We start from the raw sequence: 72,089 nt of genomic DNA on the forward strand, positions 1-72,089 counted from the left end.
ACTTCCCGCAATGAGTCTGGTTTCTGGACTTTTGAGTATTTGTGGAGTTAGTGCTCAAAATAGAGACTGGGACGCCACCTGGTCCATCAGCGCCATCTTGAGTTCCTTAAAATACATTCTTAAATGGGTACCTCAAAACTTTTACCTAAGTCTATTCTTGTATCTAATTGGACTTTTACTTGAGTATTGTGTTCTATAAACCTAATTTTAAATGTGTATCATGCAATCTAATAACATTAGTACATTTTTCATCAGTGAGGTTATTTTTGCACGTTTTTTTGAAGGTTCTCGGCCTGAAATAGGTTTTCGTGAACCGCTCGTCCAAATGGAATTGTAATAGACTTAAATTGGCAGCACTGTCACTCCAAAAGTGGGCTGTACGGTGCAGTAGAATGCAGTTGTTGGACCTCTTAGCAAGACACTCCAGTCGTGATATTGTGGTTTTAAAGGGAGTGCAGAGACTGTGCGATTGGTTTCTTCACAAAAAGAGCAGCTGAAAGGAATACGTCTGATTTACGACGTCCCTTTCACGGTTTGTGTACTCGCCGGCCGTTCCTCGCTGAGATCGAAGTCTAATTCAGGTTTGCACTAAAACCATCCGTGTTACATCACAACAGCACAGTCCCACACTTTTTCATGGATGATACGAAATCTAGTACTTCGGAAGAGGAGTTAAACAGCTTTGTGCCAACCATGTGAAAAAAGGAAAGGAAAGGTAGGTCTGGACGTTCTGGACGGTGGTTCGTCAATAGTGCACAAACTTAACTGCAGTGGAGTATCTGAAGTTGTTCTGTGGAGTCTTTTGTTTTCCTGGTTTGCAAAATCTCGCCTTAATGAGAAGCCCATCAAATGTAAATATATCCGTGGACATAAACATGTAACACTAGCAGTAACACAATATGATTAAATATGACACACGATTAAAACAGATTTGCCACGCTTTATCACTGAGTCGAGAAGGAAAACATAATTGCTTGATGCGCACACACGCCTTTCAGTTTGAAGCCGAACTCGAGTTATCAAATACTGAAAATCAAATACTATTTTTCACAATTTCCTTCTTTCAGTTTAATGTTAAACTACAGCATTTCTAGAGTCACGACATTCTAGACCAAGTTTTTGTCCAATCCAAATGTAAACATGGAAAAATAATCTCACAAACTGATTTTACACATTATGTGCTCAATTTCTATCTCGTGAGATCTTGTCAAATCCCTCTTAAATACACATCGCACAGAATCTAAATTGGCTTTTAAACACATTTTATCCTGTGAATGATATTGATGATGATGATAATGATGATGATGGTGATGATGGTGATGATATTGATGATGATGATGATGACATGAAAGAAACACTAATAACGCTTTCCCAAACAGTTGTAATGTCTTTCTATGCGGTGCGTCTCTGGAAGGCTGCACCCAAACCTGGCATGGACGAGGCTGCACCCACACCTGGCATGGACAAGGCTGCACCCACACCTGGCACGGACAAGGCTGCATAAAAACCTGGCATGGACAAGGCTGCACCCAAAGCTGGCATGGACAAGGCTGCACCCAAAGCTGGCATGGACAAGGCTTCACCCAAAGCTGGCATGGACAAGGCTGCACAAAAACTTGGCATGGACAAGGCTGCACCCAAAGCTGGCATGGACAAGGCTGCACCCAAAGCTGGCATGGACAAGGCTGCACCCAAAGCTGGCATGGACAAGGCTGCACCCAAAGCTGGCATGGACAAGGCTGCACCCAAAGCTGGCATGGACAAGGCTGCACCCAAACCAGGCATGGACAAGGCTGCACCCAAACCTGGCATGGACAAGGCTGCACCCAAACCAGGCATGGACAAGGCTGCACCCAAACCTGGCATGGACAGTGGAGCAGATTGCGGGCAGACTGCGGCACCTGGAAGCATTGTCCACGGCCCTGGATGGAAGAAAACGGTTGTACATATTGCAGGATTTAGAGCCAAATGGACTGTATTCCATTTCAAGGCTCATTAGTCGATAGAGGCCACTGAGCCAGCGCCCGGATCACCTTTGTCATTAGCATAGCCACGAGCTAACGCTGACTGATGGATATATGTATCGTTGGATACTGCCTCGCTCTGTGACGCTGTGTCAAATGTCGACCAGAACAGGGCCACAGCAGATGGATGAGAACCTTAAAGACAGTGACAACACAATGAGCAGATGAAATAGCCAAGAGCAACATTGGCTATTGGAATATTTCAGTAAACAAATGACATAATTATCTGTATCGAGGCCATATGTTCCAAGAGAAACAAAGAAAGAAACACAGTAAGAATGCATTGGCAAAAAGATAAATACATAAATAAACCAAGGCTTCCGTTAAAAAGTCATTTTCAATCTGATGGAAATGGCTTGAGCAGAGTAAGCCTTGAGTGACACATGCCAAAATTATCAAAAAAATAAATAGAACGTGTGCTCTTAACCGCCTGTGTCGTCACTGAATATTCACATTATCTCCAGAATAAGGGCGAGACATGGATACAGCTTGTTCTGTTGTAAACATAGTCAACATTAGAAGATAATATGTACATTATCATGTATATTTTGTGGTGCTTGTCATTATCGAGTCATTACGTAATCAATTTTTCAACTTTATTTCCTTTAAACTATTTGGATTTAATGCTTTTCACTACATTAGGTTAGATTAGTGGATTTTCACTGCGGCAGGATGTTATTTTTGTGCTTGAAGAAAGTGTTAACATTTGGTAATATCACATTTATTTTTACATTTTGGGACGTGAGTGCTGTGCCAAAAGTTGTCTTGAAGGTTGTGTTGCAGAACAGACTAACACTGTTGGCATCATTATGGTAGCGTTAGCGACGGGGGTCTTAGCGCCGCTGTTGGCGTTTCTCCTGTAACTTTACTGTTTTCTGCTTCGGAGTCGCAAACGTGGAACTCTCATAAACCCTGAGACATTCTGTAACGTCACTGTAGAGCCAACTGTCACGTCTTTGGACTGACTTTTCTTAATACTTGGAATACGTGGTCAAAGTGTTCATCCACGAGCTGCAGCCAGAGCGTCCTGCTGTGTTCTGGGGCACTCTCCGGCCCCCCGTGCTTATGTAAAACGGCAGAGGTCTGAGGGTCAACGGCAGCTTCGTTTCCGGTTTATGATGGCCATGTGTGCAGGGAAGGAAAAACATTTCATTATTACAACCTTTTGAGTACTAAATACACTTTTCAAACCGTTTGCGCATAAAATCATATACAGAGCTGCAGGCTTTACTACACTAAATAAAGTGAATCATTTGCAGCTAAATCACTCATGTTTATGTAATAAACATACAATAATAAGTGGTTCAAATTCAGATTGTGATTTTATTTTCCAATTGTATTTATTAAGCACTTTGAAAACAAAAGAATGAATAAAATATCGGACTCCTTCAAAAAGCCAGAGGGACGTGTATAATATGATATAAACGTAATGTGGAGAGTTTAAGGCCGATAACTGAAAATGCGTTTTCACACTATTTATACATTTCAGAGATGTAAACAACGTTTCTCTTGAAAACTCTTTCTCACACAACATTAATATCACAATCCACAATGCATAACACCAATTCTGTTCTGAGGCAACACTTGCATCAATCCACAAATCAAACTGCATTTGAGATTTAAGGCTTTAATTGCAAAAGTTTAATCTGAATAAAAATCTCCTTTCTTTTGCCCTCAATAATTTAATCCACAATCTCTATAACTCTGATCTTAATTACCTTAATTAACTGCGGCTGATACAGAGCTCTATACACAGTCGTTATATACTATACATATACTACTTTACGCAGTATTTGAGGTTATCATGAGCTTTCATTTGGTGTAACAGCCTTGGATACGCAATAAACACAGAAAATGTTTCTGTCAAAAATAATCAAGCTAAACTAATTACACAATGCTGTTATCTGCTAACTGCTATTATTTATCAATATTCAATAATATATATAAGAAGTGGCTGGTGTTTACCAAATGTGGATCTTTTGTGCTTTGTCGTAGACCAGGCAGCGCAATGTCAAATATTGAAATGTGGCCAAACGGTAGATTAAAGGAAGAGGTAAACAAGGGAGATAATTTTTTGAGTGCCTCCCTGCACCGCATGCAGAATCAGCATCATCTGACCTATTGTTAATATTCCCAGACTAAAAGCCAATTAGCGACGTCTGCATCACTGAATAGGTTTGCATGATGTTCATTCCGGCTGGCGGCAGTGGCAGAGTTTTGCTTTGGACTCTTTAGATGTCGGTGGAGTGTACACAACATGTCATCAGTAATTAGCCAAAAGAACATTATCTCTAGAGTGCAAAGACTGATGTGAAAAGCCACATGACGAGGAAGAGTTTGTGTTCATGTACATCATATACAGAGCTTTTTTTTTAGGCAATTCAAAGGTAATTCAAAGTGCTTCACACAATAGGAAAAAAAAATCATTAAAATCACAAAGACATGACAGAAATCACAAAACCTTCATTTTTATCCATTCAATTTAACAGTTTTGCTGACATGAATCATACATTTTGTCCGTGCATAGTGATCTAGATGGAAAACCAGATATATTGGCCCACACTGGCCCACACTGGCCCTCACTGGCCCACACTGGCCCACACTGGTCCTCACTGGCCCACCCTGGCCCTCACTAGCCCACACTGGCCCACACTGGCAGACACGCCCATATGTATTTGACATTGCCAGCGTGACAGGCGTCTCCGGGACGGACACATCACTTTTAGATTGACTCTTTCCCATGTTTGACCGTCCCTTGATGTCAGCGCACTATCTGCCTCTGCACACGCCTGTGCTGAGCGTATGTATCTTTTACCACGACTCTCTGGTCGACGCCTCCACCTTATGTGTGAAGCTTTTGTATCTTTAATGATGGACCCAGTCTCGTCTGCCCCTCCCTAGATTTTTGGCTGAACTAATTGTCCCAGACTATTTAGTGTTAAACTGGCTTTTGATCAGAGGGAAGGTGCGCCAGGCTCTTCCTGGACTTTACAGTGCCGACTGACCATCTGACCAGCGTGTGTTCTGACCCTCTGCTCAGGCTCTTGTGGCTGCACTTAGACATCGGCACAATGGGTTATTGTGTCCAGCAGAATTATTCACATGTTTAATTGTAAAAAGCAGTTTTAGAATTATAAAGAATTTATCTAAAGAAAGACATTTTAATTTAAAGACATTTAAAGGTTCTATTTTCAGGCCGTCAAATGGTTTAAGTAAAATAACAAAGGCATGACAGAAATCACAAAACGCTTCAAGACATAAAAGAGAAGAGTGAGGAATGTAGTGGAATGCAGAGTTCCAATGCAACTATGTGTAAAAGTCCACCTCAATAGTGTTGTAATTCATTTTTCACCCTCAAACAACTTGAAGCCAGAAGCTACATAGCCGCAATTCAATTCCATACGTTAGATTGTTTTCTTCAGCCTAAGGTTACATTCTGCCTGTTTGTGTTGACACTTTTCACACAGCACATTTTCAAGTTTTGACAAATAACCAAAATGCTATCTTTAGAGAATGTGCTTCTTTTCACTCGTGCCACACAAATGGTAGATATCAGTGAGATACATGTTTTTGTATTTCTAAAAGTTACTAAATGAAAGGGAAACTGGGACGTAAGCTCCCCGTTTTGAGGAGCGCGTTTTACTGTCGGTCAGAGATTGATCATAGCAAGACGAGGGCTCACTCTGCGGCCGAGATTCCAAAATATCAGACACTGCTTGATGAAAATTGCAGCCCGTCCTTGGTCACACAATGGTTCAAGGTTTTAATCTTCCCACTACGTCCCATTTTTACAGTTCCACAAGCTCCATCCCTCCAAGCAAACGCTGAAGGGTCTGAAAATTGAAACTCGACACCTTCTCGCTGAGAGGCAAACACGCTTGCCTTTCGCCTACTGTGCCACCGTCTGTCCAGCTGGAGCCTGGCATATGTGCACCACTTAACCACCGCACAGTTCAAACACGGGGTAGTTATATTCATTACCCTCTGGTCACTTGTATGCATTTGCTCTGTAACCTCCAGGAAGTAAAAAAATGATTGGTAACGATGGATGAAAATGTAAGGATGGATGAAAATGTAAGGATGGATGGAACTGTAAGGATGGATGGAACTGTAAGGATGGATGGAACTGTAAGGATGGATGGAAATGTAAGGATGGATGGAACTGTAAGGATGGATGGAACTGTAAGGATGGATGGAAATGTAAGGATGGATGGAACTGTAAGGATGGATGAAAATGTAAGGATGGATGGAACTGTAAGGATGGATGGAACTGTAAGGATGGATGGAACTGTAAGGATGGATGGAAATGTAAGGATGGATGGAACTGTAAGGATGGATGGAAATGTAAGGATGGATCGATACTTTTGGAAGGTTGGCAGTGGAAAAGAAAGCAATCGCAAGGAAATAAGTGAGACAAACTGAACCGATAATCAAAGCCAAGACAGAGATTACAATAACGGACATTAATCAAATGGAAATAAACTTGATTAACTTGAAAATGAACAAATGTAACTGATTTTGGGACATTTGCCAGACTTTTTGCCAATAATTCTACCTGCTAATCTTTGTCGTTAATGTAGTTGTCTCTGTACGCTATTCTTTGTTTTGTATTTCACTTTATAAAGGAAGAAAAACATGGGAAAAAAAAAATGCCGATTAGGACCGAGCTCGTGCTGCTAATGTGTCACTTGGCAAGACACTTCAGCCACGTTGCCCAGTCCTGTCACGGTAATGGTCGCGACATGAAGGGCATCACAGGTTGAATTAGAAATCAAACCTTGATGGAAAAGAGTGCAGTCCAAGTGTATTTTACAATAGTTCCTCCAACATCGGCTTAAAAAGTTGGACGTCCCGCCGTCGCCTGTCGTCACGCCGCTGCTCACGTCTCGGTTCTGTTTTCAAGTGCCTCGCTGTCGTGCTCTTTAACTGCGTGGGTGGCCCTTTTCAGCGTTATGAGGACCCTCTTCCAGAACAGCGAGTGCACTTTCAGATCGACCTGTTTGACTCGTTCTTTTCACGTTGTCATCTTATTGCCTGACACACCACACTCATTAAGTCACACGAGCTGGGATCGGTGCCTTTTCATGTTCTGAGGTGAAGGGAAGTTGGCTCCAAAGTGCTTAAAGTACAATACATTACGTGCAAACCGACCGTTTTTGTGTTTGTGTTTGAAAAGCATAATGCATACTGCTGACGTTTTGAACATTTCTTTTTTACATTTTCAAATAAAGTTTTCACGGTTCAAATACAAAGGGGAGTGAGAGGATTCTTTCAAATGAAGCCTGGATTAACCATGATTAACCAACATTGTTAACCATGATAAATCATGATTAACCAACATTGTTCCCTCATCAAAAACATGCCTGGAGTCGCATTTAGCTTCCTTCGCGCTAGTTTGATGAATCCTGCGTAGGGCATGAAGTACTCGAGGGGCACAAACCTGACTGACACGGGCTATTTGTGCAGCTGCTGCACTGTTCCTTTTGCAATTAAACAGTGAGCCATCAGTAGGCATAGTCCGTCTTTAGTTCTTTATCAATACAAACTAGGACTCGCTCCCCATAGTGCCACAGTTTAAACAGAAGCAGACAGATCAGGGGCACAGCTGGGACCAGTGATACATATATTTGATACATATTGTATAAACCACAAGGAGAAAAACGGTCTTTAGATGATGAAAAGTTGCCTCATATTTAGTTAGAAACCGTGCAAATGAGAGAATGAAACAAGACGTGCGATGCATCCAGCTGATACTGCAGCGTGCACGAAGCCAAAGAGGTTATAAATCTTGTTTTCATTCATGCAACAAAAAGCGTGAATAGTTTGCGGGCTGTAGTGTTTTCTAGAGCCTGAATGTGTTCTGCAGAAGAGCAGGAGAAGGGTTCAGAGTGACACCAGAGCGGGGGCGGAGCAAAGCATGTAGTGACTCTGGGGGAGTAATGAGCTGCTAATAATGTTGCATCTGAAATGCACCAGAATGACTATCTGCTCGGATGAAGAGTCTGGCAAATGTTTAGGGCCTAGTACAATGACCTTGGGGTTTTTCCAGTGTTAAGAAACAGATAATTAAGTGTCATCCAGGTTTTTATCTCCTTCACACAAGCACTGAGTCTGTCTACTTGATCGCTCTGATCGGGTTTAATTGACAAATACATCTGCAGGGCAGTGGAAGTAAATGCCATGTGTTCTGATAACGTAACCTAATGGAATGTAAAGAGTAAACAGAATATCACTGAGTACTGTACCATGTGGCACACTGTAGGTTACTTTAGAGCAAGGTGAGGAGCTCTGGTATCTATCCAATAATCAATAATTAAACCAGCAGAGGGCGGTCCCTCTGACATCTACAAACATGTGGAAGTGTTTCTCAGTATGCCGTATCCCTGATAAGGACACATTGATTCAAGACGTCAAAAATAACCTTGAATCTACAGAGAAAATACACAACATTGCATCCGAAGAAGAACATCCGTACACACCAGGCAGAGAGCACGATCAACTTTCTGCATGATCAATTGACAAAGATTGTAAGCAAACCTTCCATAAATGTGAGTCATTCTCAGAGAGGGTAGAAACGCAAAACTGCTCTCCTGAAATAATGCTCATTGAATCGCTGACAAAAGAGCTTGAAAGGACCACAAAAAAACGCAATAAAGGAGATAGATACCAGGACGCTTGAGAGGAGCAAACTGATGAGGAGGCTCGCGGAGGAGGAGAACTTCAAAGACAACCTCCAGAAAAAACTCAAACCAAACAAAACAAGGATTCACACATATTTGACAAACGAGCTTCAAAAGACCAGAAAAGAGCCGAAGGACACACCTGCCAGTGGCGTTGATGATAATGGTATTGAAAAAGCAATTCTGAAAGACTCACTCAAGGCCACACGGAATGAGCTCAAAGACACAAAACGCACAGCCATCGCTCGGGGAACAGCTTGGAAATACCATAAAGGAGATGGATAACGATTGAGAGGAGCAAACTGATGAGGAGGCTCGCGGAGGAGGAGAACCTCAAAAACAAACTCCTGCAAGAACAAAAAACACATCTTTGAAAAACAAGCTGCAAAGGACCAAAAATGAGCTTGAGAAATCGTTGAAAGGCTTAAAAATCGGGCCAAAAAAAGAGACTGGAAACATATTCGGAGTGGTGGAGTAACTTGTGCTGCAGTATTGTGCATGGGACTTGTGGCTACTACGGCGCAAATAGTGCCAGCCAGATGTCTAAGAAAGGCCCCCACGCCACCCAGGACCTTCTTATTGTGAGGCGAGAGTAAAAATGGTAAAAATATTCTTTTTTCTTTTAAAATGTTTTATTTTTTAGGTCTGGGGAGCAAGCTATGCCATCAGCGAACCTAAATCAAATCAATAATAGAAACAAAGATGTGTTTTAACTCAGACCCAAAAATGACCAAGAAATGTATGAAATGGTGAAAAGGACCAACTGAAGTGAGGAGGAAAGTTTAGTATTTCGCTGCATGTTTGTTGTTGCACCCTCATTTTGCAAAGTATATTTGACCTATTATTACATTATTATAAACTATTATTACAATATAAAATAAACAAAACATGTTTGGGGAGCCGTTCCCCTATTTTTCAGGGAAAAAGGCTGCCCATGGCATCAAAGCAGCACGACTTTAATACAGTAGAAATGACTGCTGTCCTGTGAGTTATGAAGGTTTGGAGCTTTTTTTCACAAGTTTGGTCATTGAACCGTTCTGTAAATACACCCACTGTCACATCTTGTACTGCTGATCTGACTATGCAGCTCTTAACTTTATCTCTACCAGCCACTATTCCTACAAATGTTATCTAGAAGGAAATGTTGCCATGGCTGCATCAAGTCAACAGAGCGCCTCACAGCTTCTTCTTCATTGGACCACACAGAAGACACCTCTCAATCCTCGTCTGCAATGATTCTGCTCCAGAGGAATCTCAACCAACAACTGCATTATAAAACTATGTGTGGACAACCTTTGTGCAACTTGTCGTCCGTGTGATTGTGACACGCTAACCTTGACTGTAATGGAAGAGTTCACTTCCATTGATTGTAACCATTGTATGTTCTGGATTGTCACTTCATTACAGAATCAGACTCTGCTTCTTATTTGCAATCACAGACGAGAGAATGAAAAAACCTCTGAGACTGACTATAATGTTGATTGTCTGATCCTATTCTATGCCTTGCCACTTGGACTGCATGGAAATAATATGGTGGGGAAAAACTGTGGAGTGGAGGTGTTTTGAACTTACATTTTGGAACAAATATAATTGAAATGTTAAAAAATACAGAGGGGCTTCATGGATAATATACCAGAGAGGACGAGCTCTGGAGTTCGAGACGTGTATGAATGAAACAAGACACATCCCATCGATTTTTTACAAAGATTTAGCATGTTTAAAGGAGACATATTATACCAAAATGCTCAGAAGTTCCTGTCGGTACATTTGTTTTAGTCCAATACCAACAAAAAAAGCACAATACGTCTCCTTTAAATGCTATAAAAGCAGTTAAGGCTAATACAGGCCCTCTAATTAATTACTTTATGCCTTGGCAGGGCAGAATTGCATCCCCAATCTTCAAGTCATTGGACTCATCGGAAAAGGAAAAGAGTATTCGCACCACCACCACCACCACCACCACCACCCTACACCCTCGTAGTAATCCAATCTTCTGTTGTTGTCTACGTTATAATAAATAAACCTGGAATGAGACCTAGATTAACCCTGGCCTCACACCCTCCACGGCTTTGACTTTACACCCACCAAGACGAACTGCCCTCTTACTGATAACACCGCCACCCGAGTCTAACCCATCAATACTGGGCCAACGGCTGTTATAAAACGTTACACTTTTACTAGCCGGGACCGCCAAGATTAAGCCTCCTCCATGTTGTCGAGATTATGAACCTTCCATGGAAGTGTAAACACAGCAACGTGCAGGGGGGAAAAAGAGAGGAAAAAAGATCCCCGATAGCTACACAGATGTTTCTATGAATGTTGACTGATGCACGGCTTTGCGAACCAATTTTAACTCATCCCCCAGCTGCACCCGGCGTCCTATTGTAATTAATTAGTGAGAGCTTTTGTTTTTGCGAGCCAACAACTTGTGTTTGCTTTCACTTTTCTTCAATTTGTTTACATCTGACAAGGTAGCAGCAGCTGGCACCTACCGCCCGGCTCGGCTCCAAGCGGCCGTCTGTTGTGGATCCCCCCATCGACAGATAGACTTTCTTATCAGGCACGGAGGAGGGTAGATCAAAGCGATGGGAGTGCTCCGGGGTGTTGTGGGTTCTCTCCAAAAAGGTTGCTCCAATGTGCAGATAGAGCAACGAAGACAAGGAAGGGGAAACGTTTAACAAGCATAACCCCGCATGCAGGTGTGTAGAAACCAATGAAAACTACAGGCGATAAATGATAGTATGAATGGAGCTCGTTTGGCGTTGCCGGCAGGATTACGACCCACAATAACTCCAGGAAATGGTGTGGATCCTTTTCGCTTGGTACATGGGCATGTTTGTGTTCCCGTTCTATCATGCTGTCGTTTTTGCATCTGTTGCTTGTCTTCAAGAGGAGTTTAAATAATTAGGTTGTGTAATTATACTTGCCAAATCTGTCACTAAACAGCACATGTCCTATAATGTATATGGTACATTTTGGAATGAATGGTTTTGATTACTGTATTTTTGTTGTTATTACTTTTTAAAGTAGGGCTGGGCAATTAATCACATTTGATCAAGATCAAGACTCTAATGTCTAATGGTCAATGGGTCTGACCATCAGCAAAATCATGTGGTTTGGACTTTGGAGGAAACATTGGGCTATTTTCTTTAAAAGCCACAGATTAAAAGTCTGTCTTGGTTATGTTCACAAAATCAATACTGAAAGCCATTTGAAACATTGTTTTTTGTAAGTAAAATATAAAATGTTTTTTTTAAATAAGTGCAATTGTTGACTTTGAATTAATATTCAAAATCATCCAGTTAATAGCAACAGCATATATGTCATGCTTTTAACACAGGACCATAGCCCGACCATATCTCTCTCTCTCTCTCTCTCTCTCTCTCTCTCTCTCTCTCTCTCTCTCTCTCTCTCTCTCAATGATGATATCTCTATAATATCATTGATGAGCAGAATGACTGAATCTCAGTCTTCAGCAAAATTATTAAATTATTCTTTTAAAAATACGTTTTATTTATAATTTGTTTATAATTTATTTATAAAAGGAAAACTCAATGAGAAAAACAAAATACAGATTAAACAAACAAACACAGGATACCCAAATAAAATAAAACAACCAATAAAATTAACAAATACATAAAAACAGACTCACACATAAACTATGAGATAAATCAAATAAAACAAGAGCACTGACATAGTGGATAATCCTTAACCAGTGATTTATAGTCATAATTTAAATATGCACACTTTATTGTGTTCTCTGCATTTGACCCATCCTTCAATGGCACTGGGACATCTGCTCAGGAGCAATGGGCCCCACAGTGCAGCGCCTGGGGGCCCATCTCCAGAACGTTGTGCTTGACTTGGTCAGGGCGACCTTCGTTACAGGACTTGACCCATTGTGCACGTTTTGTAATTTGTGATATTGACCATTTATTTGTCTACTTGATCTTTATTAAACCAAGAAAGTTCCACTGAGATGTAGCATCCTGTCCTGGCCCCAGAGGGGAGGAGCCTATTGTACATGTTTAGTAGTGGCGGAACCCGGAGCCCACAAGGAAACCTACATAGAACATCCAAACTCAACACAGAAAGGCCCCGTGCCACCCGGGAACCAATCCCAGGACCTTGTCGCTGTGAGGCAAGAGCTCTAACCACACCATTCATATTATTTTACTTTATTTAGTGGAAAACCCCTTGAGATTATGCCTTCTCATTTCGAGGGGGTCCAAAACACAGAAAGACATATTTCTACATACAGTACCATAGACAGTATACAGTACAGTACACAGTTTGCAATACACAGACGGGACAAAATATTGTCATTATTATTTGTTCATTCGATCGGGGTAATTAGAGGAGTGGTTTCAGGAGGAGGAGTTAGAGGTTGAAGCGTGGTCCAGCTCCTGAACCTCAGTCAGTGATAAACAATCATTACCTACACATTCTTGTTGCCATACTGCACAGCCCTAAACTAAATGCTTCTTTTTTTAATCAGTAGAGAAAGAAAATCGCACCGAATTTACAACATATTGATTGACTAGCACGTCTTATATCTAACGTATCAGTAAATGTATGTGGCATGTATTCATTGATTTTTAAATAAAACAAAATGGACTTGAATTGACAGTATCTACGCTTTAGACTCCCAGAAAACGTTGAATATTCTGCTTGGAACAGCAAAACTGCCAGTAAACAAATCTTTACAGCTAAACTCAGAGATTGTGGTCTCAATGTCCCTCCAAGATAAAGGCAGATTGTTTAAGGTAGATTTAATATTCTTTAAGAAGTGAGGAAACAGACATAACGAGGTGGAGCATCACAATTCAGCAGTTTCACAATCAAATCTGTTTCCTTCTTATCGTGCGGTGGACGACACACTGAGGGACAAAACCGTATTGTTTCTCCCGCATCGTTACTGTGTTTAGTAAATGCATTTGCACCAGCGTTTCCCTTGTTTCTTAAAATAGCAATCCCAGGCAAAACTGCTGACCACGGTTACTTCACTTCCTGTATTACAGAATAATCCCCCTGGAAACATTTCTCTGTCAAATCCACAATGTTAAAATCCTCTTTCAAATCAGGGAGGACGTGTCACGGTTATGGACGCGTCTCGGTTGTGGACGCGTCACGGTTGTGGACATGTCACGGTTGTTGGAACTGCCAAACAATCTTAACGACACGAAGAGGAAGTCTCACCTTATCACATTAGCTACATTTACGCCTTTGGACTATTATTGTTTCTTGTCACTCTTTTTGCAAATGATTGTTTGACTGAAAAAAACAATATAATTTTAATAAGTTTGCATTCAAATTAGGGTAAGGACGTATTGTGTTGTTTTGTCACGTCAGTTAAGATGAGAAACATGTCCATGTGTTTGTTAAACTCTGTTACGTTGTTGCTTTTATGTCCATGTGTTTGTTAAACTCTGTTACGTTGTTGCTTTTATGTCCATGTGTTTGTTAAACTCTGTTACGTTGTTGCTTTTATGTCCATGTGTTTGTTAAAATCTGTTACGTTGTTGCTTTTATGTCCATGTGTTTGTTAAACTCTGTTACGTTGTTGCTTTTATGTCCATGTGTTTGTTAAAATCTGTTACGTTGTTGCTTTTATGTCCATGTGTTTGTTAAACTCTGTTACGTTGTTGCTTTTATGTCCATGTGTTTGTTAAAATCTGTTACGTTGTTGCTTTTATGTCCATGTGTTTGTTAAACTCTGTTACGTTGTTGCTTTTATGTCCATGTGTTTGTTAAACTCTGTTACGTTGTTGCTTTTATGTCCATGTGTTTGTTAAACTCTGTTACGTTGTTGCTTTTATGTCCATGTGTTTGTTAAACTCTGTTACGTTGTTGCTTTTATGTCCATGTGTTTGTTATACTCTGTTACGTTGTTGCTTTTATGTCCATGTGTTTGTTAAACTCTGTTACGTTGTTGCTTTTATGTCCATGTGTTTGTTAAACTCTGTTACGTTGTTGCTTTTATGTCCATGTGTTTGTTAAAATCTGTTACGTTGTTGCTTTTATGTCCATGTGTTTGTTAAACTCTGTTACGTTGTTGCTTTTATGTCCATGTGTTTGTTAAACTCTGTTACGTTGTTGCTTTTATGTCCATGTGTTTGTTAAACTCTGTTACGTTGTTGCTTTTATGTCCATGTGTTTGTTATACTCTGTTACGTTGTTGGTTCAGCTTGTGTTTCGAGCTGTAACTCTGCAGCGGATGATTCTTCACTGAGCTACAGCATTAGCTCCATGTTCTTTAGCCTCTTCGGCCCTCGGGGGGAACTTCCTGTTTAATTGTCCCGGTCGTGCTCTTTCACACAACAACACTCTGCTCCACAGACACACGTGTGCGTTTAGAACACACTTTCTCCTCCGTTGTGCTGCAGGCGCCGAAACGAGCGTCACAAGTTGTTCTGCGCGCCACAGATTCACTCGGTTTTAATTAAATATGTAAATTAAACAAATCGGCTCAGCAATAAAATAAGAATCAAAGCTTTTTTAAATGAATTACTCAATTAATCGTTTCAGCTCTAATCAAAATACAACTTAAACTTATAGCTTCTTCTTCTTCTTCTTCTTCTTCTTCTTCTTCTTCTTCTTCTTCTTCTTCTTCTTCGAAAAAATGGCTTCAAAATGCAAATAAATAGTCTCAATTCTGATCAGTGAATGTACTTTTTTCCTTCTCTAATGAATAATACATACATTCACAACAAAGGGTACAATACAAGTAAAGCTGATTATTGTGAAATGTTCAGAATATAGTACTCTGATTGTACCATGTAACAGAATATGTAACAAACTACTGCAGTATTAATGCAGTATTCTGTAAAAACATTCAATTCCCATCACTGCTTCTTTCTCACTACAGTACATAAACAAACTATAAAAATATTCCTTTTTTCACTGGCATATTCACAAATCAGTTTTTTTGTATGTGTCTGCAGACAGGGAGTTCTGCTGTGCCAATCAACCTGCTCTCCAATAATGCTGTGTTCTTTTTGGAATAATGAAAACAACAACATGACATTTAGAGACTCAACAGCCACATTTCTGCTCCCAATTGACATTCTTGCAGAATATTTGAGGAGCCACAGGGCCCCCCCTGAAGCCCCGGAATAATCCCTCTGGGTAGATAATTTTCAGCATTCCAACGACTGTGCTGGGAGGGGAACGCTTGATGGATAGTTTGGTTTTCTAAAAAGAGAAAGCTGCTTTGTGCAAGAGGGTGATAGTGTGGAGCAAATACAAGTTCCATTGTGCAAGTAAAATGTACCAGCTGCTTATGTGGCAATCAGAGCGCTCACATTAGTCCATTATATTTAGAGGAATAAAGAGTGAATAAAGAGGCATGACGTGTGCTCACTGGCACATGTGGCGGCTGGGACTTTAGCACTGCATGTTTTAATAATGACAAAAGGCATTAAAAGGCAAAGAAAGGCAAGTTTATTTGTAGAGCACAATATGTACACAGAGTGCTTCACACAACAGGAAACATGCATCAAATCGCAAAGACTTAAGACGGTTTAAGACGTAAAAGAGAGTTTTAGTCCTGACTCTGGCACCAGCAGGAGGCCGGTCCATGTTTAGTCCTGACTCTGGCACCAGCAGGAGGCCGGTCCATGTTTAGTCCTGACTCTGGCACCAGCAGGAGGCCGGTCCCTGTTTAGTCCTGACTCTGGCACCAGCAGGAGGCCGGTCCATGTTTAGTCCTGACTCTGGCACCAGCAGGAGGCCGGTCCATGTTTAGTCCTGACTCTGGCACCAGCAGGAGGCCGGTCCATGTTTAGTCCTGACTCTGGCACCAGCAGGAGGCCGGTCCATGTTTAGTCCTGACTCTGGCACCAGCAGGAGGCCGGTCCATGTTTAGTCCTGACTCTGGCACCAGCAGGAGGCCGGTCCATGTTTAGTCCTGACTCTGGCACCAGCAGGAGGCCGGTCCATGTTTAGTCCTGACTCTGGCACCAGCAGGAGGCCGGTCCATGTTTAGTCCTGACTCTGGCACCAGCAGGAGGCTGGTTCATGTTTAGTCCTGACTCTGGCACCAGCAGGAGGCCGCTCCATGTTTAGTCCTGACTCTGGCACCAGCAGGAGGCCGGTCCCTGTTTAGTCCTGACTCTGGCACCAGCAGGAGGCCGGTCCATGTTTAGTCCTGACTCTGGCACCAGCAGGAGGCCGGTCCATGTTTAGTCCTGACTCTGGCACCAGCAGGAGGCCGGTCCATGTTTAGTCCTGACTCTGGCACCAGCAGGAGGCCGCTCCATGTTTAGTCCTGACTCTGGCACCAGCAGGAGGCCGGTCCATGTTTAGTCCTGACTCTGGCACCAGCAGGAGGCCGGTCCTTGAAAAAGAGATAAATAATCTAAATACAGATTGATTTCTACAACAATATAAGGTGAAAAAAACAAACCCTAAACCTTTTAAACATGAGATGCTGGTGTAACTTGCGTACACATTCTGGGGGATGACTGTAGTAAAATGTATTTAATTTGATCAAAAGTCCCACAGATCTTCATCAGTGGTTCTCCTCTAAAGCCCCGGCCTCTGCACGCTCCAATCCGGCCCTGCTCAACCCACGCTGGGTTTGCAAATTGACTGGATTATGGCTCCGGAAATGTACAATCCTCAGCCAACTTCAGCGCGGACAGTTGCCCAGGGCGATTCCCAAAGTGACACATTGCGGTCATGTTAAATGTGAGTTTTGTGCTGCGTTGTGTGTCGCTGCGTCTACAGGCCACACAGCATTGCACATCTGTGAATGGATATTTATACAATACAATTTACTTCAACTAAAAGCTTTGTCCCTGATGGTGAATGACTGTTATCCACGAAGCTACATTCAAATTTGTATGATTCTAAATGGTAAATTATTCTAGTTTCCCGCCACACACCAGTATGATTTAGATAAAGCTTTTGTAGCATATACTGTTGTCTCTCTTCGAATGATTATCAAATCACAATTTCCAGTGTTTCCATGTTCTCCAGATTTGGCCTCAAATGAAAGAAAGTGGCTCTAAATGCACCTGCCCAGCGACGTCCAGGTTAAACACGCTCTATGTTTACATGCACAGAGAGTACTTTAAACATCAAAACTCTCCTCGTCAACATAGGTGATCGACAACTTGTTTATGATTTGATTTTCAGACATGGATTTGGATTTGGAAATATTTAAATCATTTATTGTTGTTGCCATTAAGTCCTGAGACCAGGCCACACAGTAAATACTACACTATTAAAATAAGACAAATATTCACCCTAAAGTGTTCTATTTGAGAAGGCCCACTGCGCCATACGTGGCATTTATAAAAGTTTCACAAGATGCACAGAACTTTGCTTATCTCTGCGCGAACTGAGCGACGTCTGGAGACACGGGACAAGACGACGCTCGTGTAGAAGTGAAGAGAGTTTTTATTGTTTTATTCTGTGTTTTGTGAAGCACTTTGTGACTTCTGTCTGTGAAAGGTGCTATACAAATAAAATGTACTTAATTACTTACTTAAGTGTTTGATGCAAAAAATCATCAGCAAATACTTTTTATAAAACAATTAAATTCATATTTTGGCTATTACGCAGATGTTAGGAGCTGTTTAATCCACTCCTTACTCTCGACTACACGTGCAGTTTCCCGGTGCATTCTCAGTGTGACCGTGGTGACGCTGTACAGTCTGTGACCCGAAGCAGAAGTGTAGAAGAATCTGTGAATGGAAATGAGACTCGATCGGACACAACACGTAACGTTTGTCGTACGCAAAAGCACGCACATGGTCCAAACTGAACCAAGCTAAAGCAGGACATGGAGCCCACTGTCTGAAACCGACCCGAACCAGCTTATTCCTCTCATTATTTTGTAAGAAAGAGCTCTTGTAGTTGAGAACCTGTTCTTAAGGACCATCTCTAAATGAAATAAAAGTCTGTTCTTTCCCCAAACAAGGCAAACAACAAGAAGTAACTATAGTGTTTACATTCCATGATATTTATTTGCAGAATCAGAGCGTCTGACTGTATGTGTTTGTGCTTTTGTGCTTGTCTGTGCTGCAGCTGAAGTGATCGACACATTTGACCCTCGCTGCTTTCTCTTGTTCAGGTGGTGAATCCGCTCCTCGACCCCCCTGTGTGTGTGAGGCACATGTTTATGTAAATCTCATTCATAAGTCATTTTGCATGGCCCTCTTATGATATTTGGAGGTGTGGAGAGGGCGTGACGAGGGTTGGGTGGCATTTATACAGCATGAATTGCATGGCAAGCGAGAGCGCAGAGAGTATAAATAAGGAGTTTCCCCACTAAAGGCTATTTAGCATACGCATTTACTCAGCAAAATTCCAACATCATCTGTCAAATGGGCCAATCGCAGTCAATATTTCTCGGACTGGTTAATTTGCCTGTCAGTCATGCCAATTACAACTCGTGGGGAGACAATACCCAGCTCCAGAATATGAAAAAGCCAGGCAAGTTGATGAATCAACCATATGCTACGACTAGAAGAGCGAAAAACACAGACGGCTTTCGTATGCACACAGCGCTTCCCTCTGCTCTCGCTGCAAAAACACAACTGTCTTTATTTCCACTAAAACTGGCCAATAAGCGACATCTCTCAGTGCCACCAAGTTTGTGATGCAAGGCCAATTTCAGCAAAGAAAAGTGTGCGGAAGTTTGTAAAAAGAGGCGGGAGGAACGCTTCAGCCTCTGCTTTATTCACTTCCAACAGACTGAATGTGTAACAGCAGCAACAGTTCAACCTCCGGCCTGTAAGACATAAACGATGCAGGTTAGTCACACAGGTCCCCCCCGAACAGTAACGCTTAGGTACCTTCATATTCCTCCCTCTACCGCTGTGCCTGATGACAACGGGCGAGACGGGCAAACGATCCCCGGTAATGACGGAGGCAGCGGGACGGCCACGGCGGGAAAGAAGAGCCAACTGCACTTTAAGCATATGGACCGGTTTCAAACGATCCGCCGAAACCCACTCTTTACAAGTCCCCGTCTCCACCAGGAAAGCCTTAGGCCTGGCGTCTGACTGAAGAAGGCCAGGGGTCGCCAGCCTCCGTGGACCCGCTGCTCACAAACCACTCCTACTGCATAATCCGATGCTTAAGTGCTCAGTGCGAGGGTCGGGATGGGCCAACGAGGCGGCTTCAGCAAGTGCAGTCTCAGCTCCTTCAGACGCCTTAATGTGCTTCGTACATGGGGTGCATATGATGGGCAGCCCGCGGAATAAAGCCGTTTTAAAAGTTTAACGTGCCCCCAAAACTCCCCGCCTGGTCGCCACCCTCGTCGGACTTAGCAACCATGTGCAGTGGGGCGCACAATGTCGAGCCGCTCCATATTTGCAAAGTCATCTTCGGCCATCACGTGCTTTGTCGCATCCAAACGGCGCGCCAGAGTAAAAAAAGGCGGGCCCAATGCGGTGATGTAATGCTCCGCCCCATGTTTAGCTACAGCAGCAGAACATGTTGGGACGGTTAGTGCAGGGGAAACGCTGCTAAAAGGCGCTGGTTTGTATCTCCTGCTGCTAGCATGTTAGCAAGTAGTGGTCCGCATCCATTTGAACTGCAAACAAATGTCCAGATGTTGCTGTACGTCATAAAATATTTGTCTGTGATTAATATACATAACAATAAAAAAAATAATGCTGCAAGTATTATATTGTATACTTTTGTCCTGCTTTTGTCCTGTTTTAGTCCTGTTTTATTAATTTATTTGGCAAAAGAGTAAAATCAACCGGCTGAAAAACAAATCTACAAAAGTTACAAAACACTAAACGTGCCAAGAAACCTTTAGACACAGTGAGAACAAAAAAGATAAAAGAAGATAAAAAGAGTTAGTTGCTAGATAAAATATATTTAGTTTTTTACACGTTGAAGCTGATTACAAAGCTGTAGATTTGGAATGTGCTTAGTGAGTGTGTTATAGACTCGTTAGATATTAAAATGGCCGTGAATTACCAGTGGCGTAATTCTGAATGCAATTGTGAATTTATTTGTTCAGGCACTTAACACTTAAGAAGTAAATTATCTCTTTAAGACAACGGCTGCTGGACTACAGCATCACAAACGGTAATTTTACAGCCGTTTGTGGGAGTAATAACTAACACAAAAATTCAATTTGACAGGAAACGATTGCGTTTGTGCCGTTACAGAGGGAAAGTGTTATTGTGCCATGAGGCTACAACGTTTAGCAGCGCAAGCACTTGCTGTGGGTGCCCATGAGTGTGTTATACTTTGGAAATAGTGTGTACGCTAATATATGGCTCAAGTAAAAGGGTGCGATCATGTGACATCACAATAATCTCTGTAATTACTGGGTTTATCCACATGAAACGAAAACCACCAGCACAACTTTCAAGGTCTTTCCTGTCACAATGTGTCATTATCCCACTCCAATGACATGATTGTTCTCAGTTAAAAGAACTTCAAGCTATAAGATTAATATGGCATGTTTGTGGAGCCAATCGAAAAAAGGTTCAATGTTTTATTATTTCTATTTAAGATATTATTTTCGAAAATGCTAAATCTAGAGTTACATAAGGCCTTTTCTCTCCATCTGAGATTATGACATCATCCAATTCTAGAACGTGAATAACCCATTTCAATACTGTCCTGTTCTCTTTATTACGTATCTCTTTATTATTATTATTTTTTGCAGTAGCTCTGGATTATTTAGTAGTCTCAATGATCATATAGAGCCCTGTGTTCCAACATTTTGAGAAATAAATGAAACTCACACAGTAAAACCCCCAAAAACTAAAGTTCCTCAAATTTTCACTTCCCCGACACACATGGCAGCCAATCAGAAACCCCGGGGCTCTTGCTGTGCCGTGTTCGTGCTCCAAAAGTCGCTTTTGCGTTGCGGGGCCGCAGACCCCGAGCGCTGATTGACTGATCCACACGGACTATGTGGAAAAATGATTAAAAACATCGTGGAACTGCTAATAATTGGCCTAATGTGATAGTTTATCATCCCTGTAAACAGATACATCACACAGAGACCGCTTGAATTCCCACAATGCACCTGGACCTCTGATTAGCTCTGCAGAAGGTCGAATGCTTCAGGCCGTGAGGGAGATTGACACTGGACTGTACAGCGGCCTTTAGTCTTGATTCTGTCCAAATTCTGAACGTGTTTCAAGTCAGTTCTGTTGTCATCAATAATCCTTTAATATTGTAATACTGGCTTCACACGCAAACTGCAAATAGATTCTAGCTCTGTCTTGCTCCTTTCTCATGAACTTAAGGCCAACTTGTTCTCTCCGTCTCGGATGAAGTAATACCACTTGTTTCCTGACCACAACATGACCATATTAGGAATGTACAGAGAAAGATCATCTCTGTGGAAAAGTACTGCGAGAGCCTGCTCCCGAGACACTGAACCTTCATGAATATTCATATATATTCTTTGTTTTAAGAGCGTGAGGGAAAGTGTTCGGAGCCGAGCGCCTGGTGGAACGTCGTGGGTGAGGGATAGTTTACGCTGAACAATTTGTATTAAGTCTGTAATTGTTAGAGAATAACTTCTTCTTCATACGACCACATCCTGTCTAGTTTACTCAGATATTGAGATGGATAGAGATTGAATCGAACAGTACTAAAAGTTATTTTCTTTACTTGGCATATAGAAATTACAATTTATAGTAATAATCACTCTGAATTTCACACTATCTTGTACAACCAGAAAACAGGTGTTCATCTTTGTGCACGCGTTTCCAAACTCCCTTGAAACAGGTGCAGTATTTCCATGTGGAGTGTGTGAAGTGGGTTTGTGAATGCAGAAGAAGCCGGGTGTTTTCTTTACCATATGGTGCACAGCCGCCTGCCAGGCCCCGTGTTCCCTGCCAGCGCGCCGACACGGGGCCGGGAGAGCCGAGGCAGTCTCCCCACTCTATCCGCTTAAACCGCAACTATTGTGCTATTTATAAGCCTATAATTAATGTGTAAAATTAATTTGAGGCTTGGACATGGATAATAATGGCTCCCTGTGGTGCAGCAGCTTTACGTTTCGCACGAGACCTTTACGATGGAACCAAAGTAACCTGCTCAGAATAATCCACGTATTCCACTGGTGAAAATGTGTCGGGTATTTCTGCGACAGTCAGACACATTTTAAGGTGCGATACAAGGCTAAATTTACTTTTCAAAACTTGTAGTATGTTGTTTGAGAATCAAAACCTCTCCAAAGCTCACTTGGTTATACCTTGTGACATCATTAGGTGGTATCTAGGTGTTTAAGCACAAAAGCAAAGTATGTTTCTAGTTTTTAGGTATGCTTTCATCTGGAAACAAACAACTTCCAAAAAAGGTCCAATCTGCACCTAAATATGGTTTATTGTTTATTCAATCGACATGCATCAAAATCATATGGGACATTGTAAAATCAAAGTCTGGTTTCTCAAGATCAGTGCTTGAAGTACCAAAGACACACAACTTTCCAAATGTGTATTTAACAACATTTTGACAAATTGTACAGAAAGATTTGTTGATATCTATATGATTTATAAAGTTTTAAAACAACATCTAAGCTCTAGTTTACTTTGATAAGATAAGATTTTTTTTTATTTTTTAATCGAATATGCCACCTAGATGAAACAAGAATTCTAAACATGACTCTCCATTTTTCAGATTTGTATGTCCTGAATCAGTGCCATTTTGGCCATTTTTCTACGTGAAGAGATTACATAATGAAAAACTACTTTTATAGAAATACAGATTCAAGTCCTATTCTTTTCTCCTCATCCATGCCTCTTACCAACTCTTTCTGATTATTTCTGAACTCAAATTGCACCAAACAACTTTGAAGCTGGCAGCTATTATTTGTATCCCTCTAGAGTGTGGTTAGTGAATGAAAAATGGCCTTGGCCATGGCACTTAGTGAAGCTTCAAGATTGTCAAAACAAAACAGTACAAAGTAAATTCAAGCCGTTATTATGTATTTCTATGAGTATTATTATTATCATAACGGCTTCACTCCTCAATGCAACAGTGGGGGGTTAGTTCTGTTAGTTCTGCAACTGTAACATTTAACATGTTCACAAATCAGTTTATCATATTCTGCGACGATCCAGCCCCTGTCCAGGGAGTACCCCGCCTAAGGCCCAAGGTCACTGGGATAGGCTCCCAGAGTTTATGTACAAAAGCAGACAGCCAGCATGGAGCGTAGTGTCTGATGTTAAAAACAGATAAATCATGTCATCAGTCTCTTTAAATTAACAGAAATGTATCACCATGTGACCACAATCCTAACTCACATGCCCCACGCTGGAGGCTCCATCGCTCGTACTCTTCAGTTCTCTGTGTTTTGCATCTTCCTGAGGAGCACGTCTGCTTCTCCTGGTGTTCCGAGGAGCACCTCTGCTTCTCCTGGTGTTCCGAGGAGCACCTCTGCCTCTCCTGGTGTTCTGAGGAGCACCTCTGCCTCTCCTGGTGTTCCGAGGAGCACCTCTGCTTCTCCTGGTGTTCCGAGGAGCACCTCTGCCTCTCCTGGTGTTCTGAGGAGCACCTCTGCCTCTCCTGGTGTTCTGAGGAGCACCTCTGCTTCTCCTGGTTTTCTGAGGAGCACCTCTCCTTCTCCTGGTGTTCTGAGGAGCACCTCTGCTTCTCCTGGTGTTCTGAGGAGCACCTCTGCCTCTCCTGGTGTTCTGAGGAGCACCTCTGCTTCTCCTGGTGTTCTGAGGAGCACCGCTGCTTCTCCTGGTGTTCTGAGGAGCACCTCTGCTTCTCCTGGTGTTCTGAGGAGCACCGCTGCTTCTCCTGGTGTTCTGAGGAGCACCGCTGCTTCTCCTGGTGTTCTGAGGAGCACCTCTGCTTCTCCTGGTGTTCTGAGGAGCACCGCTGCTTCTCCTGGTGTTCTGAGGAGCACCGCTGCTTCTCCTGGTGTTCTGAGGAGCACCTCTGCTTCTCCTGGTGTTCCTTTAACCCTTGCAGACTTTAAGACACGTTCCTTCACACTATCATTAAGAAACCTCATGATCAGGCGTCATAGTTTATCAGCGGCTGGTCTTGGTTTGCCTTGATGTGCTCTTTCGATTGTGATGGAAGGGACCTCAACTCCAGAGCCCGAGATGATCTCAGGTATCATCTTCTCCAGAAAACCCACAGTGTCCTCTCCTTCTTCAAATCCGAGACTCCCACTAGTCTTAGGTTGGGTCTACGTGATCTGGACTCCAAATCCAAGATCTTATTTTTCATAATATTGTTCTCCGACTCCAGCGTTGTCACTCTGGTCCACAGCGACTCCATCTGCAGATCATCCGTAATGTCTGAAACACGCTGCTCGACTTCGTCCATGCGTGCTCCGGTTACTCCTCCTGCTTTCAGCGCAGCGGCTACTGCAGCCGATCCGGCCCATGGCAGCGATCACCTCGGCTCCAAGAGACTCCATATCCCGCTGCATTTCGCGTCTTATTTCAGACATCTTGAGCAATAATTGATGATTCGTCATATTCTCTCCCCCTTCCGATCTGAAGACGTTATGAGAATCTTTATCTGCGGGATCCCGTCATGTTAGCCTCGTTAGCCTCGATAGCTTGTGACGCAGGCAGTTTTGGTTTGTCTTGGTCCCGTCGCGTTGCCGGATTTGTGTCATCCTTGTTTACACATCCCTTGTTCTTCCTCTTTGGATTATGTGTCAAACGAGGATTTTAAAGCCGAGTTTTGCAGAAGCGGTGCGAGGTCAGCTATTCTTTAATTTGATATTTAAATGTAATGTTGCTCATGTGAATTGTGCTATTCTTTGCTCTCCTTGTCACACATTACGCCATGATTAGATATAAGACCAGGACGACTCTGACGGATTCACACCTCTCATGGCTCACAGTCAGCAACACAATTCATCTACGGATCATCGGAACAGTGGATATTTTTTGCTGAAAAGTATTTTTTGGTTGGAACCAGTCATAGATATCAGACTAGATGGGCACGAGGTGGTGATTTTAAACGTCCTTGCCCTGAGCCAAATTCTGAAAGGTCAGCTGTGCTTTATAGAGCTATATTTCATTGGAATCAGCTCCCAGGCTCCACACCAACAATTGAAGTTAAACATAGATAAGAACTTTATTGATCCCTCTTATGACAAGCTGAAAACAATACCAGAGCATCTCTTTTGACATTTGGGCACATATTTGTTCTTTGATCGAGCTGTGGTCATTTCATGTGAAAAGTGATTCTCTGACTGCTCTTACAGAGGTTTATGTTTAGGTTGATATTATTCCATCTTTTGGGCAGTGGGCAAATCTGGGTCTATCAAATAAAACGTATAAACATACAGTATACAGAAGCTTCTGGGATTCACCTTTTAAACCTTTGGCCAGTTGACAAAATACAATTTTCTTTTGCTTCAGGAAGTAAAATAATCAAACTAGAGGAGTTCTTCTGTTTTGTTTAATGTTTGATACTACTACTACTACTACTACTACTACTACTACTACTACTACTACTACTACTACTACTACTACTACTACTACTACTGCTGTTGTATGGCAGTGTCTCCAGCTTTCCTCCATTATGTGTGTTGTCGTTTTCTGTCAAATGAAAACTGGATTACACACTCATAACTTGTCCTGCTGAGACTGAACTGCGTCCTTCAAGGGCCAATGACGCTCTCCATATCAAACGCAGACTCAAACCCCACAACTTCATCTGGATTACTATGAGCGACGGGCGAATGTGCACTGGACTTTAGTATGTACTGGACTATAGTGTGCACTGGACTATAGTGTGTACTGGACTATAGTGTGCACTAGAATATAGTGTGTACTGGACTATAGTGTGTACTGGACTTTAGTATGTACTGGACTATAGTGTGCACTGGACTATAGTGTGTACTGGACTATAGTGTGCACTGGACTATAGTGTGCACTAGACTATAGTGTGTACTGGACTATAGTGTGCACTAGACTATAGTGTGTACTGGACTATAGTGTGTACTGGACTATAGTGTGTACTGGACTTTAGTATGTACTGGACTATAGTGTGCACTGGACTATAGTGTGCACTAGACTATAGTGTGTACTGGACTATAGTGTGCACTAGACTATAGTGTGTACTGGACTATAGTGTGTACTGGACTATAGTGTGTACTGGACTTTAGTGTGTACTGGACTATAGTGTGCACTGGACTTTAGTGTGCACTGGACTATAGTGTGCACTGGACTTTAGTGTGCACTGGACTTTAGTGTGCACTGGACTTTAGTGTGCACTGGGCTTTAGTGTGCACTGGAGTTTAATGTGCACTGGACTTTAGTGTGCTCTGTACATTAGTGTGCTCTGGACTTAAGTGTGCACTGGACTATAGTGTGCACTGGACTATAGTGTGCACTGGACTTAAGTGTGCTCTGGACTTTAGTGTGCACTGGATATTAGTGTGCACTGGACTATTGTGTGCACTGGACTTTAGTGTGCACTGGACATTAGTGTGCACTGGACTATAGTGTGTACTGGACTTTAGTATGCACTGGACTTTATTGCGTACTGGACTATAGTGTGCACTGGACTATTGTGTGCTCTGGACTATAGTGTGCACTGGACTATAGTGTGTACTGGACTATAGTGTGCACTGGACTATAGTGTGTACTGGACTAGAGTGTGCACTAGACTATAGTGTGTACTGGACTATAGTGTGCACTAGACTATAGTGTGTACTGGACTATAGTGTGCACTAGACTATAGTGTGTACTGGACTATAGTGTGTACTGGACTATAGTGTGCACTGGACTTTATTGCGTACTGGACTATAGTGTGCACTGGACTATAGTATGCACTGGACTTTAGTGTGCACTGGACTTTATTACGTACTGGACTATAGTGTGCACTGGACTATAGTGTGTACTGGACTATAGTATGCACTGGACTATAGTGTGCTCTGGACTTTAGTGTGCACTGGATATTAGTGTGCACTGGACTATAGTGTGCATTGGACTTTAGTGTGCACTGGACATTAGTGTGCACTGGACATTAGTGTGCACTGGACTATAGTGTGTACTGGACTTTAGTATGCACTGGACTTTATTGCGTACTGGACTATAGTGTGCACTGGACATTAGTGTGCACTGGACTATAGTGTACACTGGACTTTAGTGTGCACTGGACATTAGTGTGCACTGGACTATAGTGTGTACTGGACTTTAGTATGCACTGGACTTTATTGCGTACTGGACTATAGTGTGCACTGGACATTAGTGTGCACTGGACTATAGTGTGCACTGGACTTTAGTGTGCTCTGGACTTAAGTGTGTTCTGGACTTTAGTGTGCACTGGATATTAGTGTGCACTGGACAATAGTGTGCACTGGACTTCAATGTGCACTGGACTTTAGTATGCACTGGACTTTAGTATGCACTGGACTTTATTGCGTACTGGATTATAGTGTGCATTGGACTTTAGTGTGCTCTGGACTTTAGTGTGCACTGGACTTTAGTGTGCACTGGACTTTATTGCGTACTGGACTATAGTGTGCACTGGACTTTAGTGTGCACTGGACTTTAGTGTGCACTGGACTTTAGTGTGCTCTGGACTTTAGTGTGCACTGGACTTTAGTGTGCTCTGGACTTTAGTGTGCACTGGACTTTATTGCGTGCTGGACTATAGTGTGCACTGGACTTTAGTGTGCACTGGACTATAGTGTGCACTGGACTTTAGTGTGCTCTGGACTATAGTGTGCACTGGACTTTAGTGTGTACTGGACTATAGTGTGCACTGGACTATAGTGTGTACTGGACTTTAGTGTGCACTGGACTTTATTGCGTACTGGACTATAGTGTGCACTGGACTTTATTGCGTACTGGACTATAGTGTGCACTGGACTATAGTGTGCACTGGACTTTAGTGTGCTCTGGACTATAGTGTGCACTGGACTTTAGTGTGTACTGGACTATAGTGTGCACTGGACTATAGTGTGTACTGGACTTTAGTGTGCACTGGACTTTATTGCGTACTGGACTATAGTGTGCACTGGACTATAGTGTGTACTGGACTTTAGTGTGTACTGGACTATAGTGTGCACTGGACTATAATGTGTACTGGACTTTAGTGTGCACTGGACTTTATTGCGTACTGGACTATAGTGTGCACTGGACTTTATTGCGTACTGGACTATAGTGTGCACTGGACTTTAGTGTGCTCTGGACTATAGTGTGCACTGGACTTTAGTGTGTACTGGACTATAGTGTGCACTGGACTATAGTGTGCACTGGACTTTAGTGTGCTCTGGACTATAGTGTGCACTGGACTTTAGTGTGTACTGGACTATAGTGTGCACTGGACTATAGTGTGTACTGGACTTTAGTGTGCACTGGACTTTATTGCGTACTGGACTATAGTGTGCACTGGACTATAGTGTGCACTGGACTTTAGTGTGCTCTGGACTATAGTGTGCACTGGACTTTAGTGTGTACTGGACTATAGTGTGCACTGGACTATAATGTGTACTGGACTTTAGTGTGCACTGGACTGTATTGCGTACTGGACTATAGTGTGCACTGGACTTTATTGCGTACTGGACTATAGTGTGCACTGGACTTTAGTGTGCACTGGACTTTAGTGAGCACTGGACTTTAGTGGAATCAGACCTGTCATATGCACTCTACAACAATATAACTTTGCTCTGAGTTTTTAGCGCTCAAAGTGACAACTACACAAATCTATGACAAAGTCTTATCTCTATTTAACACATCCCTTTTCGCTCCGTATGTCGGGATCCTGGGACATGACCTTTTGAGAAGAGTTCTATTGGGGGCTCAGTCGGGGGAGCACAGGCGCAAGTGGAGAGCTCGTGGCAGCACTTTGCACCTCGCCGATCTCAGAACACGGAGAGCGTATGCGACTTTGCGGTTTGAAGGGCAATGGCGGCCCGGGGCGGTGTAGCTTTCCTCCCGAACCTGCGCCATGTGCAATTCATTTCAGACATCAGCCTGAGGTGACAGCAAATCACATTAGCTGATATTTTAAGATTCATGTCTCAGAATTCTGTCCACCTCCTTATACTAATTTAAGGGACATACTCATATTTAGCTTTTGTGAATATGTCTTACATAAATGGTTATTCCAGGGTTGCATAACTGCTGGCAAACTTTATATATATTGAAAATAAATTTATGACAAGAGACACTTGAACTATGACCTAAGTCAATCATCATTTTACATTTAGTTCATTTTAAACTAAATATTGACCTAAAATGGCTTAGAAATAAAAGCAGATCCATTGATTTCCTGTTCAAACCTGATAAGCCCCGCCTCTTCATAGAGACATGTCGCCATAACAAGCTGCAGCTTTTCAATTGTATGTTTTTATTTCTAAAAAGTGGCTAAGTGATATTTTAGAACACTACATGTGTCTAAATCAAAATCCAACTTAGAGTAAACTAATGATAAGGAAACGGGCCGTACAGCGCGCCTGAATAAAAAGCCGCACCAACCAACCTGTGATAAACCTGTGGCAGGTTCTAAACTGCAGACCTCTGTATATCGCATGTCCGCGCTCCACGTGTGTCTTTGCCGCGTCTAGATTCACTTCCTCATTAGACACATTTCTCAGTGAATTTGAGTCTGATCGTGATAAAACACACAGCGTTTTGAAGCTTAAATAAACAAAGAACACGACGCGTCCCCCGGACAGTACTTCCACTGTCCACTGACGTCTTCTTCTACAGTGTGTCAAACACTTGCGCTCCCTGCTAGAGTGCCCCCCGGTGGCCGTTAACCATTAAAAATCAATAAAAATAGACCCGCCATTGTATGACCGCAGGGTTCAAAGCGTGGGAAAAAAAAGTCGCGGCTTAAAGTCTGAAAAGTACAGTTGGTACAAAACTTTATTCTTGTAAATTAGTTTCTTCTGTTCTTGTTTTTCCCTTAGAGAATGTTTTAAAAGCAGTTCTTTGTAACAATAGCAGACTGCTGCACACTGATGCTTGCGTCTGATAATAAAGTATTTTATCAACCCGCCAATGTCTGCTTCCCTTCACAGCACAGAAAATAATGTGATAACTAGCTGTGTGTCTTTGGGTTTGTGAGTGCCATGAATGTGTCGTAGGATTAGAATTAAATGACACATGTTATGCATCATTCTTGTCCTTACCACATGCTCTTGAGTGTCCTTATTTTGACATCTCATGTTTTAGAACTTAAAAAAATATCTACTACAAGCATACATCCTTCTGCCGTTCCCTCATCAGGATTTGTGCCAGTGCTCCATCTACTGGTAACAGAGGGAGTTACCATGGGGAAATACACACAAAGCTAGCTTTCCACCGACATGCTAAGATAAGATAAGATATTCCTTTATTGTCCCACATGGGGAAATTTCATTGGTGCAACGCAGGAAGATACAGAGGTAGATACAGAACAGAGATAAGAACAGATCACTTATAGGAAGTCTGAAAAACACTTTCAGTAGAAGATCTCCTATAAATAAATAAAAACTCCCAATGTAAGCATGCAGTTTTTATGAAAACAATTTGATGGCAGAAATGCTCAGAAAGTCTGATGACAATTTATGAATTTGTTGTGGGCGTTTTTCTGAGGCTTTCGACTTAACAAACATGATCCTCCAATGAGCGTGAATGAAGCTAAATACAACTGCAGGCATGTTGACGAGGGAACAGTGCTAGAACATGGTTAAAAGCTTTAAAAAAAAGAGAACATTTTGCATCATATTTGTCCTTTGAATACAGTAACTGCTTCCTCCTTTTGCAGTTTGATAATTAGGCAATGTGTCTTTAACTCTGCACAGAATGGGCACCGTGTTTATGCCAGTCATCCTCAGGGCAGCTCCGGAATTCCTCTGCAACATGAAGCACCACGACTATCCAAACAGTGTCTCTATATTTCCAACATATTATTATCATCATGGTTATTACATTATATTAACGGCGCTGACATTACAATTATTACTATCACACGTTTCTTTGCCCGTGCCTCTTGTAACACCCGCCAATTAAATGTAAAAGTCCCAGCGAGCCCCGCCCTCTCTCCTCGCTCTCTGCTTGTATTCTCTGCTTGTATTTACGGGGCCTGAGTCAGCATTAGATTATTTGTTACTTACCTGTGCTGTTTCATATGCACGTCCACGGCCGCCTCCTCCATGAGTGCTGCTGCGCCTGATAGAGAATGTCTGTGTAGGCTGGAATGTGAATGAGCACCAGAGATATTGAAATAATCCAGAAATATGTGACCTGCCATCCAATGCATTCCTCAGTGCAGGCAAAGTTTTCAAGCGCGTCTTTATAAAATGTTCTTATGCAACTGTTAATTAGTAAGTCTTTTACAAATGGCCGATCGAATGGAATGATTCTTTCATAATTTTCACGGTGTGTTTTCAATAGGCTTTTGATGTTGAGGTAATGTCCTTTTCATCTTTTTAAAGGCGTTTTGAAATCAGAATGTTTCGGTGGAGATATTGAGTACGCTTAACAAAATTACCAATCAATGTCACGTCACATGTAATCCATAGACTCATTTTGATCTTTCAATGCTGTCCAAATATTGTTTTATAATCTTTTATATAAAATGACAAAACAAAAGTACAATGTTTATGTACAAGGAGTATCTTAAAGTTTATTTGACACATGCTCGTGCTTTTTTACTTTACTGCTTGATGGAATAGTACCTGTGGTAAATATCTATCATCAAGTCACATTATATATTATTATATATATGGACATCATTTTCAGACAGTTCAAAGAATCAGATATTTTTATCAAATTATAAAACTGTCAATATATAACTATTGTTTAATTTTTAACATCCAATCAAGTAAAAATATTCACTCAATATGAATATGATGTCACAAACTGTTGTGTTTTAAATGTCACAAATATGTGTAATATCTGGGGCAGATCATATTACTGCAATGGGACAATCTGTGGCCCATGTTTCCACAGTTCTAAGCTAGAGCCCCGCACGGGACTGTGTTTTAATATATAAACTGAATCCCACTGAAACGTTTCAGAGGGAGAAAAGTATGACACCAAAACATTCAGTTTCATAAGTTTCACCAGCGTTGTTCTACTCACATGGTCAAAGTGTCCAGTGATAATACATCCACCTGATGCAGCGCTCTCCTCCTCTCGTCTCCACCTGCTCTGCCTCTGGTACAGCGGGCGGTCACGCACACGCAGCGGGCGCTTGGCTCTGCGTGGGCTGCTACTCTCCGGGACAGGGCTGCTCCTGCACGAGGCCATGCAAACCCTCCAGATCCTGCTGCATTTGTCCTGCTGGAAATACAGTCCGCCACAAGCCAGTCCACTGCCTGTCACTCACTGAATCACATTGTATATAGTTTTATGTGTTTAGTTTATTTTCAAATCAGGTTGGATTTTATTTTGTGTGCACAGAGACCTTTGGAGCAGCTTAGAGGAAACAGTGATGTGGTGAGGTGTTTGGAGCCAGCGGTGCAACTGCAGATCCCTGTGTAATTAGCCCTGTTCCTCCACCAGAAAGCCACCGACAGGAGAAAGGGTCTGGGGGTTTGTAGAAACCAGTGCCGCGCCGTGACGTTTATGGATGGACAAGCAGACCTGGGATGTTCATCAATATTAAATGGATCATAGAAAAGTGAGGAGGAAAAGCTATCATGCCAGGGTGAGCTTTGAACCCGGGTCTCCTGTATTAAGGGCGAATGCCTCTTCTACTGAGCTAAACTCCTTTTCCCTATCACAGTTTATTTAATTTTTTACACAGATTTGTTTTTTACATAATATTCAATGAATATTTTTACTTGATTGGATGTCAATGGTGATGTGAAAAAAATAAGTTCACATAATTCAAGTGCAAAAAAAATAATTACATAATTATAAAAAGCTTTTGTAATCAATAACCTTCATGAAATGCAATGTCAATAATACAATATTTCATTACCTTTGATAGTCCTGTTCTTTTGGATCAGTTTCCACTTTTGAGGAAAGAAATGACAATAGCTCATCTTGCTAGAAAAGCTTTCAAAGGTGTTCATATGCACACTGTCTTTGAAATGGAGACGTTTGATTCCCATCGACTGAAAATGACCTCTGGATCAGAGTCAAAACTTCTCAATTTTCAAAACAGTGTCCAGATGACAGCCTTTGAAACCTTTTCTACCATGGACAGCTCCTGGATGAAATAATGATTGCACTGAATGGCTCAACTTGTTCATGGTATTTTGTGTCTTGTATTTTCACCTCGACTTTCCTAAGCAGCAGATTCTATTGACCGCCACCTTCATTGCAATAAACTTAATGAAACAATAGTGGTATTGCGCATCTGCCTTCCATATTATGTTTAGTTGAGTGGGTTAATGATTTAATGCAACCTTGTATAGAATTTACAGGATGTGGGTTTAACAGACCTGAGAGCGCTCAGATATCACTGCTATATTCACTTAATTAGACACGGAACTTCCATGGATTCCTCGATCTGGCAAGTCGACCTCAGTGTCCAATTCAACAAAGTATTCTGTAGGCAATATGCATTGAAATATATATTGAAAATTGTAATCCTCTCAAAGTGGAAATCCCTCTTATCCCACAGCTCCGGGGCAGAGAGGTTGGGATTGACCTGTCAGAATAATTTTGTGAACATCCTCACGCACACTCCACCACCTGCTGCAGCTTCTCTGGTGTCAGCTTTGTTAATGTGCGCCCTGTTCTCGAGTTGGAAGCACTCGGTCTGGAACAGCTTGCAGGGAGTTTGTGACCAGGAGAGAAACACTCAAGTTTGCTACATAGAACTTTATGTTGTGTAGAAATGAGATTCTAGGGATGTGTGTTTCCGAATATGTACAGAATTATTATGGCGTTCAGGTGAGACCTCAGAGACACAAAAGAGATGTTTCACTGAATGGACATCTATGTGTAGAGCTCAATGGGGAATTGTAACTCAGAAGGTCGTCATCAAAAACATTAGGAACATAGGCACTCGCTTTGGTGATTCGGGGCAACATAAAACGGTGAACAATAATAAAAACAAGACATACAGAATCACAAAGGGCATTGAAGGAAACATATTAAAATTTACTATAAGATAAAAACAAAAATAGGCTTACTATGTACACAAAATGTACAGTTACGTTTACAGCTGTAGTGCAGAAAGTGAACAGTGAAGAGAGAGATTAAATTATAGTTAAAGTTGAAAGTGTTCATAAGTTCAACGGCAGAGGGAAAGAAACTTTTTGTGTAGCCTCCTGCCTGAGGGGAGTGGCCTCCTGCCTGAGGGGAGTGGCCTCCTGCCTGAGGGGAGTGGCCTCCTGCCTGAGGGGAGTGGCCTCCTGCTTGAGGGGAGTGGCTCAAATAGTCCATGTCCAGGGTGAGAAAGGTCAGCTGTGATCCGACCTGTTCGCCCCAGAGTCCTGGAGACGTACAGGTCCTGCAGAGATGGAAGTTCATGGCTGAACACCTTCTCAGCAGAGGGAACAATGCGCTGTAGTCTCTGTTTGTCCCTGGCTGTGGCTCCAGCGTACCACACGGTGATGGAGGTGAGGATGGACTCAATGATGGCCGTGTAGAACTGCACCATCATCTGTGCTGGCAGCTTGGCTTTCCTCAGCTGCCGCAGGAAGTACATCCTCTGCTGGGCCTTCTTGATGAGGGAGCTGATGGTGGGCTCCCACTTGAGGTCCTGTGTGATGGTGGTGCTGAGGAAGGGGAATGAGTCTACGGGGTGATGGGGGAGTCTGTGGAGGTAAAGGGGGGGCTGGGCGGCTGTAACTTAAATTCACGATCATCTCCACTGTCTCCTGGGCGTTGAGCGTTGTTACCGCTGCACCAGGAGTGGCACCGGGGTGGTCTCGAACCTGAAGTAGAAGGTGTTGAGTTCCTCAGCTAGTTTCCAGTCGTCTGCAGAGGCGGTTGTTGTTGGAGAACTGCTGCTTCAGACTCGTACTGTACTGACACCTCCCTGCTAAATCCATGGCACAGAGCCCGACATACGACCACATTTCTAAAGCTCCTGTAATGTGCAAAACCAATGTTTAAAGCTGCACAGTGTAACTTTTCAGGCTGAGAATTCATGACTTGCTTGGAACTGTTATTGCTGTGCATGGAATGTTCCACAGTATTGCATTAACGCTATCAATTTCCAAGCGTTCAAAGCCAGTAAATCAAGTTACAAGACAGATCTGTGGAGAAGTGAGAATGCACATCTTTCAAGGTCTGTTATAGCAATAAAACCAAAAGTCGACGAATAAATGCGAGGTAAGTTTAAAGCCGCGCGGTGGAACCTTTCCGGCAAAGCAATATCATCTTCACGGAGACAAGCACGCGGCCCTTTCTCACCAGACAACTTACACAGTCCACCTTAAATGATAACATAACTGTGTCTCCAAATCAAAACATGCTTCTAATTACGTATTGTTTTTTCATACTTGCATGTAAGCCTTCTACAGTTCACGTGAGAAGAATGGATTTGTGTACTCTTCAGACGCTCCATCGGAAACACAATATTCTGTTTACGAAACTGCAACCTGGATTAAGAGATTAAATCTGGCCCCATTTGTATTCCGCCACGTTCCCATGCAGAACACTTTCATTCTGCGTCGTGTATATTGAAATCTCACACTAGACAGACTCCTACAGCAAGAAATAAGATACAAGGAGACAACTTTGAACGAGGGGAATGTAATTAAATGACAAAACGCGCCCATCCACAACGTGAATCGGGGGAGGAGAGGATTGATCTTAAATGTCAAGAGGGCGAGCGAGCTGCACACGCTAGACCCCACATCGAGTTATATTCTTCTGAGTCACAGTGCAGTATGTAAGTCTGGAGGAGGCGGCGGCGGCTGGCGTACGCGGGGCTGGAGAGGGTGGGCAGGTGCACTCTGACCCAGTTAAGCCCACGGAGTGCTGGTGATCTCCGGATAAAGAGCTCCCACTGGGGACAGCTTAGAATCGACCCACTCCGCTCATAAACCGTGCTATTAATGTGCAGAGGTGAGCAGATCTGATGTGTCATGCGGGGCAGGCCTTTGTGGAGAAAGCTTTTGTGCTTTCAAGGCAAGCGGTTAATTTGTGCACTAAACGTTTCAACTGCGGAAAAAAAACACCAACACAAAAACAGACATGTGCTGACCTTGTGGTAGGGTGACCAGTTCAAAGACGTGGGAAATGAGGATACTTCAAGCTACAAAGAGGTAAAGCGAAACCAGAATGATGTCTATGAGCAATTGTTGTTCGGTTAATGTAACGTAGTGTAGTAATCTTAACTATACGTCAAATCAAACAATAAAACCCAAGAAGGTGCGCAAATCAACCAATGTATGAATCCAATAAAGTTAATCATGAAAATGTATCAATCCGGAATTTTGTTATTACGTCTGCGATCCATAAATCAACATTTAAATGGGAACCTTTGCTTTCCTTGTCATTAGCTCCGTGTAGCAACAGTAGCGTGATGTGAGAGTGTGAATTTACACGTCGAAACTTGGCGAATCCACCCCTCGAGTGCAACTGGAACAAGTATTGATATTGCACATGTGTAGATCACTTACATTTGATCCATTCTAAACCGCAATATTGATCCAAAACAGTTTAATAATAGAAATGGCCATTGATTTCCTGTTCAAAAACTGCGGAACTGACATTTCACCTTAACAAGCAGGATATATAATGTGTGTGGTTTTATTTTAATAATACTATGACATCACATTCTAGAATCAGAAATCCATCCATTGGTTGTTTTCAGATTCTAGAACATGATTATACTTTGTCATGATATATCTAAAAGGTAAATTCACAAATCTTTCTTTTTCTGACTATACTCACCAACTTCATGTATTATAACAACAACAACAAAAACTGCATTTTAACTACATTTTATCTGCCAATAGAACGTTGTGATGTAGTCTGAACCCCAGCGATAGGTGGAGATCTCTATGGGAGATGGACAGTTTTTAAGATAAAATAAGATAAGATAATCCTTTATTGTCCCACATGGGGAAATTTCATTGTTGCAACGCAGGTAGATACAGAAGAAGTTTGAAGTTTGTACCAGTTTTTGTTTCGTGTGGAAAGGAATGACAAAGATATGAACCATAAACCAGGTCAACAAATCTGCAATCTGACACTTTTCAGGTTTCAGATGACGACACAACATTCCGTAGGCCAGTGATATTTCATACAGATGGGGGCAGCTAACATGAATATTGTTAAAATTGTTGTAATACAGCAAAGGGCAGCACAATCTGGCTCTTGCCCATGATCTGACAGAGTATGACATCATCACATTGTAGACTGAAATAAACAACAGATGACATCACAACATTCTCCCACCACATCCCAAATCCAACTGTATGAAAAGAACTGGTTTGTACAGAGCAATTTCCATTTGGAACAGCGTTCTATTCAAATCCGTCAACTCAAAGCTAAGCAATCATTTAAAAAAGTCACGTGTTAGATGTCTAAGACTTGATATAAAACATTGTACTGTACACTATTATGGACTGAAGTCTAACATGATTTGCAAAGAACTGTTACATTCTTACTGTAATGAAATATAATGAAACGGAATGATCGAAACCCATGTTATTGTCCTTGAAATGTAATCGTTTTTTATTGTAATGGACCCAGGAAGTGGCTGGTTGCACTGCTTTCACTGCTTTCAGCTAATGGGATGTGTTTGAATAAACAAACATTATATGGGCCAATAATATTCAATAGAGAAAACTAAAATTAATATTGTTAAAATGCATGATTTTGTTGTAATATAGTGAGTTCTAGGATCTAGTCACTAACAGAAATCATCAGTCTAAACATTCATCTTTGTAACTCTTTACTACCGTATTTTCCAAAAACTGCATAATAGAGAAAGAAAAAACATATATACGTCGCGCTGGAGTATAAGTCGCATGTTTGGGGGACATTGATTAGATAAAATCCAAGAACATCTTGAAATGCAGTTTAAAATAATAACAGATGAGAGAACATGGTGAATAGGTGTACGTATGCTAACACTAACACCTTCAGCTACATGACATATTATGCTAACGCTAACACCTTCAGCTACATGACGTATGCTAACGCTAACACCTTCAGCTACATGAGGCACAGACAGAACTGTGGTAAGTGTCTGGTATGTTAACGTAACATATGAACAGTTATTCAGATAACTATAGCATAAAGAACATGCTAACAAGTTTAGCAAAGCATCAGTTTTACCCCAAATCACTAAATCCATTGAATTCTTCTTCCTCTGTGTCACTTCTAAACAACTCCACAAACTCCAGAGGAAGAGGAAGTGCAGATTATTCTTCCTCTGTGTCACTAACACCAGATAATAGGCACCGCACGGCAAAAGCTCATGCATCGACACAGAGTTCAGTTACAGTCGTGCGCTGAAGAGAAAGCTGAGTTCAAACCTCATATATCGTCCTTGTTGAAGACTTTGGTTTGGTCCTGTTCTAGTCCTGGTTTAGTCCTGCTCAGTCCAGGTTTAGTTCCAGGATTAGCCTCGGGTTAGTCCCCATTTGATGCAGTGTTTGCGAAAGTGTGAACGCAGCCTCAATGTTGTTTTGACTAGTTCCGATTTTACTTTGCTCTGCACAATTTCTCACGACCTCCTCATTTGTCACTTAACAACAACAACACGTGCGGTTATACGAAGGGCGTCATCGCGATTCTGGAGACATTTTTTGTCTTGCAGCAGAAGAGTTTTAATACGTGTTGGCCCAGCGGTTAGAGACACGGAATGGGCTGCAGGAAGTCCTGAGGTCGACTCCCGCTCTGACCCGACTACATTTAGGGTTTGGGGTTAGGGTTTGTGGTAGGGTTTGGTTAAGGGTTTGTGGTTAGGGTTTGGGGTTAGGGTTAGGGTTTGGGGTTAGGGTTTGGGTTTGTGGTAGGGTTTGGTTAAGGGTTTGTGGTTAGGGTTTGGGGTTAGGGTTAGGGTTTGGGGTTAGGGTTTGGGTTAGGGTTTGGTTAAGGGTTTGTGGTTAGGGTTTGGGGTTAGGGTTAGGGTTAGGGTTTGGGGTTAGGGTTTGGGTTAGGGTTTGGGTTAGGGTTTGGGGTTAAGGGTTTTGGGGTTGGGGTTGGGGTTGGGTTAAGGGTTTGGGGTTGGGGTTAAGGTTAGGGTTTGGGGTTAAGGGTTTGGGGTTGGGGTTGGGGTTTGGGGTTAAGGTTAGGGTTTGGGGTTAAGGCTTTGGGGTTTGGGGTTGGGCCAACACGTCAGATGATGTTTCACCGAGACAGGAAATCTAGTGTCTGGGCTCCAGAATCGCGATGACACACTTCGTATAACCACTCCCAGAACTCTACAGGTGGAGGAAGTGCCTCTTCTTCTGTGTCGCTTAGAGCGTTGCTGCGGCGCTTTAGAGCCCTCTTGTGGTCGGCGTGTGAAATGCGGTGGCCAGTGTGAAAAGAACAAAAAATATCAGAAATCAGTCTCTCCAGAGTATAAGTCGCACCCCGGCCAAAACTACGGCCTTATAGTCCGGAAAATACGGTATGTCATTTAATTGTATCTACAGATATTCCACAAATGATGGTGTGAGTAAATAATCTGTAATAAAACTATATGTAACTTGTACGTACAGACCGCTGACCTTTACTGTACAGAAATCGAGTGGACGCTATGAGTTCAGTAATGCGTGTTTACAGGGACTCGCTCTGAGGCAGGAGCACCAGCAGGAGCGGGAAAACCAGGGACTATTCTAATATCATCGTGTGTCCGGATTATGGGATGGAAAATCCTCTTTGTGTCAAACCGGAAGTGGCCTTGGCTAACATGGAAACGGCCCCTATATGTCCAGCAGCCATGTTAGCATATGGTCAAGCAACAGCAGCGAGGAGGAAATGCACAAGCCCACGGCAGGAAGCACAATGCAAAGGATTGTGGGAGGACTATATCTGATACAATGGTGGACGGTGGGTTTATAGTGGAGCAGGATAACACTACAATTATGTAATCAAGATGACCAAGCTGAGTTTTTGGGATATATTTCTGGGGGTAAACATAATCTATCTCCATAGAAACAAGCAGGTTATGGCTCAACGTTGAGACAATATATAGGTGAGGGGCCTCATTTATGAGACGTGGACATCTGACTAAAAGAGTACGTGGGGACAAAACCCAAACTTCACGTACGTAGAAAAACATTCAGATGTATAAAAGCCTCTGTACGCTCTCCAGCGGGTCAGTCCCTCTTCACGGATCAGACCTGAAGTTTGCCTCATGTCACGCCTCCTCCACGCCTCCATCTCTCCATGTAAGGACAATGCAAAGTGAGATTTACCTACTCATCAGCGCGATAAAGAGCCAGTTTGAATGACACATGGAGACCAAGAGGGAGGGGCAGAGAGGGAGGAGCAGAGAGGGAGGAGCAGAGAGGGAGGGGCAGAGAGGGAGGGGCAGAGAGGGAGGAGCAGAGAGGGAGGAGCAGAGAGGGAGGGGCAGAGAGGGAGGGGCAGAGAGGGAGGGGCAGAGAGGGAGGAGCAGAGAGGGAGGGGCAGAGAGGGAGGGGCAGAGAGGGAGGGGCAGAGAGGGAGGAGCAGAGAGGGAGGGGCAGAGAGGGAGGGGCAGAGAGGGAGGGGCAGAGAGGGAGGAGCAGAGAGGGAGGGGCAGAGAGGGAGGGGCAGAGAGGGAGGGGCAGAGACACAGGCCAGTGTGATCTTCAGTGACATCTCTGATTTTTGAGTCATTGAACATTTGAATTACGCTCGCTCTCAAAACCTGTTTTATTTCACAAGCTCAAGTTTGAGCGGCTCAGGATGAAACACTGGGTGTGTGACACGGGGCCGAGGACCCTGTGTGTGTGTGTGTGTGTGCAGAGGGGCCCTGTGTGTGTGTGTGTGTGTGTGTGCAGAGGGGCCCTGTGTGTGTGTGTGTGTGTGTGCAGAGGGGCCCTGTGTGTGTGTGTGTGTGTGCAGAGGGGCCCTGTGTGCGTGTGTGTGTGTGTGCAGAGGGGCCCTGTGTGTGTGTGTGTGTGTGTGTGCAGAGGGGCCCTGTGTGTGTGTGTGTGCAGAGGGGCCCTGTGTGTGTGTGTGTGTGTGCAGAGGGGCCCTGTGTGTGTGTGTGTGTGCAGAGGGGCCCTGTGTGTGTGTGTGTGTGTGTGTGTGCAGAGGGGCCCTGTGTGTGTGTGTGTGTGTGTGTGTGTGCAGAGGGGCCCTGTGTGTGTGTGTGTGCAGAGGGGCCCTGTGTGTGTGTGTGTGTGTGTGTGTGTGTGCAGAGGGACCCTGTGTGTGTGTGAGTGTGTGTGTGTGTGCAGAGGGGCCCTGTGTGTGTGTGTGTGCGTGTGTGTGCGTGTGTGTGTGTGTGCGTGTGTGTGTGTGTGTGTGTGTGTGTGTATGTGCGTGTGCGTGCGTGTGTGTGTGTGTGTGTGTGTGTGTGTGTGTGGGGGCCGATGAAAGGGACACAGCTGCATTACCGGTTTATGCCTGTGACAGCAGCGCTTTGACAGGTAAACGCTTGCATTAAATTAAACTTCATCTCCAGCTTCTGCTTAAATAAAACACAATGAGCCAGAACCTGGTGCTCCTGTGTGAACGTGTGCGTCGCTCCTGTGAACGTGTGCGTCGCTCCTGTGTGAACGTGTGCGTCGCTCCTGTGAACGTGTGCGTCGCTGTGAACGTGTGCGTCGCTCCTGTGTGAACGTGTGCGTCGCTCCTGTGAACGTGTGCATCGCTCCTGTGAACGTGTGCGTCGCTCCTGTGTGAACGTGACAAAACATTAACATGAACACAAAACACCCTCCTAATTCCTCACAAGCACTTGTGATTAAATAAGTACTAAAGAGATTGACTATTACAAACTGTGTGTGTGTCTTCTCTCTGAGCACAGATCACCTTCTGCCTCGTCACGGTTTAGAAATGAGAACCCAGATCTGTGGAGACGAGACCCTGATCCCAGTCAGAATGCTTGTTTTTTGATCAATAAAAACACCTGTAATTGAAAAAAATAAAATCCCTGATAATTTGGATATTTATTTATTGTAAGTCTGTACAAAATTTGAAGCACAAATGGATTGTTCATACAGTTTATTTGTCGTGTAATCCCTCATTCGTCACAGAGTTGATGCAGAAAAGGTTTCAAAAGTGTGCTTCTGAAAAAGGTTTCTGAAATCAAGACATTTCGAGTTCATATCGACCACCATTGAAAACTTCTGACATAATTTCTCGCACATAAACAGAGAAAAATACAGTTTTTTTTACAGACAATCCTCCCATTGTAAATGACAGTGCAAAGAAATAACAGTTTAGGGTAAGGAAGGTACGAGACATGCAGTTTTGGAATAGAATGTTGGATTAAGCAGTATTGGCTTTACACTCGGAGTATCTGGTCCGGATTGAGAGGGAATTCTGGTGACTCTGGGAACAGAAGAAGATGATGGATGGATGGATAAAAAAGGTATAGAGTTCTAGTGCAGTTGTGAGCTCTACTTCTTCGGTCAGTGGGTGACTAGAATAGCAGCAATTGTCTGGGTAAAAGCCGACAGTTGCTAACAGCACGTCTCAAATGGGCCTCCAGTCATTTTAAAGGAAACCCATTTGAGGATAACAGCCGGTAACTGTTTTAGCTCTGATTGTTGGGCACTCTATTTGTGCTTGTTCTGAGTGGACACTCTGTGAATGGATATATTTGATTGGTACTCACAGTTGTCAGTGTTAGCATGCATGGCCACACTGATATACTCTTGTGACTCTCTCAGAGTCTCGTCATGCAAGAGGAGCATTTGCACATAGTCTATACTTATTCTATACTATAGTTTTTTGTTTTAAATCCAACCCAGACCTGATCCCATTTTATTTATTAACCTTTTATTCAACTAATATATATATATATATATATATATATATATATATATATGTATATATATATATATATATATATATATATATATATATATATATATTTTTTTTTATATATATATATATATATTTTCAAGGGTGATCTGAGCTTTGGGTGTTTTTTTGTTGTGGCTCACTATGATTTCTGGCCATTTGTGAGTTGACAAACTTCTTTGCCACATTGTTCCCCCGTGGCCATGTTTCAGTGTCACGTTCTAACAAAAGCTCTGGTGGTGGCAAAAGCATTGGCATCCCCTTTTGTAATAAGGGTTTTTGAATCCCTCCCCTCATAGAGACAGTTACTTTGCCCACCCAAGAGGGCAGCTAATTGTTTCATGTTAATTTAAACCACAAAAAGCACCTGAGCCGTGATTGTATTTGTATCATTATGACCCAGTAACACGTTCCATCTTAATCTGATATATCAATCTGGCTTGTGCTTGGTTAAGATTTTCCCAAGGGCCTTAATGCATCAAATTAGATCAGAGTTTTATTCCCTCTTCACACAGACAAGATAAGCTTGAAACTCATTCAAACTCCCAGCCTAAGACGACGTGCTTCCCCAGCATAATTGAGGCATGAATCTAATTTCCCCCAAAATAAATAGTACAAACAGTAAATATAAGAGCTGTTTTTGGGAAAATCCAATGTTTTCATTAGAAGTTGATATAAATATCACTTTGTTCCATAAAATTGGATGGTATTACTTTAAATGAACAGCTTATCAGTGAATCTGCCTCAGCTGCATAAGAAGTACTGAATCACTTTTCATTTCCCCCTCTCCAGGGTCGACTTCACCACTCAGCTCGGCTCCTGTGGGCAGTGCTCTTCTACCAGAGCCATAATTCCTGCAGAAACCACTCAAGATTCCCTTAAGTCTTTATTGGGCCGGACCGATTATGACAATTTACTTGTCACCAATAATTACAGGCTGAAATCAGTAGGTTAAATTGCAAATTACCCGAGGGGGAAGAAAGTAAAATGCCACAATTTGTAAGAAATGGACCACCGGTAGATATCACTTCTCTAAAATTAATTAATATTGTCATGAAAGGTGCACAATGAAACTTTTGTTAATGGAGGCCGTCACCTGCTTGTCCCATTGAGCCTTTGCCTGGTTCAGCCCACATTATCATAAACGTATCTGTCCTGCATGTATTCAATTTGTGTTTGAACAAATCCAGCCTCTTACTGGTGCCAGAGTCAGGACTAAACATGGACCGGCCTCCTGCTGGTGCCAGAGTCAAGACTAAACATGGAGCGGCCTCCTGCTGGTGCCAGAGTCAGGACTAAACATGGACCGGCCTCCTGCTGGTGCCAGAGTCAAGACTAAACATGGAGCGGCCTCCTGCTGGTGCCAGAGTCAGGACTAAACATGGACCGGCCTCCTGCTGGTGCCAGAGTCAGGACTAAACATATTCACTATAATTCAGATCATATTTACAATTCAGATCATATTCACTATAATTCAGATCATATTCACAATAATTCAGATCATATTTACAATAATTCAGATCATATTTACAATAATTCAGATCATATTTACAATAATTCAGATCATATTTACAATTATTCAGATCATATTTACAACAATTCAGATCATATTCATTATAATTCAGATCATATTCATTATAGTTCAGATCATATTCATTATAATTCAGATCATATTCATTATAGTTCAGATCATATTCATTATAATTCAGATCATATTCATTATAATTCAGATCATATTCATTATAATTCAGATCATATTCATAATGCAGCGTAAAGTACTAAAAACACGTGTGCAAAAGGGGAGAAAAGACACGCGTTTGTTTTTAAATGTTTCCAGGTCAAGAAAAGAAAGAATTGTTGTTCGTGACTTTTATAATAATGAAATAACCTTAATTAACCTTAATAAACCATAAAGTCATAATGAGCAAACAGTTGAGTCACCTCTTGAATAAAGAGTCAATATTTCTGATTTAGACCTGGTTTAGTCCTGGTTTAGACTTGGTTAATACCTGGTTTAGACCTGGTTTAGACCTGGTTTAGTCCTGGTTTAGTCCTGGTTTAGACCTAGTTAAGACCTGGTTTAGTCCTGGTTTAGGATTAGTCCTGGTTCGGACCTGGTTTGGACCTGGTTTAGTCCTGGTTTAGTCCTGGTTTAGTCCTGGTTTAGTCCTGGTTTAGTTCTGGTTAAGACCTGGTTTAGACATGGTTTAATCCTGGTGTAGACCTGGTATAGTCCTGGTTTAGACTTGGTTTGGTCCTGGTTTAGTCCTGGTTTAGGATTAGTCCAGGTTCGGACCACAGAATGTTCCAGACGCGAGAGAGAAAAGAGATTGGAATGGTCAGTGCTTTACAAAAGCACAGGTGGTTTCTGGTCTGACCACACTGTCGGTCCTCAGGTGCTGCTGGACCTCGCTCACTTGGACATTTTGAAAGGCGTCACAGGTGAGTTTATGTTTCCATTTATATATCTCACTGTCACGTTTTGATGGTTCTTTTCCCAAAAGAAATGAATGATTAACATGATTCCAGAGGATGATCACAGTCACATGTTCAGAGCAGCAGGTCGACCATAACACAAATATGAACAACACTGAAGGCCACGTATGCTAACGCTAAAGCTTAAGCTAAAGCTAAAGCGATAACGACACAAACCATCAAGTGTGTGTTTGTGGAATGTTGAAGGTGGATTATTCATGTGCTGCAGCTTTACAGTGTCGTTGCTACAGGTTTATTGTGAAGGAGCAGATTGAATGTGTGTGTGACATTATTGTGGCGCGTCTTCCTCCAGGACAGATTTATAAAGTGTGTACGTACAAAAGTGTTCAATGTGCCATTCCTAAAGACATGACCTGAAGACGTGAAGTGTAAACTTTCGGGTGTTCAGATGTGAGTCAGAAGTGACGCTCAAAGAGGAGAGATTCTCACTTACATCACAGAGTTTTAAGGACTTTGTGTTTGACTCTGAATTCTACGTAAAGTCCAGTTCAATAAATGAGAGCGATCAGAGCCAGAGTTTATTCAGAAAACGGAAGGATCTGGAACAGAGGAAAAGCTCCAAAATACATAAAAATCACCACAAAATCTACAAACAAACAGAAGTAAAACAGTATTAGATTTAAGACAATCACTTTTGACATCACACCAGGAATAACATTTGGATTGAAGAATAAATGAGTTTGAACACTAATATGACTAAAAACATTTAAATACTTTCATTACAAACTTGATTTAGATGATAATTATGAAGATTATTCAGGGAATGTTCAATGTTTTTCCTGTTTTTATCTTTTTTTTCAGAATCAATTCTTTAAATAAGTATCTTGTTTACATAATAATAATTAAAACAAGATTAGTTAGTTTTTGGAAAACCCTCATAAAGAACCTTTAAATGTGTTCAATTAATTAAAGTAGAAAAAGCTTCAGTTGTAGTCATCTGGACTCAGTTTGAAAAAGTAAAAACAAGATTACTTTTTCAAACTGAGTCCAGATGACTACAACTGAAGCTTTTTCTACTATGGAACACGCCTGGACGAATGAGGGATTACACCGACATATTTTCAATTAATTAAAGTCACACATTTTAACTGAGGAGAACAAAGCTGTTATTTGAGTTTAATGAAATGTGCAGTGTCTCCATGATTATCCCATTCATACCAGACTCCAGGATTAAACCAGTTAAACCTGACTCCAGCGTAGAGAGAGTGAGTGAAAGTGGTCTGGACTCTGTGGATGAGGCTCATCTTACGCTCAGAGACGCTGTAAAACTCCAAAACCCCTGCACTGTGGTCCAGGTAAACCCCGATTCTGGACGAGACCGGACCTGAGACCTGGGACCGGACTGAGTTAAACCGAAATGAAGGATCGGTTTTGTCAATGACTAAAGCCCAGGATTTATCATTGTGTCCAAATCCACATTCATCAAAGCCTTTTCTCTGAATATCTCTGTATGAAACTGCTATATAAACACCCCCCCCCGCTCCACTCCACCTCCCAGTGACATCGGCCCCACAGACTCTCTCTGCTCAGAACCTGCTCCCAGGAACAGAATCTGTCTGAATGATCAGGATAACTCTGTTTTCACTCATAACTGTTGCTCTTCTGTTTCCATCAGACAGAGACAGTTTGGTGTGAGCTGTGTTTAGGTCCAGAGTGAGTTCTGTATAATATTGTAAGAAGTCCTCTCTGGAGCTGGGTTCAGCTGGTGACAGTAAAACCTGGAGTGGACTCAGAGTGAGCTGGAGTTTGTCCCTGAGCACTGTCACAGCTCTGGTCACGTCCTCCAAGTAGCTCCGGGGCCCGGTCTGAATCCTGGCTGGCTCTGTGCTCTGTGTGTCTGTGGACAGTGAAGCGTAGAGCTGTAGAAACTGGTTATGATCCGGAGTGAGGGACAGTGTGTCCAGCTCAGAGATGCTCCTCTTCAGCTCAGTCACATCCTGCTGCAGTTGGTCCTGGAGCTCTTGGACTCGGCTCAGTTGGGTTTGCTCCTGGAAGAGGATATGTTGCTTCACTTCAGAGCCTCTGTTCTCCAGGAGAAGGACCATCTTTCTGAAGCTCTCCCTGCTGCGCTGCACTGCTGACTGGGCAGAGCGGCTGATGTCCTGGGCCTCCTGTTTGAGCCTCTTCAGGTCTGTGTCTTTGTCCTGGAGGCTCTGGAGCAGCAGGGCCCTCCTGGCCGGCAGCTCTGCATGTTTCTGGGCCCTCTCTGAGGCAGAGGACACTATGTCGTGACCCTTGTGCTGGTCCACAGAGCAGAGGTAACAGATGTTCTGCTGGTCGCTGCGGCAGAATAAATCCATCACTTTGTGGCGTTGCGAGCAGATGTTTTCCTGGAGCTTGTGGGACGGCGCCACCAGCTGGTGTTTCTGTAACGCTGCAGCATCATAATGAGGCTGGAGGTGGCTCTCACAGTATGAAGCCACACACTGCAGACAAGACTGCACAACTTCTTCCCAGTGCACACATCACAGGACACATCCTGAGGTCCGGCATAGCAGCGGTCAGCAAGGGGCGCTGTGAGCCTAGTCTTCTTCAGCTGTTCTACTAAAACTGCTAACATGATGTGTTTGATGAGGACAGGCCTGGGGCTGAAGCTCTGGCGACACTCAGGACAGCTGTAGAGCTGCTCCTCGTCCTCTTGATCCCAGTGGTGTTGGACACAGTTCCTGCAGTAGCTGTGTCCACAGGGAATAGTCACCGGATCCTTCAGTAGATCCAAACACACGGGACAGAAAAAGGCTTCTTGGTCAAGTACTTTCTGCGCCATCTCTCCTGGATCAGAGCGACTGAAAGTTTGACTTCGACACAAATGAAACTTAAGAGAGAGAGCAGGGGGAGGAGCCAGGCCGCACCCACAGCTCTGTGTAGATCTGAGGAGGAAGCAGGAAGCAATAGCACTTTAAAGGCACAGACAGCTTTTTTGGTTTGGTCCTGGTTTAGACCTGGTTTAGACCTGGTTTAGACTTGGTTTAGTCCTGGTTTAGACCTGGTTTAGACCTGGTTTAATCCTGGTTTAGACCTAGTTTAGACTTGTTTTAGTCCTAGTTTAGACCTGGTTTAGTCCTGGTTTAGACCTGGTTTAGTCCTGGTTTAGACCTGGTTTAGTCCTGGTTTAGACCTGGTTTAATGACATTTCCCATCACAGTTCCTTGTTCCATCCACAAGGGGCGCTGTAATAAAAACATGTCCTTACCCTAAGCCAATTCCGGTCTCCACTATTTTTTCCGGCTGTGGAATGTGCCAAACTCGTGGATTGAATCAAGAAAACGACTTAAAACTAAACGAATTTACAACAGAAAACCTTCAAACTCAATGTTGAGTGAATGAAACATACACACTTCTGAACCGCTTTGCTTAAAACTGTTGTACGTTTGTTAGAATCTCAATATTTGATTTTCTAGTTACTTCCGCGTTTTCCTCTGCAAACTTTTCCCCGTTTGGATTAATTGTTGCGCAACATGAACATGAATAAACCTGAATTTGAATTGACATGAATTAACTTGTTCTGCTGAGCCGGATTTTTGTCCAACTGTCTCTAAAGACACTTCTCCAAATTAAAAACACACTTATTTTTTAAGTATGTGGATTATATTATATATATTAAAGGAAACATATTTTGACCCTCAACAGTCAGAACTACTCTAAGTCTGACTGAACTAAACTTATACATCTTGGAATATCCACAAAAAAGGCTTTTCTTTATCCTGGCCTAAGTTTTGTGTTAAAATGAGGCTGTTTATAGCTGCTGTTTTTATGTGAGGCTGAAATACACCATATATCATTACAAAAACTGGTTAAGTTTCAAATGTGAGATCATTATCTGTAGAAACAAGTATTTTACACACTTTTTCTAATACTTTATCCAGACTAAAAGATAGGTTTTAAATTATTGTGCTGGTGTGGGCTGACGAATCACTGTGGTGAGCCCGGTTAGAGCTCAAATGAAGAGTCGCTCTTTACTTGAGGGTGGTTTATTGATAGATTGAATTTTTCTTTACAGTTTGATTGCAGGTGACGTTGTATGTGTGTGGTCCTAAACAAACAGACCAATGAAATATTAATATATTTATATATATATATATATATATATATATATATATATATATATATATATATATATATATATATATATATATATATATATATATATATATATAATAAAGTCATAAACACTGCTATGACTACTGTAAACTGATAGGATTACGCTGTAACAGGAGCACATTTACACATAATATGTTCTAACCTTGCTCATAGCCGGGCGTAGGAGTCTGGTAACGGTCAGTCATTTGATGATTTTGTTCAGCGATGTGCAACAAGAGCACAGCAATGTCCTTCTCCTGTAAAGGAAACGTAGGAGGAAGATAGCAATACATTCAAAGGTGACATACCAGTTGAGAGTTTATTGTTTATTTGACAGGGACAGTAATTAAACATTGCCATCAAACAGGTAGCTAAGGTCATGTACATAAGGCTTCTAGCCACAGGCTAATTCAGAGTCTCTGTCCTTGGTTAGACTTTTAAAAGTACTCAGCCACACTGCGCTAACCTTGACTGATAGTTAGTCTCTCAGATGCTTCTTTTCCTTGCTCTGGATGGTCAAACACCTTTCTCAGTTCAACCTAAAAAACGTGCTCTTAACATCTAGAGTATTGTGCCAGGTAGCTGCAGTCTAATACTTTACCTTGAAGCAAAGACATCTTTGAGGCAATAGTAGCTTAGGGTGTACGTTGGCCAGAGACTAGAGAGAAGGAGGAGACCCCCACATGTCCCCATATCACCTGAGAAGTACTCTGGATGTGGGACTGGATGTACTTCTTGGGATTGGGGGATTGGAGGCACAGGACAGCACAGGACCTAAAAAGCAGACAAAAAAGAATAAGCAGAATAAAAAGTCAAAAGATTTGAGTGGATTTATTGAATGTGGGTTTGGGCTGGAGACCAGGATGGTCATAAAGTAGCAGGCAATTTTTAGGCTGGTAGGCAGGCAATGGTCACTGTTGAGACTTCCGGCTTAATGCCACTATTTTAAAATAAAAAGTATATTCTTCCAAACTAAGCAGACTGACAAATGAAACATTGGCCCAAACATCTGAAAATACCCCGAAGGATAAAGAACAAGAAACACGCAAAAGTGTAGGGGACATAAAACAATGTTTTCTGTTTTAAAAGTGAATTTGAGAGGCATGAGTCACTTTTCTGTGTATTTGTCCTGAAGCCTTTGAAGTGACCTCTGCTTGCGTGCTGTGTCTGACCCTCCCTCTCTGTCCCACCTTGGTCAAACGCACTGATTATCGGCTCATGTTTATTTAAATCTGATGTCGTTGAGGCGACGATAGCCTACACAGAAGCGCCATGTGCCGTCCTTCCTGACAAAAACTACAGGTGTGGCGCTGGGACTGTTTTAGGTTCAATTATGTCCGCCCGTTGCATCTCTTCAATCGTTTCCTGTGCAGCCATCCGCTAAGCCTGGGCAGACAGCGTGGGCGAAGGCGTGGCCTCTCCAGTGTCAATGTCATGGAGGACCAGACTGTTGTGAGTTCAGTCTTGATCCTTGGTTTCAAACACATCAGCAAACAAATCAAGAATAGTTTTAGTTAGTCCCGTTGTTCAGAATCCAGACCATGGCAGCTTCTAGTGAAGAGGTTGGCTATGGCTTAACTTGTCTCTGGGGAAGGTGGCCGCACCTCTGACTGTGGCTCTCTCTGTGGCAGCTGCACCCCGATGGCGGATCTCCCTTGCAGTGTTGGTGACTGCTTCATAATTCTGGAGGTCAATTTCAACAATACAGGAATCTTGGTTGTTAGCGAGCCAGAACTGGTGCCATACCTGTAGGTAATGCCACGGAAACCTGCAGTGTCCTAGTTCCCAGCATCTTGGCCTGGTCCCCTGTGACTGTAGTGATGTTTTGCTTGGTGAAGGTCCAGGCTTGAGGGATTTTGCCACCGCAGCTTGGGTACCAGGCTTTGTTAGGAAGGTTGTTGAACCAGTGTCCGCGGTGCAAAATGGAGTTCCTTCAATCACACAGTCTCTCTTCAGCACTTCAGCGCTCTTGTACCCATCAAAATATGTAGAGCTCCAGGGACGGTTCAACTTGTCTCCTCGGCTGATCACCAGTTCATCTGTGCCAAGCAGCTGTAATGGAGCTGTTCATCTGAGCAGAGGAGCTGTTCATCTGAGCAGAGGAGCTGTTCGTCTGAGCAGAGGAGCTGTTCGTCTGAGAAGAGGAGCTGTTCATTTGAGCAGAGGAGCTGTTCGTCTGAGTATAGGAGCTGTTCATCTGAGCAGAGGAGCTGTTCGTCTGAGAAGAGGAGCTGTTCGTCTGAGCAGAGGAGCTGTTCGTCTGAGCAGAGGAGCTGTTCGTCTGAGCAGAGGAGCTGTTCATCTGAGCAGAGGAGCTGTTCGTCTGAGTATAGGAGCTGTTCATCTGAGCAGAGGAGCTGTTCGTCTGAGCAGAGGAGCTGTTCGTCTGAGCAGAGGAGCTGTTCGTCTGAGAAGAGGAGCTGTTCATTTGAGCAGAGGAGCTGTTCGTCTGAGTATAGGAGCTGTTCATCTGAGCAGAGGAGCTGTTCGTCTGAGAAGAGGAGCTGTTCGTCTGAGCAGAGGAGCTGTTCGTCTGAGCAGAGGAGCTGTTCGTCTGAGCAGAGGAGCTGTTCATCTGAGCAGAGGAGCTGTTCGTCTGAGTATAGGAGCTGTTCATCTGAGCAGAGGAGCTGTTCGTCTGAGCAGAGGAGCTGTTCGTCTGAGCAGAGGAGCTGTTCGTCTGAGCAGAGGAGCTGTTCATCTGAGCAGAGGAGCTGTTCATCTGAGCAGAGCAGCTGTTCATCTGAGCAGAGGAGCTGTTCATCTGAGCAGTAGAATAATTTATTAAAATTATTGGAACAGTGATATTATAATAAAAATAACAAATAAATAGTAATATATAATGTATTACAATGTCTTGGCCAACGAGTCCTCTAGCATCACACGCAGCCCCCACGACGGTGTTTTATCCAATATTTCACAAATAAATGCAGACTCATTTGGTAACTAAGTACACTTTATGGGAAGGAAAAAACAAAATATTCTAATTTACAAGAGAAAGATTGGATAATGCACCTTTAGGAAAATAAAATGTCAAATCTTACAAAGTCATTTTTGGAGGAAAAACTATAAAACTGACATTGTGCAAGTTTCGTTGGGTTTCTCATGGTGGATATCTCTCTCTCTTTCGGTGCTTTCTAGCTAACGATAATAAAAATACATTTGCAGAATGCACTGGAGGCGTCCATGAATCATGTTGATTTATCCAACGCTCCTAAAAGTAAAGCGTACAGTTGTGTTGGACAGAAGCAGGCGGGGTTCGGGGTTCTGGGACGATTAAGTTTGACGAAGACTTCCTGACGCAACATGAGGCAAGTCGGTGGCAACCCCAACGTGTAAAAGCACTTTTCATCAGCAACTTAGACCAAAACGCCTCGACATTAAAACCGCATTAATCAGCTTTCTTATCTGTACAGCTTTGATCCGGGCACAAGCGGTGCAAAGAAAGGGCCCATAGCTCTGCGTTTAAACCCGCTCTTCACCAGGGTTGCCTCTCTGCGATCCCGTATCCAAACACATCTGCATCATTTGGCCCGCGCGCTGAAATCTGTATATTTCTCCCCTCTTCTCCGACACTTCTGTTGCTTATCTGCACCTGACACACATGCCACATTTATGCTGATCGACTTGGACCTGGCATGCTAGCGTCTTGGCGCAGCTCCTCGCGGAAACGCTATAAGAGAAATCTGCATCCGACTCCTTTTTTTTTTCACCCACACAATGGATTAAGTAGGCGACTGTAAAGAAAGCAGCATCGGAACATAAACCGGGCGCTCATTATACAACGTACACGTCTGAGGACGGGGTGTTATTTTTGTGGAGTCAAAAAACAAATGCATGAAAAGGAAGATGTAAGAAATAGCATGAGAGGTGAGAAACATGCACATAAAGTGTTGGTTATTAAAGGAATACAGTCCCTAGTTCAGACTCTGTGGAGCAACGTAAAGTGCCAATAACTAGTCGGATTGACCAACCACCGAACGGTCAATCCGACATTCACCGCACGACTCGCACGCTCCTTTGCCAGCTCCTTCGCCCGTGAAGTACATCGGCTTTGACTGTCGGTTTGCCCTCGGTTCTGAAATAGAAAAGCGTGCGCGCCGTGCAGTATTCCTCTTGACTGAGGCCGCCGTGCAGCTGCTTTGCACCTGTGAGTCGGCGCTGCACATTCATCTGCGCTGACCTCGTCCCAACCCCGTTACTCTGAGCGAAAACAAGCGAGATGAAGCGTCCCCCTCCCCCCCCCCCGCACAGAGTAATACCAGCAGTGAACTCCTCCTGCGAGTATTACGCACTTTCATCTCCGCTCGCTGAGTCCTTCGAAAACTTCACTTGAACACAAAGGTGTGTTTATGTTGCGTGTTGGAGCTTTACGTGGTTGGAGCTGTATTTAACCACTTCATTGACTAAACTAGTGGTCAAGAAGCATGAACAGGGATGATTTCAAGATATAACACTGTATTTATTTATTTTTTTATTCGAAAACTGTGTGTTTTAGTGAAGTTGGGTCAGATAACACAATAAACGACTAAAATAAACATAAAAAACCTCAATTTAAAAGGCTTATAACTCTATTTCTATTTTTTTCATTTTTCATGTGGCGGTCCCGAGTTTGGGAACCTAAAAAGTGTGTGCCAAATCGTGATTGATGCACATCATTAGCGGCATGTTAAGCACTCTTACTTCAGCAAGAAGGCATTAATTGTCAGATCTTAATCAAAGTGACGTTGCCATTTTAATGATAATTACAAAATACCGCCCGAAAATATTCCGTCTCAGTTTGTGGGTAAACCTTCCAAACCTGTCGTTTCAAATGTGTACGGTGAGCTTCATTTAGATTTGAAAACATCAACAGCCATCGCCACGTTTGACATAAACGGAGCGTCGTCGTGGAGATTGTTGGTCGGATCTCAAATGCGCTCCAACGACACAAAGACCTGAGTGTGTTTTTGTCAAATCCACACAGTAAATGATGGACAGTCAAGAGCTCTGCTGTGTCAACTTTGCAATCAACTGACCATTGTGAAGGGAGCGCCCAGCAGCTGGTGCTCACTCCAGCCACAATCACTGGACACGGCCAGTTTAGCCTCAGACTTTGTTAATGTATTGTTTTATTTTCTTACAAATAGTTTTTTTATTTTTATTTTAATATGGACATAGCATATTGGACGAACCAGATGCAATTTTTTAGTGTTATAGCAGAATATGCTAATTTCCAACACCTGTCCAAAGGGCCAATTTAAAGTTGCCAATTTTAATGAAGATATGTTTGTTATCTTAAGTTCGGGAGCAGGACCACGCCCCTTCCTACGCCCCTTCCTGCGGCTACACTATTTAAACATCCAGGTCACATACACCTGTGTTCATGATTTTCGTGCCCCTCCCTTCCACCCTCTTTTAAACTGTTCTAATTATTGTAGAAAAAGCTTCAGTTGTAGTCATCTGGACTCAGTTTGAAAAAATAGACGTTTCGACTCTCATCCAAGAGTCATTGTCAATAACAGAATTTAGGTCGAGAACTCCGATATTAATACTGTTCTGTGGTAAGACCCGCCCATTGGGAGGAGCCTTCCTGAAGTAGAAAGAGTTGTTTGTTTCAACAGAAACTCCCCCCTTGTATCTACCGAGCTAGCCTATTCAGAATCTTAATGGGCTATTAGAAACCTCTTTGTCTTTGTGAGACCCTGGCTCAACCACCCTGAGTACCTGATTAGCATCTGAATGTCCTCTACCTTTCCAGGGGTTCAGTAACCCATTATAAATAACAGGAAGATTAAACCTAAGCCCTCCATTTCTGTTTAAAGAAGGTCTTTCTTTTTTAACAAAAATAGCTTCCTTGACTCCTCTTTCAAACCATGTTTTCTCCTGCTTAAAACCTTCACATCACCGTCTTCAAACGAGTGATTAGAGGCTTCAAGATGGAGATGCACGGCGCTCTGTGGTCCTGAACTAGTATTTCTTCTGTGCTGATAAAGCCTCTTGTGTAGAGGCTGTTTCGTCTCACCTATGTAACGTTCTTTACAACTTTCTTCACTGCATTGGATCGAATAAACTACATTGCTCTGTTTTTGAGTCGGCAACTTGTCCTTTGGGTGAACCAGTTTTTGTCTAAAGTGTTTCCTGGTTTAAAATAAACAGGGACTTCGTGTTGTCTAAAAATTCTCTGCAGTTTTTCCGAGAGGCCAGACACATAAGGGATAGAGACACCCTTCCTTCTCTGTTCAGTTTCCCTTTTGTCCTGCTTCTTGGTTCTCTTCACTCTGTTGAGAGCCCAAGCGGGGTAACCACAGGCTGAGAGGGCATTACGGACATGTTTTTCCTCTTTCTTCTTGCCCTCTGAGCTGGTGGGCACACCTTGAGCTCTGTGTTCCAACCACCCACTACAGCACAAGCTGGGTGTGATCAGAACCTTACAACACAGAGCTCAAGGTGTGCCCACCAGCTCAGAGAGAAAGACCTTCTTTAAACAGAAATGGAGGGCTAAGGTTTAATCGTCCTGTTATTTATAATGGGTTACTGAACCCCTGGAAAGGTAGAGGACATTCAGATGCTAATCAGGTACTCAGGGTGGTTGAGCCAGGGTCTCACAAAGACAAAGAGGTTTCTAATAGGCCATTAAGATTCTGAATAGGCTAGCTCGGTAGATACAAGGGGGGAGTTTCTGTTGAAACAAACAACTCTTTCTACTTCAGGAAGGCTCCTCCCAATGGGCGGGTCTTACCACAGAACAGTATTAATATCAGAGTTCTCGACCTAAATTCTGTTATTGACAATGACTCTCGGATGAGAGTCGAAACGTCTATTTTTTCAAACTGAGTCCAGATGACTACAACTGAAGCTTTTTCTACTATGGAACACCCCTGGACGAATGAGGGATTACACCGACATATGTTCTAATTATTCTAATTTATCTCCTAGACAGGGGTATCGAGGCCCGGGAGCCTTCAGACCTCATCGCAAGAAGCCCCAAAACGACATCAACTTCGTACATGTGTCTTGTTCATGTTTCTCCCCTGCCAATAAACACCTTGCATCGTATCTGGGGGCGTGGTCCTTGCTATTGAACCTAACACATGCATGTCTTTGGACGAGTTTACATGAGGCATTTTAAGCTTACATTGAGACACCATTTGGAAGATTTTCAAACACAAATAAACTAAATGTTTTTAGGTGTTTTGTGTGTGTTAGTTTTTTTGCCAAAATTATCTATTAGATGGAACAGCGTGGAGAGAAATGGGTGAAGAAGAAAATAGAAGAAGAATAAAACTCTTCATGGTGAAAACAGCACAGAGCCTGGCATAAGCGATGCTGTTTCGACCGGCCGTCTGCTGGGCACGTGTCAGGAAACCTTATCACATTCGTCTTAAACACTGTGGGTTGTTCTTGAGGTTTTAAAAGCTGCTTCTAATTCAGCGCTTGTCTTAATCGCCTTAAAAAGTTTCACATTTAAATAAATGACATGCACATATAAACTCGGTGGAAAATACAGTGCAGATTACGATCGTTATACATTTGGTTTTGTCGGTTAAAGCGGTGGCTGTGAGAGCGAAAGCGTGTGAGGTTTTGGTGTGTTTCCAGCCCCGGGGAGAAGCCCCTTTATTTGCCCAGCACATTTCCATTTGACAGCTTTGTTGTGGTATTGACTCCTGGCGTCGGCGCTGGTCCTGCTGTGTCCACATCACAGTATTGCCAAGTACATTTGGGACCTGTTTGTTAGGGCCCATGTTGAAATTCAATCATCTGACCGAAGGGGAAAAAAAGAATATGTGCATGATGTACTGCTAATTACCATGACAGCTAACCTAGCTCGTCATTAACATTAGCTCAGTAGAATACGCAATAAAATCATAATTTCAAACACATTAGATAATTTCCTAAAATGACAAAATACTGTATTTTCCGGAGTATAAGTCGCACCAGCCAAAAAATGCATGAAAGAGAAAAAAAACCCATATATAAGTCGCACTGGAGTGTACGTCTATAACATCCAAGACCAAGAACAGACATTTCATCTGTAAATGCAGTTTAAAATAATAACAGTTGAGAGAACATGGTGAATAGGTGCACGTATGCTAACGCTAACACCTTCAGCTGCATGAAGTATGCTAACGCTAACACCTTCAGCTACATGAGGCACAGACAGAACTGTGGTAAGTGTCTGGTATGTTAACGTAACATATGAACAGTTATTCAGATAACTATAGCATAAAGAACATGCTAACAAGTTTACCAAAGCATCAGTTTTACCCCGAATCACTAAATCCATTGAATTCTTCTTCCTCTGTGTCACTTCTAAACAACTCCACAAACTCCAGAGGAAGAGGAAGTGCAGATTCTTCTTCTGCGTCGCTTAGAGCCTAGAGCGCCCTCTTGTGGTTGCCAGTGTAATAATAACAAATAATATCACATATAAGTCGCGCTGGAGTATAAGTCGCACCCCGGGCAAAACTATGAAAAAAGGTGCGACTTATTGATCGGAAAATACCGTAAGTTGACATTTACAAGTACAATCCAGCCTGTTTGATGTTGACACAGTTTGCTTTTTCGAGTTTTGAGTGAAATCATGAAGGTTACTGCAGATTTAAGGTTTTGTTCCCTTTGTGTCAGTAGGTAATTTAGGAACGTAAGTGTAAATAAGATGAATGTGTCTCATGTTTTAGCCGAGGCGTGACGTGTTTGTTGCAGGATAAGTATATTTGCTCGAGCTGTCTGTTTGGAGCTCAGGCAAACTAACACCTGATGAATCACCAGTAAATTCATGCAGGCAGTAGACAAAAGCATCGCCCGCTCGTACAGAGGTGCACACAGCGAGGTGTTGTGTTTATGAGGGGAAAACGCCACTAAATATAGATTTGACCTTTAAACTTCCTACGACGATGTGAAAAAAGGCTACTTTCAAAAGTATGTTACCACTTTACTACAGTATCCTTCTATTTAATGGCTTTACTTTATCTTCTAAGGTTAATTTAGCTTGAATTATGCAAAAAAAGTTGTACATAATTGCACTGAAACTGGTCTAATAATCCAGTTCTACGATAGCGAGAGAGAGAGAGCGAGAGAGAGAGAGGAAGAGCGAGAGGGGGAGAAAGCAAGGGAGCGAGTGAAAGGAGCTGGAGGGGTCGTGTCTGTCCCACTCCAGGGGTTAGAACTGAAAGGACAAGCTGAAAAAGGAGGCTCCTGGTCAGGAGGTTTGGAGGTCTGGAGGTTTGGGGGTCTGGAGGTCTGGAGGTTTGGGGGTCTGGAGGTCTGGGGGTCTGGAGGTCTGGGGGTCTGGAGGTCTGGAGGTTTGGAGGTCTGGGGGTCTGGAGGTCTGGGGGTCTGGAGGTCTAGGGGTCTGGGGGTCTGGAGGTCTGGAGGTCTGGAGGTATGGAGGTTTGGGGGTCTGGGGGTCTGGAGGACTGGAGGTCTGGAGGTCTGGGGGTCTGGGGGTCTGGAGGACTGGAGGTCTGGAGGTTTGGGGATCTGGAGGTCTGGAGGTCTGGAGGTTTGGGGGTCTGGGGGTCTGGAGGTCTGGGGGTCTGGGGGTCTGGAGGACTGGAGGTCTGGAGGTTTGGGGATCTGGAGGTCTGGAGGTTTGGGGGTCTGGGGGTCTGGAGGTCTGGGGGTCTGGAGGTCTGGAGGTCTGGAGGTTTGGGGGTCTGGGGGTCTGGAGGTCTGGGGGTTTGGGGGTTTGGGGGTCTGGAGGTCTGGGGGTCTGGAGGTTTGGGGGTCTGGAGGTCTGGGGGTCTGGAGGTCTGGAGGTCTGGAGGTCTGGAGGTCTGGAGGTCTGGGGTCTGGAGGTCTGGAGGTCTGGGGGTCTGGGGGTTTGGAGGTCTGGGGGTCTGGAGGTCTGGCGGTCTGGAGGTCTGTGGTGAAGGGAGAGGTGGACGCAGAAAATAACCAATAACTTCATATTTATTAGCCTCAATAGAAAATTGACAAAGACATAATGGGAACTGTTTAAAATAAGATTGCTTAGTAAACCTTTTTTAATGCATTAATAAGCACCAGTCATTTGCTTATAAGCACGTATAAGGCATTCATATGTATTTACCACTTTGTTATTGAAACTATTCACATGCTTTTGGTTTATGGTTCTTAAACATGTGTATGCTATTGCAAACCATCTAAGAATGATAATAATTCTCTAAGTGCTTATGAATAAATAACTAGTGCTCATTATCGCCTTATCGCCTTAAGGGACTGTATTTTACAATTTTTAGTTAATTTGTAATGAAAAACTATTATTATTAAGGAGGTTTCAAGCAAATGGCATATGAAGGAGTTAGTGGTTGGCCAAAGTGAATGTAGCATGTAATCCGCAGTGATCACAATCATAGTTTCCAAATATGTTCTCTTTTGTTCTGATTCTCAGAGTGGATTCTGGGCCCGTTACTTGGCGAGAGCATTTCTCCGACACACTTAACTCACGCTCTATAGATGACTCATGCGGGCAGCTCTCCCTCAGTCTTTAAAGGGAAACAGACATCAGCTTTTCCCCCAGACTCGCTTCCCGCACGCCGTGTTTCGTTCTCCGAGCTCGTCTGATCGCGGCGACGCTTTCATCACCTTCTCCTCCCCATTATCAATTTACGCTGTTGGTTCCTTTCGCTGGAACTCCGACTGGAATCAAAAGAAAGCGAGTTGTGCGGAGCACGTACAGCCCTCCAGACGGTTTCGCTCGTTTCACTTTAGTCAAACGTGCGCTTTTGCCACTGTACGATGTTAGGTGACGCTGCCAGGCCTCGTTACAGGTCAGATCTGTGGAGAGGCAATCCCGCGCACAGTAAGGATGCATGTTTTTCAAGTGATTTTTAGCAACGGTGCACATTTAACAAACTGCTGCCCTGGAGGTGGCACTTAGTGTAAAGCATTTCATTAAAAAAAAAGAAAATAAGATTGTATATTTCACTGACTTTTTGAGCTTTGAACTGTTGTTACTATGTTAATTCAAAGATCAGACCTGGAGTTGATTATTTTCTCATCCAGCCACACATTTTAAATATCCATGGATTTCAGAGTGACTAAAAACGAGCACAGTTTCCGTAGCAATGAACAAAAACAAAATGTACCGTGAGGAAGGGCGTGTGCCTTAGAGAAGCGAGATATTTCACTTAAGTTTATTTATGCTGACAGAGAAGAAGTTTAATTTGGTGCCAGCTTTTGTTTTATGTGGATAGGCCCTGTAATTACAGAGATATGAACCATAAACCATGTCAACAGAGCCGTGCCAAGCGAGGTGCCAAATGTTCAGGGAAATGTGCCCACTTAACGCGTGGCAGATGTGTTTGGAGCAGCAGCGAAACGCCCAGTGTCCACGCGGGGCTAAACTCTATAAAGGAGCGAGCGGAGTGGGTCAGCTGTCCTCTGTGACCCTCTGTGCCCCCCTGTGCCCTTGTGTGCTCCTGTGTGCCCACCCGTACCCCCCTCTGTGCCCCTGTGTGCCCCTGTGTCCCTCACAGCTGGTTTAGAACGAGTCACAAAGGTACATGCTCTGTCCCTCCTCTGTCCCTCTGCCCCGCACACATATATCCCTCCTCTGTCCCTCCTATGTCCCTCCTCTTTCTCTCCTCTGTCCCTCCTCTGTCCCTCCTCTTTCCCTCCTCTGTCCCTCCTCTGACCCTGCTTGTCTCTTTCCTCCCCTGTTTGAGTTAAACCTTTAAACTTAAACTAAACCTCTCATTTGGCGATACAGAGTATATTATATGTTATATTATATATTATTATTATACAGAGTATATTATATTCTCACACTTATTGTGCTTTATTATCTGAAGAATATGCATCAAGAAAACGTGTGCATTCACTTCCTTTCCGCTCGGAGACTTCATAGAGACTCCTCTAGACTCCACCGTAGAGACTTCATAGAGACTCCTCTAGACTCCACCGTAGAGACTTCATAGAGACTCCTCTAGACTCCACCGTAGAGACTTCATAGAGACTCCTCTAGACTCCACCGTAGAGACTTCATAGAGACTCCTCTAGACTCCACCGTAGAGACTTCATAGAGACTCCTCTAGACTCCACCGTAGAGACTTCATAGAGACTCCTCTAGACTCCACCGTAGAGACTTCATAGAGACTCCTCTAGACTCCACCGTAGAGACTTCATAGAGACTCCTCTAGACTCCACCGTAGAGACTTCATAGAGACTCCTCTAGACTCCACCGTAGAGACTTCATAGAGACTCCTCTAGACTCCACCGTAGAGACTTCATAGAGACTCCTCTAGACTCCACCATAGAGAGCACCACAGACATGCTCTGCAGTCTCTTCGCTTGCTCAATGTGTTCCGCTCTGCGCGACCCGTGCACTCTGTTTTGTTCGTGACTGAGGTAACGCCAGTGCGTCTTCTCCTTGAAATGCCTCATTCACCGCAGTGCGCTGTCCCACTGCAGGCTCTGAACATGCCCCGTCTGCACAGCTGAAGAGAAGAGATGGAGAGAGCACTCAGAGCAGTGAGACACACAGCTTCATGCGCACACCAAAGAAAGACAGACACAGTAATATGCAGTTATAAAGGTGCAATTTTAGCAGGCGAGGATACATTTTTTATCTCTTAAGGGGGTGCACCAGATAATTTGAGAGGCATTGCTATAGAGCATTCTTTTTTCTCTAAGATTTTGTGTCCGTAGGCTTTATTGACAGGAAAGCAGTGTGAAAATGGGGGATTAGAGAGAAGGGAGGACATACAGTAAATGGTCAGAGTCAGGCATCAAACTCACGAGAGCCCGGTGTACGTGTGCTGTGCCTTAACCACTCCACCACCAGGCAGCACGTTATATAGAGCATTCTAAAGGTATCCATCCACTGTTTCCATTACCGGAATTTTAAGTTCCAGATCGGCCTTTGTGGTTTTAAAGTCCAGTGGGAAGTTGATGGTTTTTAATTTTAATTTTTTTTTATCACTTTTTAACTCTTTATATTCTTCATGCAAAATATTGTACCTTTTTAATGGTGAAAATGTATCAAAAATGTTGCTTATACACAACAAAGTGAAACCCTGAATAGAATCACCACTATACACCACACATACTGAAACTATGAGACGTGCAGTTGAACTTTTCCTCTATTAACTATTGAAAGTTTCATTTGAAGTCGCACAAACAGCTACTGGCAACACAGAATTAAAGGTGCGACCCCATTTGAAGTTCACTTGTCCAAAAGTCAACGTGCCCTGGGCTGCTGCAGTGACGCTTGGTAATACCAGCACGGAAAGGCGCCATGACACACTCACACAGCAATCTATAACGAACGCGGTAAAGACGACTATAAGAGTAAGATACAAGTCAGATATTTGATTTAAAAAAGGTGCATCATGTAACTTTTCTGGTGGAAGGTGGCTGCAAGCTGCTAGGAATTTGCATTATTATTGGCTTTTATACTTACATATCCATCACCAGAACAAGTTACAGGTCAGATCTGTGAAGAAACGCGTACAAATTCACTAATATACTGACACAAAAATGTTCAGGACCCGACCAATTAACCGTTTTGCATATTAAATTAGCTGTTTTTGGAGTATCGCACGGCATCGGCGAAAAACGGCACCGATGCTTTGGATTAGTAGTTTTACGCCACAAACACATTTTTACACACTCCGCCCTTATAGACACGCCATCGCTCATTTTAAAGCCAAAACCACTTGAATCCAGTCGCAGAGTTTGTTTGACGATCCATACATCTAATTTAATATCTCAAAAAGCAACCATCATGGCAAACACAACTTATCGAGCATTATCCAGCCAATGTCATCCGCCATATTCTATTTTAAAGGTCCCATATCATGCAAAATCGACTTTTCAGAGCTTTTAACCTTCTTACACTGCTATTGGTGCCTCATATTTGTGCACTACATGTTTTTTTGATTAGTGAGAGTACAGTCCCTCTCCTTTTCCTCGGATGAGCAGATGGACGGTGCCTTCCTCAGCAATGCGTCATCACTGTTGAGTTGCGGCGTGCTTCCCTGTTTCAGCCCATCCTCCAAGAAGCACTCTGTACCTGGAACACGCCAACTGAGTCTACGATCCGCACAATGACGTGCGATCATCGGTCTGAACTCGAAGGGCGAAGGTTCAACAATCTGCAGCGGTCGGCCGTGGTTTCCAGGTAAACAGATGAGTGTTCTCACGTGAAACGATGTGAATCTGCACGAGGTTCATGACATATGGACTGCAGTGCGCTGTATTTGACGTAACAAGCAAATACAAGTAACGCACACAAAATGATCTGCATCACATTCTGTGTACAGCCAGCATCACACTCTGACATTATGTGTGTTTGGATCCTATTAAAGTGTATCAAGAAAAAAAACTGCATCAACCTAATTAACTATAAAAATTCATATAACCATGCAACGTGCTTATTAATAAACCACTAAAAACGGGTTGTTCATGCTGACTAAACATCTTACCCGAGCCCAACAATTGTATCAGCTCCAAAGTATCCATAGCGGTCGTGCTCCACTCATTATACACACAGTATATAAAGAACATTCAGTTATCACCATAACCTTTCTCAAAGGGAACACTGACAGTCGAGAGGCTAATAGATAATTACACGCAACACATCCATAAATATCACATGGTATTTTTCTGTTAGCACCAGATTCTGCTCCAGGCGTGAGAATCCTTTAGAATTTGTGAAAAGTCTGTTCGAACTAGTGTTTTTTTTGTAATTCCTTAGATTCTTACTTGAGTCAAGGTTTTGGTTTCTTTTCCCACCGTGAGTTTTCATGCACCTCTCGCTCAGATTTTTGCTTTATTTAATGTTTTGTTTTGTCCCATATCCAGTAACTCATATGATACAAATAGGTGTTACACCAACACAACAACAAGTATTTACATTCACAATTTTAATAACAGTGTTTGGCAGTAAAACGACATCTGTTTGTCCAGCCCTTTCCAGCTGGCAAGTCACTTTTATTGTCCAATCAATGGTCAAAATGAGAGTACATTTTATCTATTGGTCTTTCACTTTAATTTCTGCTGCACATTCTCTCTTTGTCTCAGAGTTCACTCTCCGAGAGGACGGCTGCTCGCTGTTTCACATCTTTGAGCGATGCATTGTGGGTAAAACCTTATATAATACAAAAGTTCCTCATCTTCTAACATCCTTCGTCAAACTTTTAAAAATCCAGGGAACAAAGGGAAAGCCGGCGTCCATGTCAGGTCGGCAGTACTGTAGTCTTTAAATATTTAGCGCGCCTCTCCTGTCAGAGAGGTCAGAGCGGCGATGCCACTCCGCCGCTGGTAAACTGTTGGGGACTGGAGCTGATAGCCTCCGACAAGCTGCTAAGTCTTTCCCAGGAGTGGACTGACTGACTGCTGCGCCGCACGAGCACCAAACCAGCAAACGCGTTCTGACACCGACGCCGAGGGAAAACATACGCGCAGCCGACGCTTTCCACGCCGTGTTTTTCCCGTAAACGCGGCGCGCTCAGAAACGTCAGGCAGACGAGACGCAGGCTAATTGAAGCCGAGGTGAATAATTGAAAAGCCAAAACTGAGTCATAAAGGATGATTAATTTAGTTGCAGCTGCTATTAGATTTGAAATAAAAAGAGGGGAACGCTGCGTTTTTATTGTTTCGGATGAGACACACACACGCAAACGCCTGAGGTTTGTGTGTGTGTTTCATCCGAAACAATAAAAACGCAGCTTAAGCCAATTAATATTCCGTATGCAGATGCGAACTGCCGTGATTGAGACGTATGATGTAGAATGATTCAATTATTTTTGTCGTATTGTAGCGGGGTAAAAAGAATGCAAGGATTAATGCATGATGTATTCACAAACACGGAGAAGGCTGAACCCGTGTCCTCTAACGTCAAATTAACTTTATGGAACGATTTGTTTATTTGGTTAAAAATAGTGGTTTTATGAATGTGTTTTACTAAAGTAATGGAAAGCACATTGTCAAATCCTTGTTGAGCAGACTGTGCGCTGAGGCAAAGATGCAAATTACCATTTTTATGAACAAAATGATGGCCTTGGAATGAAATGCCTTGTGACCTTGGAGTGTTTTTTGTTTTAACTTGATGTTTAATAAAAGTGTATAGTGGTAAATGCAAAGTGCAATGTATGAGACAAGAGGGAAGCGTCATGGTAACAGCAACTGCACATCAACCTTCAAGTTTCTTTCCGCACTTGAGAAGGTAAATTAAAGAGGAGGAAATACCTGCACATATCAAGGAGGAAGTGAAAGAGGAAGTCCTCTTATTGTATTCATCATTATTTTATATTTAAATGTCTGTGTGTGCAAATGCTCCTGACTGTTCTTAGGATTTCAGTTAAGAACGCAACTTGTGACTGCCAAAAATCTTACTAAGAAGGCCTTATGTGACGAAGGACCCGCCCCGTTCCTGACAGGCCGAGTAACCAATCACGAGTTAGCATTGTTAAGTTAGGTCGAGGATGCTACGTGTTTGCTGAGTTTTAGTTGTTTTCATTCACATCTGTAGAGCTTGTGGTTGTTGTTTGGTGTGCGTGAAAAAACGTGAGTAGTTGTTAGAAATGAAAGCAAACATAGACATAGCAATTGTTCTGTATAAAGTGTTGCATGTCATTCGAATTGTTAATTAGTGTAGTTAAAGCCATATATTTACCTCGTTTGTATTTGGAAATGCTAAGTGCCACGAGCTAAGTGCAAACAGGAGTAGTTATGACGGAGCTCATGTGTATTTGTGCATTATATGTTGTTGTTTACAGATTGTAATACAATTGATGTTCTTCTTGTTTATATTGCAGAACCACACACGTATTTACATGCTTAATACCTGCAATTGTAAATACCAACCACCATTATTATTGACTTAATTATTTAATACAGATAAAACCATGGATCATCTCTCCTATTGCCTTCTTCTCTCCCTTCAGGTGTTCAGAAATGACTCCTGTTTCCTAACAGACTGCAAACTTCAAAGTCTCCTGCGCAGCTTTTGAGTCCATAAACCAAACTGTCCATTTTTGATGTGCTGCTTGCGCTTGGTAAGATCACATGGCTCTATTAGCATGTCAATCACGTTGCCTAATAGCTGCATATATTTATTTTTGCACCAGTCATTGTCACCACTGCCAGCAGATTGAGTTCCAGCATCTGAACAACTCGTCAGAAATAAATCTTTAGGTTTTAAAGTGAGTTTCCAAAAAACATAGATGAATATTTTAAGCTAGAAAATGTGAAATACCTTTGCTAAAGTGACTAAACGTATGTGTAAAAGCTTTAAAGGCACAATAATGCATGATCTTGTGTCCTTTAACTCCAGGGTGATGTGAGGGGTGTTTGTGTTGAACAGAACAGCACAAGCAAATGCAATGTTAACCTTAAAACATCCAGAAGTACAGATCTTGACTTAATAAAGCTACTAATAATACCAATACTATACAGCAACAGTGCTAACTTGAAAAATATGTTTAAACATAAAATGGTGTTACTTGAAACAGAAATGTGGTGACGGAAATGAGGTTTGGCTTTAGAAAACTCTCCTTTTCACCTTTTTAAAACTATCTCCTTTCTACATCAGGCCATCTGGTGGTGAACGGCCCGGGCCATGTGCAGGGGCAGAAGTGTGAGGTAGTAAAAAGAACGATGAGGGATTGGATTTATAAATGTGGTGAAAGAGGACATGCAGTTATGAAGGGCCAGAAGATGATGCAGAGGGCAAAGTCAGAGGGATTAGAATGTCAGTGTTATAGCCCGTTAGGTACATTTACCAAAAGCCCTCTTCAACATCACTTACCAGTTTGCATTTGGAACTTGTAGCTCCGAGTTCACCCTAAAAACCAAAATAAGCCTTAATAATCCATGCGTGAAACTGGTTCTAATTTGCATCTTTGTTTTGCTGCCCAGTTGTGTAAGTGAATGATCCAAATGGGCATCATGGGCATGTTCTCTTGTAATTCCCCGGCATTCTCCAGCTTTTCCTCCATCCATCCAAAAACACGTGGTGACCTGTGTAACTCTCACCCTCTGTGTACTTACCTGGGTCGTGTCACTGTTTGGGATGTTTCAGGATTGGCAGACACTCTAGAGAACCCTCAGAACATATAGAATTAATATAAAATGAATTCAAAACTTTTTAAAAGGTGACTAAATATGCCAGTTTTACTTATGTAACTCTTACAGTCAGCTAACAATATGATTGATATGTCCCAGTGCAGGGCTATTGGTGTAACAAACAAGATTAGTTTCAGGGGTAACTTAAATGAGTGCAAATTAGATACAGGACAGGCCATTATGAGGAGGTTCTGCCCGGTGGGCCCGGCTTACGCAGCCCAGAGTAGGATAAATATCTGAGTTCTCAAACTAGATCAGCAGATTGAGAATGACTTTTGGATGAAAGTTGAAAAGAGTGGGCTCCTGCACAGCTCTCGCACAGATCTCCTGCAGCGGCTCTTTAGTTTTACCTATGTTGCCTTCAAAGTCTTAAAGTCTTAAAGTGTTGGAGGGTTTAAAATAGTCCAGGTTGTCTAAAAATCTTTTAGAGCTTTTCAAAAACACCATATTTTCTCATTGGATCGAGTTCTTTATTGTCCTGTGTTTTACTTCGTTAGACCTACTAAAGCCCACTTCAGATAAACACATGCAGAGGGCATTGAGTAATACACTATAAGTAAATTATAATGTTACATTGTGTTACTTGTAAACCAGGATATCAACCTAAAACGACTTAAAACTGGGGTACCAGATTTTTAAAAATGTAAATGTTTATATTTCGTGTTTCCCCCAAAAGAACATGTTGTAAAAACAAGAGTTTGTTTCTTGTGAAGCTGGAAATAAGTCGAGAAAGCTGCGCTCAGATTGGTTGAGCTTCAGTGGTCAACCCCAGTTTCATTGAAAATGATTGCACGTGGATATCAACAATTCACCAAAGGATTTGTGAGAAGGTAAATTGTCCTCCTTTTGGTGTTTGAGAATCAGGTAAATTGATTTTCTGTCTTCTCATGCCAATTTATAGTGTAGTACTTTGCAGCAGCAAGCAGCAGATTTTTATTCACAATATTTTATTCATGAAAAGTGTGTGTAACAACTTCCGGTCATGGTGGCGCTTTGAGTGGACGTACCTCACACCGCTGCGGCAAAACAGCTTTAAAATCATCTTTTGACCCGCCTAATCCCAAAGAGGAAGAACAAGGAAGACACAAGTCTGTTAACACTACGGGACAAAACAAACAAAGCTGACGGCCCACGGTCCCATTGGAAAACAGCCCGCAGCACAAGCTAACGAAGCTAACTAGACTAACGAGGCTAACATGGCTAGCAAACCTGACTTTGAGAGCCACAGTCCCTGCCCGCTGGACAAACTGTGTCCCGCGGGCCCAGATGGAGATTCTCGCGACTTCTCTGGATCGAAAAGGGGAGAGAATATAAGCCTCAAGATGTCCGAAGTGTAGCGTGATATGGAGTCTCTTGGAGCCGAGGTGATCGATGCCATGGGCCCCGGTCGTATCCGCTGCAGTAGCTGCTCAGCTGAAAGCAGGAGGAGTAACCGGAGCACGCATGGACGAAGTTGAGCAGCGTGTTTCAGAGTGAGAACGCAAAGTCGAAGAACATGAAAAATAGGAGTTTGATTTGGAGGTCAGATTACGTTGACCCAACCTAAGATTTGTGGGAGTCTCGGAGGGAGAAGAGAGTTGAAGTCCCTCAGGACTCTGTATTTGGTCCTCAGGTCTCCTGCCATGGACACAACCAGCAGCTTCTCTGGAACCTCCTCCTGCAGCAGTGAAAAAGGCCACACAAAAGGCATCGACGATCAAGGATCGTCAAGACTGTGATTATAATGGAGATGTGTAAAATGGGAAAAAAAATGACAGACTTTGGACAACATTTTTTTTAAAAGTTACTTTTGGCCTTATGTGACTTTATTTAATTTTTTTATTTGTTGGATGTCTGCTGCGTTTATTTTGTGTCTGCTCTCTTTTTGGTGGTGTTTTTCATTTTATGTTTGATTTTAAATGTGTTAAAAATAATAATAATAAAAAAAAAAAAGAAAAAATGTGTGTGACTTGAAGTCTGAATTCAAAGACAGAGCTGTGGGCGGGGCTGAGGGGGAGGTGAAAACACTGAAACACTCAAAACAAAGCAGGATCGCTCAAACATTCATGAATCACACAAAATACAAATCTTTTTACTTCAATTGATGACCAAAAATACACCTAAATGCAAACCACCTTTTTACCTGTCCAGTTTGATTAGATTAACGTGATTGATTGATGATAAATTGATTGATTGATTGATTGAGTGATTGATGATTGATTGATGATTGATTGATGATTGATTGATGATTGATGATTGATTGATGATTTATTGATGATTTATTGATTCATGATTGATTGATTGATTGATTGATTGATTGATGATTGATTGATGATTGATTGATGATTGATTGATGATTGTTTTATTGATTGATTGAGTGATTGATGATTGATTGATGATTGATTGATGATTGATTGATGATTGATTGATTGACGATTGATTGATGATTTATTGATGATTTATTGATTGATGATTGATTGATGATTGATTGATTGATGATTGATTGATGATTGATTGATGATTGTTTTATTGATTTATGATTGATTGATTGATGATTGATTGATGATTGATTGATTGATGATTGATTGATGATTGATTGATGATTGATTGATTGATTTGATGATTGATGATTGATTGATTGACGATTGATTGATGATTTATTGATTGATGATTGATTGATGATTGTTTTATTGATTGATGATTGATTGATTGATGATTGATTGATGATTGATTGATGATTGATTGATGATTGATTGATGGTTGATTGATGATTGATTGATGATTGATTGATGATTGATGATTGATTGATGATTGATTGATTGATTGATGATTGATTGATTGATTGATGATGATCTCTCAGAATGTTCACTTTCATAAAGCTGTTCTCATACTTGATGAACAGCGGCGCATTAGCCATATGGGAATGAAAGAAAATGCAATATTGCTCTGTTGTTTGGTGTCAGTTTAATCCTGTGAGTTTTCTCTCTCTTCATAACACAAACATCTGAAATCCTGAACCGCGTCTCTTTTATTTCTTTTACCCATAAAGTGAATAAAAACCATGTCAGCTCTTTGCCGACGCCGTGGATCTTCTCGTCTGCGCCATGTGCCGTTCCCACGACGCGTCTCCGGCTGTGTCCGCGGCCGCGACGGAGCCGTTTAGAGCCCAGTTTGCGCGTGGCCGCTCCCCCGCACATCGATAAGGCCACGCTGGCACATTTTCCCCCCGCGGAGGAGCCGGGGGTGCAGTTAGCAGATAACAGTGGTCGGTAAACAAACACACAAATCACTGCGGAGTCGGGCGGGGGCGGGCTCGGGAGCGGGCGGGAGGGAGCGAGGTGGAGCGGGCGGGAGCGGAGCAAGCGGGATCGGGCGGGAGGGAGCGGGCGAGAGCGGCACAAGAGGGAGTGGGCGGGAGGGAGCGGAGCAAGCGGGATAGGGCGGGAGGCAGCGGGAGCGGGAGAGAGCGGGCGGGAGGGAGCGAGGTGGAGCGGAGCAAGCGGGATAGGGAGGGAGTGGGCGTGAGGGGGCGGGAGGGAGCGGAGCAAGCGGGATAGGGCGGGAGCTGGAGCAAGCGAGCGGGTGGGAGCGGAGTGGGCGGAACGGGCGGAAGCGGCGCGGAGCGAGAACGGGCGGGATGCTGCCTGTGTCAAAGCCCTGCGCGCTCCACGTTAGCCGCGCGCTCCACGTTAGCCGCGCGCTCCACGTTAGCCGCGCGCTCCACGTTAGCTGCGCACAGAGCCACTTCTACCCCGAGCACGCGCACAGAGCCTACGCCGCTGTAATTGGCCACATGTGAGTTCCAGAAAATTTGTCAAGCCTGAAAAAAGCAGAGTTAACAACCAAACTTTGCCCGAAACTTGAGGAACGCGGCGACAGAGGGATGAAAGCCGACTCGGTGAATTGTTTGATATTGATTCTCTTTTTACTTCCTGTACAATAAATTGGGATTCGAATGGGGGAAAGAACATTAGCTCCCAGCAGCACTTGCACGGGTCAGTGCACTTGAAGAACAGAGATTCCATTATCAAACCGTTGAAAATGTTGAAACTCTACCACTGCAGAAATTA

General features: G+C 42.8%; 1 pseudogene; it reads right to left on the reverse strand.

The window, feature by feature from the left end:
- Positions 1-19,858: 19,858 nt before the first annotated feature.
- On the reverse strand, positions 19,859-48,835 carry LOC140381730 (E3 ubiquitin/ISG15 ligase TRIM25-like; annotated as a pseudogene).
- Positions 48,836-72,089: the final 23,254 nt, after the last annotated feature.

Source organism: Eucyclogobius newberryi, unplaced genomic scaffold, assembly GCF_026437365.1.
Source record: "Eucyclogobius newberryi isolate DKJ021-1_F unplaced genomic scaffold, fEucNew1.0.hap1 SCAF_5, whole genome shotgun sequence".
NCBI classification, from domain to species: Eukaryota; Metazoa; Chordata; class Actinopteri; order Gobiiformes; family Gobiidae; genus Eucyclogobius; species Eucyclogobius newberryi.